The sequence below is a fragment of the Labeo rohita genome, unplaced genomic scaffold (genome assembly GCF_022985175.1).
Source record: "Labeo rohita strain BAU-BD-2019 unplaced genomic scaffold, IGBB_LRoh.1.0 scaffold_79, whole genome shotgun sequence".
NCBI lineage: Eukaryota > Metazoa > Chordata > Actinopteri > Cypriniformes > Cyprinidae > Labeo > Labeo rohita.
In genome coordinates, this window is record NW_026129733.1 from 630,073 (window position 1) to 702,161 (window position 72,089).

At 41.0% G+C, this 72,089-nt stretch overlaps 1 protein-coding gene and 1 long non-coding RNA gene across 3 annotated transcripts; both read right to left on the reverse strand.

Moving 5' to 3' along the window:
• Positions 1–4,177: 4,177 nt before the first annotated feature.
• LOC127161982 (uncharacterized) lies at positions 4,178–8,171 on the reverse strand. The gene is made up of 2 exons (XR_007827227.1): positions 7,016–8,171; positions 4,178–6,073 (listed from the first exon to the last, which is right to left on the reverse strand). It is a non-coding gene; the product is annotated as an uncharacterized LOC127161982 (long non-coding RNA).
• Positions 8,172–10,196: 2,025 nt separating this feature from the next.
• On the reverse strand, positions 10,197–47,177 carry zgc:113516 (uncharacterized protein LOC541449 homolog). 2 transcript variants are annotated; one of them, XM_051104764.1, is made up of 8 exons: positions 46,898–47,177; positions 44,295–44,557; positions 43,891–44,025; positions 41,587–41,735; positions 40,000–40,083; positions 39,737–39,897; positions 34,757–34,830; positions 10,197–10,592 (listed from the first exon to the last, which is right to left on the reverse strand). In XM_051104764.1, exons 1-8 carry the CDS (start codon positions 47,042–47,044, stop codon positions 10,523–10,525), a joined length of 1,083 nt encoding a protein of 360 aa, XP_050960721.1. In that variant the 5' UTR covers positions 47,045–47,177; the 3' UTR covers positions 10,197–10,522. The 2 variants fall into 2 exon arrangements, with proteins under 2 accessions (XP_050960721.1, XP_050960722.1); XM_051104765.1 differs by lacking the exon at positions 46,898–47,177 and adding an exon at positions 46,632–46,734.
• Positions 47,178–72,089: the final 24,912 nt, after the last annotated feature.

Here is a 72,089-nt window from a genome sequence, read left to right on the forward strand (position 1 = left end):
AAGAGGAGTGTTACCTATGAGAGGCATTGATTTCTTACTTGCATGCAGAGAAGTGGGGAGACCTTTAATCAGTATGTGCCGGAGTTAAGACAAAGGAGTAAAACGTGAGTTTGGTGATTTGACAGATTTTCTGATAAAAGACAGAATTGTGTGCAGAATACCCACTAATGGCTTGGGGGAGCAACTGCTCAGGGAACAACATTCGGATTTGGAGAAAGCTCTTTTGCTTTGTAGAGCAGCAGAAACTATAAAAACACAAGCTAAAGAATGGTTAAATGCTCTGTACTGTGGATGTTGCGGAATGATGGAAGTGTGCGAAAGACAACGCTCAAGGAAAAACAATCATTATGCACCTTGTCGTAAAAGCAAGAGATCATTTAACCAAGTTAATGCAATTACTGAGTGTGAATTTGAAGAATTTTATGTTGATGCAGTAACAAAATGTGAAAGTGACCAGAAAGAATGAATTGTACATCTACAAATAAATGATTGCATAGTTGTGTGTAAGCTGGATACAGATACAAGTTAATATAATTTCTAAAATGAGTTTAACAAGCTGAAACCAAGGCCATGTAACGTGGGGTTTGGGTTTTGTTCACGTTCATGTCTTCATGTCTTTTATTTTGAAGTTTTGCCATGTTCCTTGTTTGTGTCTTGCTTCCCTTGCCCTCTTGTATTCCTGCCATGGGTTCCTCTGTTCAATGTGTCATGTTCTGATTGGTTGTTCTAGCTATGTGTCTATGTGCTCATTGGTTGGTTTGTGCCATGTGACCCCCATTGTTTGGTATAAGTAGCCCTCATGTTCCCATTGTTACTTGTCGTGTATTGAAGTGTAAACCTTCTGTTGGTGAGTCTGTGTTATAAGTCTGTTTCAAGCCAAGTCTGTTCAAATCTAGTCAAGTTTGTTCATGTCAAGTCATCAAGTCATTGGGGGGATTATGTTTGGATTTCACGTTTTGGATATTAAATAAAACTGCACTTGGGTTCATCACATGTTGCCTTCAGTTGGACCATCATTACGGCCAAAACTTAAAAGTAACAGGATATTCTAGAGCAGATATACCAGTGAAAGGAAAATGTGTTGTGAAAGTGCAAAATAAAGAGAAAGCATTTCATTTGTTATTTGTGGTGCCAAAAGATGTACCAGCAATTTTAGACTTGGCTGCATGTGAGAAGCTGATCTTGATGAGAAGAGTGCTGGTTGTTCAACACTAAATTTTCAGTTAAAGGCAGTTCATCATTGAATTCAGTGATGTCATTATACAGTTCAGTTCCATTCAAACAGTATACAATATCACTGGAAATTAACAGAAAACAATATTTTGATTTAACTTTTGTAAGACATGATTTGTGTTTGAAAGGCTGTATTTGCCACAAAGAGTGTCTCCACAGCTTCCCCCTCGGGCCATCAGAGGGCTGTTTTGATAGTTCGCTGCTTACTACATTTTCCATAAGCCCCATACCTGGTACTGATGACCTCTGAGATCTGAACCCTGTTAACCCACCTATTTATAGCACGCTCAAACCTAGGCTTTTTGCTAGTCTTGTTTTGCTCTGGTGAACATTACTGAGCAATTATTTCCTTGGATTCTTGGACTGTCTTCTGTTTTGACCCTGCCTGCCCCTGGATACCAATGTCTTGCTGCCTTCCTCTTGGACATTTGCTATCATTTTGGACTACCGTTGTTATTGCTGCCCAGCTCAATGCAAGGGCTTCTTACTTCAATGAACTATATTTGTTAATCAACAACTCACCTTGTTGGGGAGAACGCTAGACCAATTCATTGAGCTAACCATCCAAATCACGTCACCCCCCACCACGAGTCTCACCAGCAGTAACCTCTGACCACCCAGAACCTATGCAAGTCGACACCTACCACATCTTGCCAGAGGAGAGAGAGCGTTGTGTGGCTTATGGCTGTGTCTTGGCAGGAGGCTCAGATAACTCGGTGGAAAAGGATATGCTTTCCTCGTTGCATTCCTGCCATCACTCCACTTCCTCTCAGAACTGATTCCGTTAAGGAGACAAGCATCCTAGGTCTGCCTACTGTTTATCACGATCTGTGCGAGACCTTCAGCAAGACCAAGGTCTCCGAATTACCCCCACACAGACCTTCAGAATGTGCTACCAATCTCCTGCCTGGTACCACTCCTCTGAGGATCCATATATTCTGCCACTGTCACAACCCAAATCTGAGGCTATGAATGACTACATCAAGGAGAAACTGGCTAAGGGCTTTATTTAAACTTTTACCTCAGCAGCATCAGTGGGTTTCTTCAATTGTCGTGGCCGCAACAAGATAACTGTCAAGTTTCGTTACCCTCTACCCCTAGTGCCCTCTGCACTAGTGCCCTTAAAGTTCAAATTATTCACCAATCTCGACTTACACAGTGCATAAAATCTCATCCGAATTCAAGAGGGAGACGAGTGGAAGACAGCCTTCTCCACAAGCACTGGGCACTTCGAATAGCGCCCTTCAGCCTTGTCAATAGTCCGTCTGTCTTCCAGTCATTCATCAATGATGTCTTCAGAGACATGCTCAACACATACCTCACTGTATACATTGATAATATTCTAATCTATTCAGAAAACCTCGAGGAGCACATCCAGCAGGTCAGGGCAGTTTTCAAACACTTTGTAGAGTGAACATCAACTCTACGCCAAAGCAGAGAAATGCTAGTTCCACTTAACCTCTGTCTCTTTTCTTGGATATGTGATAAGCCGTGAGGGGGTCATTATGGATGAGAACAATGTCAAAACGGTCCCGAATTGGCCACTGCCTGTCACCATCAAACAGTTGCAATGCTTGCTGGGGTTCGCCAATTTCTATTGCAGGTTTATCATAGGTTTTACTTCAGTAGCTGCTCCATTAACCCTCTATGGGTCGAAAAACGCGCCGGCGTGGTTTGTGGCAGTTTTCTGATAACGCCAAAAAGAATTTAAATTACTTTGTCATTTGTGATCGTACAGATAAGATCAATACATCGATCGAATCTGTAAGGATTCTACTTTTATTTGTGTACACTCATAATAACAACAAAACTCTGTGATTTTGTGAAATAAAGCAAACAAACAGGGTATGCAGTCTGCTGCGTTGTTCTCTGTGATCGTCATTAAGAAATGCGTCACTAAAATGAACTAAAACTGAGCAAATATTCAACACAGAGACATGAGAGATATATCTATAGAAAGCCTGACACGTCTACTTTTAAATGAAGGAAGTCTTATCGAAAACAAATATCATATGTTAGAGTAATCTGTATGAAATCCACCCCATGTCCAGTCTTTTTCGTCAGACCTAATTATTTTTAATTTGATCACGCTCAGGAGCTACTTACACTTTTGATATTATAATCAGCCATGTGGAGCTGCAAGCGGCGTACCGCCAACATCAACGTAAACAAAGCAGGAAACATGACTTCATTGTTTATCTCAGCTGCTTGCATCTTGTTACTGGAAGAAGACGCGCTGTAAGGAGTAAGACTTATATTTCCCTCAGAGGAAGAGCATGATGCAACGCACAGCGAGATTCACAGAAGGAGTAAGTCTTTCTTTTATTAGCCTACTTACGTTAGTTGTTGTGCTACTGTGATATAACTTGTATACATTATAGTAGTTAGATTTTTTCCAAACTATAATTCCTGACTACATGTGCAATCAAGTGAAATGTTATGAAGTATGTTTCATTCCATTGCTTTGAAATGTTTCACAACACCAGGATGTTTTTAATGTTCTATAAAATAAAATGATTACGCAATATAAAAGTAATAGTGTTTACACTGTAACACTGAATGATAGAGTCTAAGATTGTTTAGACAAAACTACTGTCATATACTCTGTTCACGAATAGATGTTTATGACGTGCTTAAATTAGTTTCCCAGACATAAAATGGTTTTGTATTGTATAATACATACAAAGCATGCTTGTGTTTATGACTATAAAATTATATTTATTTATTTATTTATTTATCATATATCGGATAACATTCGTTTATTATTAATACTCTGTTCATGAATAGATGTTTAACGTGCTAAACAATAATAACTAGTTTCTCAGATATAAAATGCTATTTTTTTAAGCTAGTATAAAACATGTGAAAGTCTATGAATACAAAATCACACTATATATATATATATATTACAGAAGCTCCTGATATTAACATGCTTACAGATGTGTTTTTGTTTTTTTTTTTTGTTTTTTTTTTTCTAGTGATCTGATACCTGCACCACAGATGCTATATGAATGCCTCATGAATGCCACATGAAGAGTGCTGTACCAACATCAGATGTTCAACTACGCTGATATTTTATTGTAAAACAATTTCCTGGACTACTGATGATGAGTTTTGTTTCTTAAATCCATGGAAAGAAGCAGCAATCACTTAAATATCAGGTATAATTTACTTGTTTCACTTGTTGAACAGAATTCAGAAAACAGTTTTCAGGAATGACACAAAGTCTGTTCACGTCTCTATGGTTAGATCAGTGTAGTCAATAATGTGCTTTTGACCTTAATTATGTATGTTTTGATGATACTGTGTTGTAAATAAAATACAAATAGTCTAAAACTCCATTCTTTAAATCTCTCATTGTTTCTACCTGACAGTCACAGACTCATTGATGGGCCATTAGAGGAGGGCCTTTTGTCTCTCAGGTGTGAATCACTAAATATTCATGGCCGTTGTCACTCCCTCACATATTCCCTTTCAATCACAAAACATGTCTTAGAAAATTTAAATCAATATATTGTTTTCTGTAAACAAGTGAATGAGATGATTTTCACATCATTTTGTAAAAAAAAACTCTAGACTACCACATCCAGTTCTCAAAAGTCTTGTGAACTAATATTGAATGTGTTGTTTGGCCTTATTTCAGTGACTTAAAGATTTTAGTTTTTCACTAACCACGCATAAACATTGTTTTCTCAAAAACACAAACGTACATTAATGTTGCTCGCATATTATTGTAGCCCAGTTTGTGCTGATTACAGTGTAATCAGACTTTAGCCATTAATATGTTTTTAAGATGTTGGAAAAAGCGCAAATGTCAGGGCATGTCAAAACTTTTCCAGCGTGCCAAAACACCCTCAGACCCCAGAGGGTTAACCAATATGATTAAGTGGGGTGCACGTCATCTCCTTTGGTTACACCCTGCTTGTGAGGCTTTCAGGGAACTTAAGCAACGATTCACCACTGCTCCCATCTTGCACTATCCTGATTCCAGTTTGCCATTCATAGTCGAGACTGATGCCTCCAACGTTGGTATAGGGGCTGTACTGTCTCAACGCCAGGGTTCCCCAGCTAAGATGTTCCCGTGCACTTTCTATTCACATAAGCTTAACTCTGCAGAAAGAAATTATGACGTTGAAAACCGGGAGCTCTTGGCCATGATGATGGCATTCAAGGAGTGGCATCACTGGTTGGAGGGGGCCAAGCATCCATTTACCATCTTAACTGATAACCGGAATCTCGAATGCTTGAAGACAGCCAAACGGCTCAATCCCAGGCAAGCAAGATGGTCTATGTTTTTCTCCAGGTTCAACTTCACTGTCTCAAATCGACTGGGGCCCAAGAACGGCAAGGCTGACAGACTGTCACAACAACGGGGGAGGGGCTTTGTCACAAAGAGTGTCTCTGCGGAAGGGCCATCAGAAGGCTCCATCACTGGAGTTTTGATAATTCGCTGCTCACTATATTTCCCATAAGCCCTGCACCTGGTACTGCCCAGACAGCATTTCCATGTGGGCCCCATGTGGGTTTTAACACACCTTAACTCAAAAGCTGAGCGCTCGCTCACAAATTCTTATAGAAATTAATGTAGCTCTATATCTTGCAAACATCATCAGAATAAAACATAAAGAGATTAAAAAAAAAAAAAAAGTTGAAAATTAAAGTTAACTTACCACACTCCTGTGGGCTTTCATCTTCACAACAAATTCATCATGGAGTCATGGCATGAGGAGATGTTTGGTTGTTTTTCATGGTCAATTAGTACTACTGTATTTAGATTTAGATTTAGCCTTAAAGTAGGCTAATATTGTCCCAGAATGCACTGAAAATCTGCAGTCAAATACTGTACGGAAAACAAACAAGACAAAAAGCAGAAAGATTACTTTTAAATGTCTGGTTTAAATTATATCAGTTCAGTTCAATTCAAGTTTATATGTACAGTATTTTTCACCATACAAATCATTGTAAAGCTGCTTAACAGAAAATATAAGTTTCTACATTATACAGTATTTAGGAGTAGCTTATCAGTGGTGACTATTAGTCAAGGCGATGTCCATTTGGCAGAAATATAGTGAAAATCATGCAGTTAGTTAATGACGTATTCAAACTGATGGTAAACACTAGTTCAGTTTATCAGTTTTGATGTATCTGGATGCTAAAAAATTTGTTTTGTTTTTTTTGTTTGTTTTTTTTACTTACACCTGATACATGGTCGTAACCAGGGGTTTGAAAATGAGTGAGGTCTGGGGTGGGGTGTTAAGAATTGCACTATAATAACACCTAAAATGGAACTCATTACACTCGCTGTGCTGTTTGTTTTGAAGGGATGGACATTGATAAATTAGCTTAGACCTTAGACCTTATTTTCTTATCACAATTTCTTGATACTTTACTACATGCTATTTATTCTTCATGCAACAATGCTTATTACTGTAATAGCTTTCATTAATAAGCATCGCTACATGAATGATAATAAGAACTCTGTCTGTTGCTCTTATGAATGTTTTTAGCATGTCTTTGTAAAAAGTAAACTACCAAACTATATGAAATAGCATAGCATTCTTCATGACCAGTGTTTGCATATTGGACTCTGTAACCTATTAGTTTTATGCTCCCCAAAAAGACGCTTATAATAGCTGGATCTGGCAACACTGCGGAGACTGCACCCGTATCATTAAGAGAACTTATTTCATTAGTGTCGACTCTGCCATTACTAAATTTTCAAATATTATATAATTATATAAAAGCAGCAGTAATTCGGCTAATATAAAATGAAATATCTTACCTTGATAGTTTATCCATTGACATGCAGGTTAGGGTTAGTTGGAGTGGAGAGTGACAACTGCTGGTTGTTTTTTTGTTTTTTGTTTTTTTAAAATGAGAAGGGGTGGAAAGACACGCATGCCAATCATCGCATTATGCAATCACTACTGTGGTGGGAGGAGCAAACGACAGACACAGTGGGAGTGACGTCAGGCCTCGGAGAGGCTTTTATTGAAAATAAAGTAAACAAAAGTGTCCAAAAAGGGGGGAAAATAAAGTGTCCAAAATAAACAGGGGAGCTGGTGTCCTCGTCATGCTGGGGGTTCAGTGAAGGAGGGGCAGTGTTCGAGAAGGAAGGGTCCAGGTAAGGGACAGAGTCCGGCAGCCACATGCACTCCCCTCTCAGGTCTGCGGCTCTAGGGGTGGTGGCCTCCTTCAGCTCCTTGGCTCACGGCACTTCTGGGGGATTCAATGGCCTGGCATCCTCACCCGTCAGCCGTCTAATAGGTGCGGTACTTGTCCGGACCATGGGTCCGGCAGCTTGTTGCTTCAGCGGCACTCGATCCCCCTCAATGCTCCCTTAGTGGACCTATGAGGACACCAGCGTGCATGCACGGAGAAGAGACTGGTCTCCTGAGGAAAGGTGTGCTCGGCATTTCAACAGCGGCAGTCATGAGGCTTGATTTTTGTCAGGTGCGCTTAATCACATGCCGCCAGACCTGGCTGTTTCGGCACCCTCCTCTCTTGCACGCCCACTCCCGTCGGGAGCCTGGTGAAGGGCGGTAATTACTGGACGGGGTGACGATGATAAGCAGGGGGAGGCAGCTGACTCGTCAAATGACATTTAACAAATGTGTTTTTAGATTATAAGAAAAAAAATACCCATTGAAATTCTTATGAATAGAGTAAAATGAAATTATTTATAAAGCAAATGGTCTTGTATTGTTGTATATATACAGTACTGTCACAGAGTGACATGATGTGACAGTGACAGGATGAGGGAGGTCGGTGGTTCCAGTGGAGCTGCTGGGTTGACGGGCCGAGGTGGAGTCCGAGACTCTGAGGCTGGAGGCGGAGACGAGGGATCCTCCAGCCGTAACGCCGATGGAGACTGGCAGACCTGCGCAAATGGAGGACTGGGTTGAGTGAAGGACAGATGACAGCAGAGGAGAAGGCAGAAGCGGGTGGGAGGGTGGGCATTTGAGAGTCTCCAGGCTCTTGGGGCTGCCCTTGGGGACACAGTCTTTCTCTGGGAAGGATGGTAAAACAGGATTGACTAAGGTCTCCAAAAGAGGGGGGAGGAGAGGAGGTAATTTAGCCCACAAGTTTATTAGATCCTCCTCCACTTTCCATTCACCCAGTTCTTCAACCAGCTCACCCTCAGCCATGTTGCAGTGGGCAGAGCTCACTTTTTACTTTTTACATGTTACCCTTGGGAGATATCATCAGGAAACATGGTGTTAGCTTTCACTGTTATGCTGATGATACTCAGCTCTATATTTTGTCACGGCCCGGCAAAACATACCAATTCGAAAAACTAACAAACTGTGTAGTTGAGATAAAAAAAAATCTAAATTCTGAAAAAACAGAGGTGTTAATTGTTGGACCTAAAACCTCTGCATACAACAACCTAAAACACTTGATGGCTGCTCTGTCAATTCTTCGTCATCAGTTAGGAACCTAGGTGTGCTATTTGATAGCAATCTTTCCTTCGCAAGCCACATCTCTAACATTTGTAAAACCACATTTTTTTTTTTCATCTCAAAAATATATCTAAACTACGACCTATGCTCTCAATGTCAAATGCTTAAACGTTAATTCATGCATTTATAACCTCAAGGTTAGATTACAGAACAAGACGGTTCTGTATGCGTTTGCTCATTCTGAACCCATTTGTTCAACCCATATGGACCCCATTTTTGTTGTCCATTTTAAACCCATGCACTCATTTCCCGTTAGTGACCCAGGACTCACATAGGGAGTCCACCTGTTTTTGCCCATGCAGGACCTGCTTAGCTGACCCCTGATAAGATGTCCATTTTGGGACCATGCCCACTTGGTAACCATGTAGCCCCAGCATAAACCATGTGGGGCCATGTTGGTCCATACCAGTCCGCTTAGCATCTGCTTACTTGGGCTCTCCTTTTCCACTGAAAAGCCTGTGAAAGATGCCCATGGAGACATGCCTGCTCTGTCTGAAGATGTAAATCTGCTTCAGGCACCTGGTCATCACACACAAGATGCAAAACAAAGACGAAAGGAAACTGCTGTTGGCCATTGAGGAGGTCTGACTCCTTGGGTGCTGTCCGAATGGGTCAGGTGGCTCAAAAGCTTTTCGCCTCTCCCGGGCCAGATGACAAGTGCGGTGACCCCCGGGTGAGGACCTGGAGGCTCCTGTGCAGCCCTCCTCGCTTACAGAGCCCTCTTCGAGTCAGGAGCCCTCTGACGAAGATGTGTTTAAGCGAGAAGCCCTTGACCAGTGCCGAGAAGCCCTCCACCAGTCAACAGCCACAGAAAAAAGTCCCCCCCCGCCCCAGTATCCTGATAACGTGTCACATTTGTGACAAATTTCTCTTGCCATTATTATTATTTTTGTTTTACAAAATATTGTGCTGACTATCTCTTTGCCCTACTTCTTTTCCCTTTTGTGTGCAGACGACATTCTGGAGGAATACAGGTGCCACCAGGAAGACCCAGATCCTGGCTACAAACTAAAGGAGAATTTTGTCAGTCAGATCTACCACTTAAAAAATGTATTGTCTCTGTTGGCAAGACCAAGCTATCCAATTTTTGTTTTCTAACCAACACAGCCAGGATATATGCGTGAGTATTGTTCCCTGCTTTGTCTCAGTGCCTTCACAGTGTAGTCCCGAAGTCACTATGATGTTGTCTTAGCTGTGTCCTTAGAGTCATTGTCGTGGTCTTCTGAATAAAGAACGCAGTTGTAAATTGGTAATCATCACATTACTGCAGCTGCTGTTAGAAACTTATAAGAAACAGTCAGTGATCTGAGATGCACATTTAGGATATTAGTATAGAGCTTTTTTTAATGCTATTAGAGAGAGGCATTTTAGTGAAATGACTTGCCTTAAATGGACTATAATTTCTTATGTTTCCCTAATTCATACTTGATTCAGGTCATCAGCTCATTAATAGAGAATCCTAAATTAGTAGAGAATCAGACAAGAAAGACATTCAAAATGTGTAGTGTTGGGGGTACTCCAGGAACAGGGTTGAGAACCACAGATCTCCTGGGTTATTTTAATTTTATTTCATATTTATATATGTTTAATTAATCATACACATTTCAGTCGACTGGCCTTGATCACTATCAGTAACGTTTCGATATTGTAAATGTCCCTTTTGTTAAATAAGGGATTGTAACAGGAAAAGAAATATCTTTGTCAACCTTTAGGCCTACAAATCTTTATAATCATTGTCCATACTTAAACTAAATGTAGGAAGAATATGTGTGATAGTAGGATGGATAGGCTCTTTCAGAACCTATTGCACTGGGCTGGTAGAAGAATTATGGAAGCTTCATTCCAAAGAACTCTTGCTTCTTCTCAAAGTAGTAGTTGAATCGAGCCATGGCATACCTTAGAAAGATTGAGACAGAGAGAAAAACATATATATATATATATATATATATATCAGTGCAAAATATTTTTAAAAGGGCAACAGTCCTTTATCAACAACAACAGTCAGTACAAATTAGTATTAAAGCTACCATCAACTTCACTAGAGAGAAAGTTACATTTTGAAATATGCCTGTATTACCTTGAAATATGTCATTACTTTTAGCACATTGTAGCAAGAGAATAAAAAGAAAATTGACTTTAACAGAGAGATTTATGATGGCAAAATATGAAATGTCAGGGATGGATATTTACTGAGTAATCCACTATTTTGTAGAGGGAAGTCAAAATGGCAACTTTCATCTGAGAATCAGGATCAAGTTACAGGGGGGTAAAAATGACTTCAGAAAGATGGCGGCATCATGATGTTATTTTTACACAGAGGTTGGTAGTTCTATTAGTAAAATCTGTTGACTTTAGCAATCTTTGTCGCATTATTTGCCAATGGTGACCATTCAAAAATTGAGAAACAGCACTTTTCAAGTCTTTCTCCAAAGTTTGCATGCCTTTTAGATATTGGGTCTTAACAAATGTCCCTTTTGGCATGTTTATTTTTAATGCTTTATGAGATTGGGTTTGGAATTTCAATATGGCTCCAGGAGTAAATCGTTAAAATTTACACATTTTCAGTGGTCCAAAACCAAATGTGGGTCAGTTTAAAAAAAAAAAATATATATATATATATATATATATATATATATAAAAATATATATATATAATACTTATTTTCTTTTAAAGAGGAACGTCTAAAGAACAAATAATATCAAAACTAAAGATGATAAAACTATCTTGTGTCTTTCTGTCAATAAAACTGCATTGAACATACCAGTCTGGGTGCCATAAAAATTATTTTTCCAAAGTTTGTGTGCCTATAACTCAATAAGTATTAAAGATATCACAATATGATTTTAGTTTCTAGCTCTTCATAAACTTTTCTTTTGGGATCTTTATTTTCAAAGCCTTACATCACTCAGTCCCAGAGATATGGGGATCTCTGTCACAGTAGCTGCTACGGCGTGGAGCGAGAAATGAGGAGATGTGGGGTACACTTCAAATAAAGTCTTCTTCTTAAACCTTCTTCTTAAACACTTCTTAAACATGAAATGATTTTTGTAAATCCTGTGGTCAAATGCTGTGTCACCACCTGACTAATGACTAGTCTATGAATGTCCACAAAACTGGACTTTCCGAATGTATATGTCACGAATCTGGCCTGTGGACTTCGGTCCGCTCACCACCAGATGTCGCCCTCTTATTCTATTGACATTCACATTACACCGACTGTTGCACCATACCCGGACTACATTTCCCATGCTCCACCTTACTCACCACGCTCATAGCTGCAGCCAATCAGGAACAGTATAAATACAAGGCCCTTCCAACTATTCTGGGCAGAGTATTGTTGAGCGTTTAGCACTCTCCTATTGTTAGCCACAATTATGGAGCCCTTTCCAAGTATCCTGTTTCTAGTTCAGTCTTGTTTCCTTGTCTTGTCTGTCAGCAGTTATCTTGGATTCTTGGCGTCGTGGATTTACCCTTTGTCTTGTCGCCACGGACTCTGTTTGCCCCTCGACTGAACTCTAGTCTGCCTGTTTGGATTACCCGTTTGCCCTTGCCCCTTGGATTATGTTCGCCACTGATCGACTCTCGCCTGGTTAACGGATTACTCTTGTGTCTTTTCCTCATATATCTGTTTGCCTTTGTTCTGACCCACACCTGTGTATGACCATGTCTTTGTTTATAAAATAAAAGCTTGCGTAGGCTATTTTAGAAAGGAAAATGTAAAAGATGAAAAAGATAAATTAGAGAGAATCAATGACTTAAGAATAATTTATTGCTATTGTGTGAATAATATGTAATCCATATAAAAATAACTGTAGTCTAATTACGAGTATTTTAAAGTGTAACTTATTCTAATTACAAGTACTTAATTTTTGGAATCTGATTACTCAGATTAGAACTAAAACTCTAAAAAACTCTAAAAATAGATCTCGTGAGCCAGATTTGAGGATCCATGGTCTGTGTGAAACAACAGGTTCTGAAAAGGTCTTTTTGGTTTGAGCCATTTCAGTTCATTTGAGTGGCTAAAGAATGACGAGTCAATGTTGTTTGTATTCTCCTAGTTACATTACAGGGCTGCCTACACAAAACCTGCATGGGCCCCAAGAATACAAAAGTTACTCTGGGCCTGAACGGGCAATGAAACCAGCATTTTTGAGTCATGATTCAAAACATGATTAAAAAAACAGCATTTTTTTTTTTTTATTTATTTCTCCAACATGAATGGACTGGCCATCATCTATGGATTAACATCAATAAAGATGATAAATCACTTGTGGACATTTCATAACAGCACATTCCTCTCCCCAGCATGGGGAAATAACCATAGATGGAAAAAGAATAAGCATCTTTCCTGACATGAGCCCAGATCTAGCTAAGAGGTGCAAACTAATGATCCCTGCTCTGAAAGCATTTAAGGAACGGAGGATTGTTGTGTTCCTAAGGACCACTGTTATTCCTTCATAAAAGAATAGAACTTATATTACAGAAGGTACGCGGCTATTTGTCCTCTGTTTATATTATGTTAATCCGAAGGAACCTGAAGAAAATTGTCGGCATATGGAAAATAACCTTTATAGTTCAGGGTTGTTGTTAAGAGTTAAGGAGCTCGGTCGGCAGCAGGTTTTGATTGTTCTGGATGGGGAAGGAGCGAACGTGTTTTTCCATAGAATTTGTTTACTTGTTTGCCAGCGTTGTTCTGAGCAGAGTGAATATAAGTGTTATTACATGTTTCGTGCTTTTTTTTTTTTTTTTTTTTTTTTTTTTTTTTTTTTTTTCTTTCTTCTATTCCTTGGGGAGATACAGGGCTCTGTATTCTTTTTCAAAATATCCGGGAAAAAGACGCTTATGCAGCCATATGAATAGCCCATTAAAGTTTGTAACGTTTATTGTAAATGGTTTGAACAGCCCAATCAAAAGAAAGGTAAGAAGAGGGTATATACATATCTTAAAAAACAAATTGCAGATATTGTGTTTTTACAAGAAACACACTTAACAGCAAATGAACATCAGAAACTCAAGAGAGAGTGGGTAGGACAAGTTTTTGCATCTGCATTTAATTCCAAATCAAGGGAAACTGCAATACTGATTAATAAAAATGTTCCGTTTAGATTGTTAAACATGGTTAAAGACCCATTGGGAAGATATATATTAGTACAAGGTTCTATATATTCAGAACAGTGGACTTTTTTAAATGTATATGCACCCAATTACGATGACCATTTGTTTATGCGAGCTATCTTTCTTTTGATTGCTCAACCGCCTAGTTGGATTTTGGTAGGCGGGAATTTTAATTTCTGCATGGATTCGGTGCTGGATAGATCTTCACTTAGGCCATAACCCCGTACTAAAGCAGCTAAATTCTCTAAGAATGTTATGAAATATTTAAAGCTAGTCTGTAACGTGGAGTGAAGGACGAGAGGCGAGCGGATCCACATGCAAGCTTTTATTAATGGTCGGACAGGCAGGGTCAAATCAACAGTAACCAGGTGTGTCAGAGGCGAGACGAGAGAATAGTCCTTAATGACGAGCGATAATCCAAAGGCAGGCGGCTAGACGGTCCAAACGAAATAACCAGGCGGGAAAAACAAAACACAGGGAACTAGGAACAAGAAACTAGGAAGCGGTAACAATAATAAACAACAATACAACAATCCGTGCCTTGCAAGGGGGAAAGTCCGGGGTTTTTATAGTGAGCCTGATTGGCTACCGGAGGCAACGCAATGGGCACGGTGAAGGATGGGAGAGGCAGTCCAAAGTGCAAAGTACCAATCAGAGTGTAAAGCAGAGGTGAGAGTGGCATCTGGTGGTGAGCGGTCCGCAGAGCACCGACCAGATTCGTGACATAGTTGATATATGGAGGCAGGTCCATCCTAGTGATAGGGATTACTCCTTTTACTCTCACCCCCATAATACACGTACAAGAATAGATTATTTTTTGCTACCTGTCCAACTTGCACATCGGGTGCTAGCAGTTGACTACCTTCTCCGCTTATTGAGTGATCACTCCCCACTGGTTATGTCAATATCTATGCCTGATAAAATAAGAAGTACTTATAGGTGGAGGTTAAAATCTACACTACTTAAACAAGATGATTTTGTTACATTTATTAAAGAACAGATTAATATTTTTACCCTTACAAATAAACTCTCTTGTACAAATAAATTTATTTTGTGAGAAACATTAAAGGCTTACATTAGAGGGTAATGTATTTCATATACCAAATGGTTAGCAAAGCAGCGGAATACTAAACTGGAAAATCGTGAACCTGAAATAACTGATCTTGAAAAAATGTACCAAAAAAATCCTTCTAAATGCTTATATAGAAATTTACTTAAGAAAAGGGAATATAATACCCTGAATACATATCAGGCAGAGAGGACCATAACAAGATTACGGCAACATTACTATGAATTTGGGGAGAAACCACACAAGGTGCTAGCATGGCAACTCAAGACAGTGGAAAACAAACAAATAATAAATTCTGTAGACACTGGCAATAATATTACTTATAACCCTATAGAGCTAAATAGTGCATTTAGAGAGTTTTATAAAGAACTGTACTCTTCTCAAGTGAGTGACGATATGTCCCAAATGAAAAAAATGTATCTCTACTGTTGACCTGCCATCCTTAACTCAAGAAAATTGTTATAACTTAGATAGACCATTTTCTATTACAGGACTGAATGAAGCAATACAATCATTACCATCCGATAAATCTCCAGGGGAAGATGGTTTCCCCCCCTGATTTTTTTTTAAAACATTTAAAGAAATGCTTACACCATATTTAATGGATGTATTAGACAAAGCTAGAAATGATGGGTGCTTCCCGGACTCATTTTCTAACGCTATCATTTTAGTTATTTATAAAAAGGGGAAAGACCCATTACAGTGTGGTTCATATAAACCAATATCACTTCTTAATACAGACTACAAAATAGTAATTAAAATGATATCCAGGAGACTAGAAAAACATTTACCTTCACTTGTGAACCCAGATCAAACAGGCTTTTTACGTAATAGGTTATCCTCGGATAACTTAAGACGATTTTTCAATATAATACACTTTGCTAACATTAATCGGATACCTGGAGTTGCCATCTCCCTGGATGCCGAAAAGGCATTTGACCGTGTTGAATGGTCATACTTATTTCTTGTGCTTTCAAAAATTGAATTTGGTGTAAAATTTATTGATTGGATTCGATCTCTCAATAAATCTCCCCGAGCTAAAATTATTACAACTGGAGTAATCTCTGCCCCATTTACCCTGCTTAGAGGATGCAGGCAGGGCTGTCCACTTAGCCCAGCCCTCTTCGTATTGGCCACTGAACCACTAGCTGAAGCCATAAGAATTAGTTCAAATATTAAAGGATTCTATATTGGTTCTGAAATACATAAAATATCACTCTTTGCTGATGATATTCTCTTATTCTTAACCAACCCGACATATTCTCTTACACATCTGCAGAAACTTTGATAAAAGTGAAGTACTGCCTTTATCTACATCTGAATATGAAACAGTCAGTGGCAAACTTCCTTTTAAATTTTCACCTGCTGACATTAAATATCTTGGCATTTATGTAGACGGGGATTTGAAAAATCTTTATAAGCTTAACTTACTTAATGCCCTGGAGAAAATGGGCTTACCACCAGATGTCGCTCTCACTCTGTTTGCACACACGGACTGTTGCACTACACTACATTATCCATCGGCCACTGCTCTTTTCACCTGCCCCAATCAGAGACAGTATAAAAGCCCCGGTCTTCCTGTCACACATTGCCGAGTATTGAATTGTGTCTCTAGCATTCGTACAAAGCGTTCCCTGTTATCCTGTATCTAGTTTTCTGGTTTGCCTAGTTTTCTCGTTTAGTCTGTCTCGCCGCCTGCCTTTTGTTCTCTCGCCTGTCTGACCATTCTCCTGCCTCGCCCTACGGATAACATTCGCCGCTGGACTGACCCTCGCCTGTTTTAAGGATTACTCTTGGTTTGCTGTCTATGTACCTGTCTGCTGTTGTCCGACCCTGCCTGCCTTTTGACCATGTCTATGTCTCGTCCTCTGAATAAAAGTATGCACATGGATCCGCTCGCCTCTCGTCTCACTCCCACTGTAACACTGTTTGTGGACAAGGTTGCAACAGACATTGGGACAGAAAGGGACTTTCTACCCTAAGACACCATTATGGAACAACAGATTGCTCCCAAAATGCTTTCAGGATAAGTATTTTAAAATATGGGCTGACAAAGGAATATCTCGTCTGGAACAGTGTTTCGAAGATGATATACTAATGTCTTTTGAACAGCTTAAATCCAAATACAGTTTAGACAACAAGGAGTTTTTTTAGGTACTTGCAATTGTGAGACTTTCTAAGAGTTAAAACCCAACGGAAACTACCTAGTTTAACACAACTGGAGCAATTTGTCTTTTTGAGTTGACCATTATATAAATTAATTTCTAGAGTATATAATTTTCTTATGATAAATAAACCATTACTTGAATTAGACAAATCCAAAGTGAGATAGGAACATGACTTACATTACATGACATTAGCATTGAAGGAGAAACATGGGGTGAACTGTGTAAGGATGGTGTTACATCATACTTGAATTCTAGATTTAGAATGATTCAATTTAACTTCCTTCATCAACTGTATATTACACCATCAAAACTCCATAAGTTTAATATAAAAAAAAAAATTCACCTCTTTGCTTTAGATGTGGTGTGGAGGAAGGAACTTTTTTACACTCCACATGGACCTGTACTTGGCAAAAAGTATGTAACTTTATTTCTGATATCAATGGAGTCAGTTTTCCAGTAGACCCAGAGGTATGTTTATTGGGCAATTACAACAACTCCAATATTACGCATGACCATGCCATAAGACTTACAGAAATATTATTAATATTTGCTGAGAAGTGTATTGCAATGAAGTGGAAATCAGATACTGTTATTCCCAACAAGTTATGTAAGATTTGTGTTTTGTAATTCTTGTGTATGTTATAGTTCAAAAGCAAAAATAAAATATTACAAAAAAAAAAAAAAAAAGATAAAGAGAGAGAAATACCTGTGGTTTAACATCAATAAAGTTAATAAATCACTCGTGGGCATTTCATAACAGTAGATTACTGTATGATATAACACCTGTTAGCTGGCTAAAAACTCAGAACCACGCTAACACATACGCACATACAGCCCACACGATATATCTTCAAATTCCTAATCCATCCACACATAAAACACACAACAGAACACTTGTCTATTACATATCAGATGAAATTAATGCAATTTATAGACTTTGTAAACTTAATTCGATCATAAAATGAAGAGGTCAGAAAAACGCTTACCTCTCCCCAACGCATGCAATGCGAGCTGGCGAGAGGCACGCAACTGTATTAAAATGGAACTAAGACAGCACCAGGAACAAATTTCAAAATAAAAGTCTCAAAATAGTGAATAGCAGAATCAACATTTATCGCCCAAAGAAAGACAAAAATAATCAGTAATACAATAATAAGGATTTTAGGGGAAAAGCAAACCATGCAATACATTCAAGTTGTACTCACTATAACTAGTTCCCCTTCAGGAACTCGAGCTGTGCCATAACGCTTTGGGAACACCTTCTGTGTGACTGCATTCTGAAGTACGTGTGAAATCAGTCCAAAAGAGAAGCGAGTGGTCACGAGTGATGTGAGCAACCAGGAATCATAAAAGTCCACCCGCCAAATGCACGTTAGCTTCTGATCTTCAGTGAGCACATCTGTGGTGTGTGTGTGTTGCACAGCACTCAGTCAATCAGTAAAACTCTCTGTACAGAAAACAAGAAACTATGAGCAAGCCAGCTGATACCCCTGCCACCCCCGGTGCCTCAGGGCTCAATGGGCTTTGACAAGCGAAATTCTCAGTTGCCGCCCGGCAACGGTATGGCACCGAAATGCTCGTCCCCTCGGGAGGGCGCTAGATCAGTCAGGTGGGCTGTTCCCTGCAGTTCATCTGCTTCAGGGGACTGAAATGACTCCCCTAGCCACACCAGAGGCCAGTCTCAAAAGGCTGGTTCCCTTAGTAGACTTTCTGGCAGTGTGAAAACTTCTACAGCCAGATTCTACTTCCGTTACTTTATCGTTCCAGAGAAGGTTAGGGGGTTGTGTCCGATCACAGATCTTTGTCTGCTGAACCACGTTATCAAATGCTCTTGGTTCAAGATGCTGACTATCAAACAGATTGTAACTCAAAGGTCTGAGGACTGGTTTGTTCTCAAAGATACATACTTGCACATACCCATCCTACCTCAACACAGGTGTAATGTTCAGCCTAACAGGCTGGGTTACAAAGTTTAACTCTCTGGGGTCGAAAAACACGCCGGCATGGTTTGTGGCAGTTATTCTGATAACGCCAAAAAGAACTTCAATTACTCCATCATTTTTGATCGCACAGATAAGAGCAATACATCAATCGAATCTGTAAGGAATCTACTTTTATTTGTGTACACTCATAATAACAAAAACATTTAACCCTCTGTGGCTTTGTGAAATAAAGAAAACAAACAGGGTATGCAGTCTGCTGCGTTGTTCTCTGTGATCGTCTGTAACGCCAAGGCAGCAGAGGGAGCCCTCACCTGAGTACTGACTGCCTACGCTCCCTCTGCTGCTTCTACTATCACTTCCTGTTTGGGACTATTTAGACACTGACCATGTGCTCGCTCTTCGCGAAGTATTGCCAGTTAATCTGCCTTACAGAGCGTTCTATATTTACTCTGTCTGACTACCTGTTGCTGTTTTGCTTTGTCTTTGGATTCACGAGTTTACGGATTACCCCTTTGGATTGTTTGCTATATTGGACTGCATTCATGGTTTGAACCTACATCTGTCTCCTCACTATCGTCTTCTGGATTTCCCCTTTTGTATTGTTTGCCCGATTGGACTGCTTACACGGTTTGAACCTAAGCCTGCCTCCCCATTATCGTCTTCTGGATTACCCCTGTTGTTTTGTTTGCTCGTTTGGACTGACATTACGGTTTGGACCCACAGCCTGCCTATTCACTATTGTTTCTTGGATTGCCCCGTTGTGTTGTTGACTGATCAGACTGCCTCTCTGGTTACTGACCTTTTGCCTGCTCTCCTGTATTTTGCTGTTTCTACTATTTCTAATAAACAACCGCATATGGATTCAAACTCAGCCTCAGCGTCCACGTTACATTGTCATTAAGAAATGTGTCACTAAAATGAACTAAAACGAACGAATACTCCACACAGAGACATGAAAGATATATCTATAGAAAGCCTGACATATCTACTTTTAAATAAAGTAAGTCTTTTCGAAAACAAATATCATGTGTTAAAGTAATCTGTATGAAACTGTAACGGGACTCTTGAGAAGCGTGATAGATCCAGATGCGAGCTTTATTGAACACAACATAGTCAAGACAGGCAGGGTCGATCTTCAAACAAACAGTAATACATAGGCAAGGCAAAAGCGTAATCCAGTAAAACAGGCAATAGGTCAAAATACCGGTGAGCAGTCCAAAGTAACAGATGAACAAGGCTATGAAACTAGACAAAAACTATAGCAATGAAGCAAGACAAAACTATGGCAAAAAAAAACAAGACAAAACTATGACAATGAAACAAAACCACACAGGAGTCCGCACAGGCAGAACAATACTTCGCAAAGGCCTGTTTGGTATAGGCCTCATTAAATGGCCACCAAACAGGTAGTAACCTGAAGTAACCCGAGAAGCAGCAGAGGGAGCGGTAACAGAGAGTCAATGGGTGGGGGTTCCCTCTGCTGGCGTGGCGTTGCAAAATCCCCCCCTCTAGGAGCGACTCCTGGCGCTCAAAACTACAACAGTCCAGGAGGGTGGGGGAACAGAGGCAAAACAGGGGTGGGATGGGGGGCCAGGTCCGTGCAGAGGAGGTGGGCCTGGATCGTGGAGCAGGGACAGACAGTGAAGCACTGGAGGACCTGGGCCATGGAGCAGTGGCAGACAGTGAAGCACTGGAGGACCTGGACCGTGGATCAGTGGCAGACAGTGGAACCTTGGAGGATCAGGGCTGTGGAGCAATGGCAGACAGTGTAACACTGGAGGGCCTGGGCCGTGGAAAAATGACTCTCTGGAGGCAGAGGCGCAAATTCTTGGTCAGACGAGGGCTCTGGAGCAGACTCGTGGTCAGACGAGGCCTCTGGAGTACAGCGTGTAGCCCACACGCTCAAAATGGCAACAGCCATTACAGGCAGCACAGTAGATAGTGGGATGCCTGACGGTCTTGAGAGTGTGCACGCTGTGGACATGGCTTGGGAGCGTGGGCTCTGCGTGGTTTGGGAGCGTGGGCTCTGCGTGGCTTGGGAGTTGAGACAAGACCTGGCAAGGCTTTGGGACATCAGCTGGTACGTGACGAGGCTCAGGGGGGTCAGCTGATACGTGACGAGGCTCTGGGGGGGGTGAGCTGATACGTGACAAGGCTCTAGAAGGTCAGCTGAGACGTAACGAGGCTCTAGGGGATTGGCTGAGACATGACAAGACTCTAGAGGATCAGCTGAGACGTGACATGGCTTAGGAAAGTCAGAGGGGACCTGGTGAGGTTCTGGCAGGACGGCCGTGGCTTGGCGAGGCCCTGTACTGGCAGCCATGTCGTGAAGAGGTGCTGTTAGGAGCGCAGCTGTTTCTTGACTTGATTCAGGAAGGTCTGTCGTGACTTGACTTGACTCAGGGAGGTCTGCCGTGACTTGATTTGACTCAGGGAGGTCTGCTGTGGCTTGACTTGACTCGACTCAGGGAGGTCTGCCGTGACTTGACTTGACTCAGGGAGGTCTGCCGTGACTTGACCTGACTCAGGGAGGTCTGCCGTAACTTGGGGATGGCGGTCATCTTGTGGACTGGCTCTGGGATGGCGGCCATCTTGTGGACTGGCTCTGGGATGGCGGCCACCTTGTGGACTGGCTTGGGGTTGGCAGCCATGACAGGTGCAGACTCTGGAAGGGCGACCATGACAGGTGCAGACTCTGGAGCGGTAGGCATGGCGTGAGCAGGCCCTGGAGCAGAAGACGTGACGTGAGTAAACTGTGGCTTGGTAGATTTGATTTGAGCAGGTTTTGGCTTGGCAGGCATGACTCTAGCAGACTTTGGCTTGACAGGCTTGGCGTGAGGGGGCTCGGGCATGATGGTGACAATACCGGACATGACATGTACGTTCTTTGGTGTGGCAGATACTGGAGGATGGCAAGGTTGATCATCAGCCATCCCCACAGTGAATGCCGAGCCACTTAGAAGCAACGCAAAGTCAATGTAACGTACCAGAGACCAGTGGCGGTGATGACTTGGCATTTTATTTGATATGTCTTTGTCCAAACCAAAAAAGAAAATGTCCTTAAGAAAGCTTTCTTTAAAATCCACCAAGTGACAAAGTTCACAAAAGTCCATAACATACCGTTCAATGGGCCGGTTACCTTGATGGAGGTTAACGAGGCGTGATGCTGGATACATGGTTGATTGTTGGTTCTGAAAGCCACTGGATCTGTGGGAGGCGAAGTATTCTGTAACGGGACTCTTGATAAGCGTGATAGATCCAGATGCGAGCTTTATTGAACACAACATAGTCAAGACAGGCAGGGTCGATCTCCAAACAAACAATAATACGTAGGCAAGGCAAAAGCGTAATCCAGTAAAACAGGCAATAGGTCAAAATACCGGTGAGCAGTCCAAAGTAACAAATGAACAAGGCTATGAAATTAGACAAAAACTATAGCAATGAAGCAAGACAAAACTGTGGCAAAAAAAAACAAGACAAAACTATGACAATGAAACAAAACCGTGGAAAAGGCAAAAACAAGGCAATGAAATAGGATAAACGCTTGGTAGAGTCCGCACAGGCAGAACAATACTTCGCAAAGGCCTGTTTGTTACTTACGTTAGTTGCTGTGTGTGACGTGGAGTCAGTGTGAATAGAATCCATATGCAACTTTATTAGAGTCCAACTCATAAACAAACAGATCAGGGTCAAACAGGAGTAATCTGAGTAATATAGACAAACCAGAATCAGAATCAGAGTCCAGGCAAGAAGATCGAGGCAGGTGGCGGTCCAACAGGGTAAATCCAATAAACAAAGCAAGGGTCACAAGGCAGGCGGCAGACAGACAGAGTACAAAGGCAGTTGGCAACGAGAGATCAAACAGGTATAAACGCTCAGAAATGTCAGCAGAAGCAAAACAAGACTTAGCAAGGTGGTGAGCGTGAGCGTGCTATTTATAGTCTGTGGGTAATGGCTGACACCTGTGCCGGTGATCAGCACCAGACACGGTGTTGTGGGTAATGGAGTCCAAATTGAAACTAATAGTCCATGGACGGTTCCCTCTGGTGGTGATCGGAGGGAGCCACAGAGGCTGAATTTGTGACACTGTGTTACTGTGACATAACTTACAGACATTATAGTAGTTAGATTTTTTCCAAATTATAATTCCTGACTACATGTGCAGTCAAGTAAAACATTATCAAGTATGTTTCATTTCATTGCATCAAAATGTTTCATGACGCCAGGATGTTTTTAGGCAAGGCAAGGCAAGTTTATTTATATAGCGCATTTCATACACAAAGGTAATTCAAAGTGCTTTACATAAAAGGAAGTAGAATAATCATAAAAACAATAAAAACAATAATTCACAAAAAAGGCAGTAGAATAATCATAAAAACAATAATCACAACAATAAAACAAACAAACAAAAAAAAACTTTTAAAATGATTTAAAAATTGATTTAAAATAAATTTAAGACAGTTAAAAATAGAGCAAGATTATACATAGTGCAATCAGTTTGGACGTAGCACAGTGCTCATTCAGTAAATGCTCAGCTAAACAGATGAGTTTTGAGTCTAGATTTAAATGTAGCTAATGTTTTAGCAGATTTGATCTCTTCTGGAAGCTGATTCCAACTGCGGGCAGCATAATGGCTAAAAGCGGATTCCCCTTGCTTTGTGTGAACCCTTGGTATTTCTAATTGACTCAATCTAATGATCTGAGTGGTCTGTTAGGTTTACATTCAGTGAGCATATCTGCAATGTATTTAGGTCCTAGGCAATTGAGTGATTTATAAATGAGTAAAAGTACTTTAAAATCAATTCTAAATATAACTGGAAGCCAGTGTAAGGACCTGAGGACTGGTGTGATATGCTCAGACTTTCTGGTTCTAGTCAGATTCCTGGCAGCAGTGTTCTGGATTTGGTTCTTTCTCATTATTTGACTTAGTGGGAGCATATACAGGCTAAACAAGAGCGGCGCTAGAATTGAGCCTTGAGGGACTCTGCATGTCATGGACATCCACTTAGACTTATGCTCTCCTATACTCACATAATAACCTCTCCCTTCTAAGTATGATCTAAACCAACTGATCCCAAAAAGCCCGACCCAGTTTTCCAGTCTCTCTACAAGAATGTTATGATTGACAGTGTCAAACGCAGCACTAAGATCTAGTAGTACTAGCACTGATATTTTGCCAGAATCAGAATTTAGGCGAATATCATTTATTATCTTAACGAGCGCTGTCTCTGTACTGTGATGTAGTCGGAAACCAGATTGAAAATTGTCCAGGTATCCATTTGAGTTTAAAGAGTTGTTCAACTGATTGAAAACTACCTTTTCAATAATCTTGCCTATAAAAGGAAGATTTGATATTGGTCTATAGTTGCTCAATATGGTGTTATCAAGATTGCTGTTTTTCAGAAGGGGCTTAACAACTGCAGTTTTCAGGGAGTTTGGAAAAGTCCCAGGAAGAAGTGAGGTTTTCATCACTTCTAAAAGATCTGCTTCTAAACAATTAAACACACTTTTGAAAAAAGATGTGGGAAGCGTGTCAAGGTTGCAGGTTGAGGATTTAAGGTTCTGTACTATTTCTTCCAAAGTTTTGTTATCAATTGCTTCAAAAACAGACTTAGTGACTTCTTTTTGAAATTGCGGTCAAATCTGTCTGACCTCTGCACAACTTGAGGATGTGCTAATCACCTTTCTGATATTATTGATCTTCTCGGAAAAGAAGGAAGCAAACTCATTGCATTTGCTGTTGGAGAGCCTTTCACTGGGAATCTGACTTGGGGGGTTTGTTAGTCTCTCAACAGTAGCAAAAAGAGTGCGAGTGTTGTTTAGGTTACTGTTTTAGAAGAACTTCTGTCTTGCTGTGGCTAGTTCCACATTGAAAGCATGAAGGCTGTCTTTATAGATGCTATAGTGAATTTCAAGTTCCGTCTTCCGCCACATCCACTCAGCCTTTCTGCATTGTCTTTTGATACTCTGTACTGCTGTTGATTTTCTCCAAGATGATTTTTGTCTGCCAGTCGTCTTACTGACTTTCACTGGTGCAATGTCATCAATGACATTCTTAAGTTTTGAGTAAAGGATTCCAGGAGAAGATCAACAGAGTCTGCAGAAAGGCTTGGCATTGAAGATATAGCCTTCATAAACAGCACACTAGTGTTTTCGTTAATGCATCTCTTTCGGACAGAGACAGATCTAGATTCAGTGGTAGCAGAGATTAATATATCAACGAAAATACAGAAGTGATCAGATAGTGCTACGTCCTTAATGACAATGGATGAAATGTTTAGACCCTTATTGATGAGTAAATCAAGAGTCTGTCCACGATTGTGTGTGGGTCCATGCACATGCTGAATCAGGTCAAAAGTGTTTAAAACGGTTATTATTTCTTTTGTGGTTTTGATTTCTGCATTTTCTATGTGAATATTAAAATCCCCTGCAATAGCAAAACAGTCAAACTCTGAGGAAATCATTGATAACAGTTCTGTGAACTCTTCAACAAAGGCTGGAGAATATATTGGAGGCCTGTAAATAATGATAAATAAAATGCATGGAGAACCTTTCAGCACAATCCCTAGATATTCAAAAGACAAGTACTGACCAAATGACACTTGCTTGCATTGATAGACATCTTTAAATAGAGCAGCTACACCGCCACCTCTCCTAACAGCTCTGCAGACACTCATGAAAGTAAAGTTAGGGGGGGCTGTTTCATTTAGGACTGTTGCACTGCAGCTGTGTTCAAGCCATGTTTCATTTAGAAACATAAAATCCAGAGTGCATGTGGTTATTAAGTCATTGATCAGAAATGATTTATGACTTACTGAACTGAAAAAGCGTAATCGCCCTAAGGGGGAAGCGCTATAGCGAGCTCTACACTGTACCAGTCACAGAGCTTGCGTTTAGGACTCTGGAAGACACTGGCTCCATTTACAGTAGTGATGCGCTGCGGATCTGGTAATAAAAAAAAGCATTCTGATTATTTGGACGCGGGTGGATGAGATAAATCAATAATGATGCAAATATTAACTATATTTTCTAAAATATGAACCTGTTTTAAATACTTTGTGTGTGTGTGTGTGTGTGTGTGTGTGTGTGTCTGTTTGCCTGTTCGAAAAGTTGTGACAGAAAAGGTGACATTCAGATAAAGTTTGAAGGGAGTTACGCCTGTGTTGCTATCGAGTAGGGTAATATGCAGTGGTGTACAGTACCTGCGTATACCCATTTCTTTATCAGTCGGCTTTGCATATACCCACTTCTAAATCCCCTCTGAATGCGCATCATTCAGTAGTGTCCTGCATTAGCCAAAATCATGACAGGCCACCATTTCTAATTAAATCGTATGTGAATAAAGGCAAATATTTGCTCAATAAACCCAGTAAAGACGGTGAGGACCGTGGCGCCAGCTTCCTTTGAAATATGTTTGATGATTGTGCCTGATGCGTCCGCGCCTACTCCGTCCGCGCCAGCACCACATTTGCTGCCTGTTTATACGTGAGAGCATGTCAAGGGAGGCACACCGAGTATTAAAATAATAATTATTGATTACTAATTTGAATCAGTACATTATAACAAAAACAATACATTAAAAATGAAAAGAATTACATTTTTATGATCAAAAATTTCTTAAACTGGGTGAACCCCTTTAAAATTTTGTCCAAGGATCCAGTAGGTGTTCAATCACCCAACCGATTTCATCAGAGATTGCGGAGAGTCACGTCCAGATGTCAGTTAACATTATTCTTTTTAGCGTGGATTTGGCTTAAAAGCACACGTGAATAAACTTATATAAGTATGCAGCAATGTGCAGATCAGCTGAATCAATCTGCTGTAAAAAATTAACCATCCATTCATCATATCATCATGCAAAACTAAGAATTAGAATAACTGTAAATGACGATCGGTGCGGTTATCTAAATCAGAGAAAAATACAGGTGCGGGTGGGTGGCGGGCGGATAATTCATTTGAAACTGCAGATTCGGGTGATGTTTGAGCTCATCCGCACATCTCTAATTCACAGATTACAGAATCTGGTGAATGTGTTAGGTGTAGCCCAACCTGCAGCTCTACAAAATGTCTGTTAGAGAGGCCCTGTTTACCAAGGCAGCTGAGGCAGGGGTGTCCCTGGTCGAGTGGCTGTGACTCCGAGTGGGCAGGGTAGACCTCTGGCCTGGTAGGCCATTTGGATTGTGTCCACAATCCAGTGGGAGATCTTATTTTGAAGAAAGCTGTCTTCATGGAGAGGGCACAGAAACCAACTGACTGAAGAGGCTCAGCGGTGCAATCTGGGAGGGTTCAAGCTCTGGGCATATCACAGTAATCTGATAACAAATCGTGCTTCCGATCTGCCTTCCACCAAGTCATGGTTGGCTGATATCACTGCCACATGGATCTTGGGTGTAGAAGCAGAAAGGTGCCTATCCAGGCCTCCATGGAGGAAGGAAAGCACAGATTTGATGCCACATCTCCATGGGTCCTTCCCTTGTGAAAAACACCAGCTCATTTCAGAACATACAGCTGCATAGTGGAGGGGCTCTGGCCTGCATAAGGGTGCTTACCACTGCGGGTTGAAAGTTTCTGGAGTCCTCTTGGTCATGTCCACAGACCATAGATGGAGGTTCCAGAGATCTGGTGCCAGATTGTGCCCTTCCCCTGAGAAATGAGGTCCTTCCTCAGAGAAATGTGCCAGGGAGGGATTGATGATAGGAGCATGAGCTCCGAGAACCAGGTTCTCTTGGACCAAAACAGGTCTACCAGAACAATCTGTTCTTCATCCTCCCTGACTTTGCACAGCGTCTGTGCAATGAGGCTTACTGGGGGAAAAGCATACTTGCGTAAGCCCTTCAGCCAGCTGTGTGCCAGTGCATCTGTACTGAGGGTACAGGTCAGGCCGTACCACAACTGGCAATGAGTGGATTTCAGTGAGGCGAACAGATCTACCTGTGCCTGGCCGAACCGACTCCAGATCAGCTGGACCGTCTGAGTGTGGAGCCTCCACTCGCCTCGAAGTGCAACTTGTAGTGAGATAGAATCGGTCACACGATTGAGTTCGCCCAAGATGTGAGTGGCACACAGAGATTTGAGTCTGTGCTGGCTCTAGAGTAGGAGATGGCTGGCCAGTTGTGACATCCAAAAGGAGCGTACACCGCCCTGGTGGTTGATGTACGCCACAGTCGCTGTGTCATCTGTGCGGACCAACACATGCTTGCCCTGAACCAAAGGCCGGAACCTCTTCAAGGCCAGAAGCACTGTCAGCAACTCCAGGCAATTGATATGCCAAAGCAGCCGAGGGCCTGTCCAGATCCCTAAGGCTGCATGCCCATTGCATATGGTGCCCCAGCCTGTTGTGGAAGCATCTGTTGTGACAACAATGCATCTGGACACTTGTTCCAAGGGAACCCCTGCCCGTAGAAACAAAATGTCTGCCCAAAGGCTGAAGGTTTTGCAACACAAAGATGTGATGTACACACGATATGTGCCTCAGCGCCATGCCCATCTCGGGACTCAGGTATGAAGCCAGTGCTGCAGAGGTCTCATATGCATCAGGCCCAGCGGCGTGACCACGGCCTCTCACGCACTTCAGCACTGACTATGCACGGCCTTAGGAAAGAAGTGCAGTCATAGTGACCGAGTCCAGTTCTACACTGAATAAAGAGATACTCTGCACTGGGGAGAGTTTGCTCTTTTCTCAGTTGACCCAAAGTCCCAATGGAACCAGGTGGTTGAGAACTGCATCCCTGTGGGCGCAAACCAGATCTTGTTAGTGTGCTAGGATCAGCCAGTCATCGAGATAATTAAGAATGCGTATGCCCACTTCACTGAGAGGGGAAAGGGCAGCCTCCGCGATCTTCTTGAAGACACGATGCGACAGGGATAGGCCACAGGGGAGAGCCTTGTACTGATAAGCCTGACCTTCGAAGGCAAACCGTAGGAACAGCCTGTGTCTTGGAAGGACCAAGACATGAAGTATGCATCCTTCAGGTCTATTGCCACAAACCAATCTTGAACCCTGACACACATGAGAATGTGTTTGAGGGTTAACATTTTAACGGGAGCTTATGAAGGGCCAGATTCAAAATCCTCAGATCTAAGATTGGTGTGAGTCCACCACCCTTCTTGGGTACAATGAAGTAGGGGCTGAAAAACCCACTCTTCATCTCGGCTGAGGGGATAGGCTCTATCACACCCTTTCCCACTTGAAGGACCACAACATTCTTGCCCTGAGCCATTAAACTTGAGCGGACACCTCACGAAGCCAAAGGGAGGGATTCCAATCATCTCAGGACTCTGCCAGCAGTCTCAGAGGAACTACACCCAATGGGGATGTTGTGGCTGAATGGAGCGAAAGGCGCCGTGCCTGGAGATGAGAAGCCCCAAAGAACACGGAGTGCCTTGCCAACATGTGGAGACACCAGGTGAGTGCTCAACACATCCTGGTCTGCAGTCTCAGCATCTGGCTGTCTCATGGAGGGCCATAGTGCTGTAAGGTAACCAAGAGGAGGAGGAAATGCTCTTACTGACCATGTAGTGGCTGTCTGCCAAAGGACAGACGGTCGGAATGGGGCCGGATCCACCACTCTGGATCTGGGTAGGTCAGTTGGCCTGCCTCCCCTGGGTTGCTTGTCTAAGGAACACTTCGAAACCTCTCAAGGGTTCTAGGTATCCTATTGACGAGCTGGCGTTGCCACATTCCTGCGATAACTTTGATCATGGGGCGGGTCGGCACCACCCTTGTGCAGATCTCATAACACCTTGGCCTGGTACACCCACAGGATAGCCATGGTGTGCAGAGTGGACGCAGCTTATCCAGAAGCCATGAAAGCCCTTGCCCGGAGAGATCTTACTCTGGGGGGATCCTGTCAAGCAGCGGCATTTTGCGGAGAGTGCACCACAATCGCCCCTTCCGCTTGGAGAACCTCCGTAAGCCCCCTCGCTGGACCCCCATCAAGGGTGGTGAAGGAGAAGGAGTTGGTGTATCGTGTTCTGGCCGAAACAGAGCCTTCCGCGATTTCGTCAATTTCTCGTGCACTTCCAGAAAAACAGGCACTGGAAACAACCGTGACGGTTGTTACCCAGATGTCTATTATCCAGCCATGAAGGTTCGGGACTCCGATCTTCTTGGCTGCCCATTTAAGCATGGCTGCCATTTTAGCATCCGCCTCCAACTAAAAATCAGCTCCTCGCAGAGGCCTTCTCAGCCACAACCAGAAGGGCACGGAAGGAAAGGCACGTTTATCAACACACAATCCCAACCATGCCAGCTCTTTTAGAGAAATTACTCTTTTAGGAGAAAGATTTGCTCTTCAAGGTCACTGTTGAAGCACCCAGGGGAACTCTCACAACACTTATCTGTGTTATCTGTGTTTGAGAAGGGAGAGACTGCTGCTTGTGTCGTAGATCCAATGACAAAGAGGTGAATGATGCTGCTTCTCACAGAGAGACACTGCATTTGGCTCCGAAGAATGGAATAAGTGAGCAGATGCCATGCTGGCCTAGTTATACCAGGATGTCTGGGGCATGGCCAGCTATGCAAATTCTGCACACCCAATTTCATTGGCCTTTTCTCAATGTTGTCAGAGGTGTTTGGGCTCCCAAGAGTGACCCCTAGTGTCATACATTAACACAATGTCGGAGTGAACGACAGAGAGGGAGGAGTGGTTACAGGTATACTGCATCTGCAACGTGATCTTATGATAATTCGTATGTATTTTACGTAAAATATGGTTCCATAAAATGACATTTACTTACGTTTTTACAGGCAGTAAAATGTACAATACTGACATATTTTCAACATCTAAACGTACAAATACTTACATATTTTTTGCATTTAAACATACAAAACTGATGTATTGAGGACACCTAAAAAACAAATCCATGTGAATATTGAAATCGCTGCATTAATTTCATTATTATTGTTTTTAGTTGTCATACCAATGGCCTTATTTTTTCACTTGCACTTTTAAATAGTTTAATAGTTTATTTAATATGAAACTATAACATTTCATTCGTTTCTAAGGATAGGTATACATAATGTTAAACAAGACTACACTTTAAACCCTTAAAATGAATAACATTTCTGCAATCGTTTAACCACCCATGTAATATTTACTTAGTTTACTGTGGTGGGACACAAAAGACGTTTTCTCCGACATGCTGTGACTAACAATAGAACCATAAAACACACCGAATACGCATCATAATTACAAAATGAAACAATTGTATTTGTGCGCTATAATCCAGATCTTCAGAATCCATACGATTGCGAGGAACAGACCCAAAATCAAGACTTTATCCGGCGATCTTCATCTCCATCCAAGCAGTGAGTCCAGTAGCAACAGCAAATAAACCCACGAAATGCATTTTACAAATTCAAAACAACAGGTTTTACGGCAGGAAAATCGAATGCTCATTGGCTCTAGCCTGCATTCATCACAGAATACGACATGCCGTGTTTCTGGTGGGAAGTGTTTGAAAGATGCGCGGGCGCCTTCTTCACAGAGTGGATCAGGATAATAATTTAGATTATATTTTCACCATTTAACTATTTAAATTTTGCTCTGCACCTCAAACAAACCTACTGTATTCCGCCAGAGAGGACTGTGGCTGCAACGCATCGTCATTTGGATTACTTTTAATACTGCTGTACATTTCTGCAATAAATAAATGAATGTGATTGCACTTTTGTGCCTGCCATGTTTTTGTATAGAGAGAGTTATGATTAACGTTAGGTTTAGAGGTAGGAGTGGGATTAGTGACTATAAAAATATTTGCTGTATTGTTACTAAAATGGTAATTTCCCTGCATATTTTGGTCAGTTTTATATCTTTTTATATTAGCTATAAAATGGGTAGGTTTGGGTTTGGGGGTAGGTTAAGGGGGCTAAAAATCTAAATCGCTTATTAATAAAATGATACAAATGCATATTTGCTATAAAATGGGTAGGTTTGGGTTTGGGGGTAGGTTAAGAGGGCTAAAAATCTAAATCGCTTAATAAAGTGACAAAAAGGCATTGATACGAATGAAATAAAAGATACGTAAGTATTTTACGTTTTTTAACTAAAATTACGTAGTGATTTGTACGTTTTAAACTTTGAAATATGTCTAAATTGTATGTTTTAGCATCAATAAAAACGTACAAAAATATACATTTTGTGCCTCCAAACGTTACGTATAAATACCTATGTATAAACAATGAGACCAGGCTGGCATATGCAATATTTTTTTTTTAAACAAAACTGTAAATAAAGTGTAGCTGTTCTGCTGTGTAACAGCTTAAGATGAAATACCTCACCGCCAGTGCACTGAGGCCTGTGCTGATGAGACTGCTGTTCAGAGAAGGAAGGTGCCACAAACACTTGTCCTAAATATGACAAACAACTCTTTGGTTAAAAGTAAGTTTTAGTAGTGTTGTGGCTTGTAGATTACAGACACATTCATTCCTAGATATTTGCGTGCTTTACAAGGGTTACATTGAGAAAGAAAGAAAGTATACACATTTCTGTGCAAGTCTATTTGAGGCCACAGTCATAAAATCAATTAAAAAGCAGAATTTCCTCTGTATTACTGTAGTAAGTGTTCCAAGTCAGCAAAGAAATAACAATTACTGTCAAACAAACAGACAAAGAGTTCATTAAGTTTAAACCACAAAGGTGTAATCATGCAATAACTATAATTGTGATGTATTAAAACACATATTGATGATAAAATTGTAAATTGAAAAAAAAAAAAAAAGAAAGAAAAGAAAACAGCCTTAAAATCAACATGCATTTGCTGCAACAACTCGGGGGAAAACAGAAAACTAACTACAAAATTTTACATTTGTGACAGTAAAAAGGCATCTAGCGTGAACAGAATCACTTGTCTTTTGTCTAAATTACATGTAGCCCATGCACAAAGTAGGCCTAAGTCAGTTAAAATTAGCAGCAGACAAAAAGATTCACACACAATTTATTTTTGTTAACTTACCCAAGTATATTTGTCCAGTGGTAAAAATGCAAGCAGTCTCATTTCTTCTTCTGTGGTTTTGTTGCACATTAGCAACACATTAATGCACCGCTGCCTTTCACTGGTGAATTCATGTCATTGGTTTCGTTGTGGCTACTTGAATATTTTAAGTAAGCCTTACTCAAAGCAGCAAGTAAACGGTTTTATTCACCTTGAAATTAGCTGTTACTTAACCTTCTAAGTGCCAAAGTCGCAAAATTGTGACAAGACGTCATACTTAATAAAATAGACTGTAGTTCCTTATATGGTGTAATATCTCATTTGTATTCCCTGCCACTAGACCAAAATTACGTCATGTTCGTATTCAACGTGTTTGAGGAAATAGCAGAGCAAGTGAGCTATCGTGTCATTCATTCAAGCAGTTCAGTTCATAGTGTGCGAGTAAATTGTGAGATTTGTGAGAGAAAATCACCAAATGGCTAATAAAAAGTTGTACTGTGAGGGTGTGTTGCAAATTTTATTTGCCGATTCTGACTCGAGAATATTTGCCTTTTGGAAATGACGATCGGTCGTCTAATAATTACACGAGAGTGTTCACGAAGCACAAACAAGCGATCATTTCGACCCTTTGCCCAACGGGGATGGGGGTGGCAGGGGTGAATCTGGGGCTGGAAGTAGCACGAGCTCTCTGGATCCAGTGCCCCAAAGAGGTGGGAGTGGCCGCGCTGTGCGTGGGACAGCCAGGAGATGTGATAAAGGCAGCAAGCCCCGTTCACACTACAAGCGACACGCAGCGACAAAGCGCCCACTAGCAACCTCATCACCAGCCACTGGCGACATGCAGCGACAGAAGTCGCTGCTAGTGTGAATGCAGCTGCAGGGGCGATCTGGATCTTGCGTTTTACTACTATATAGTATAGTAATATAATAACAATTTAGTACTTTCTCCTGTTTTATTGTTGGTTTCCGCTTTTCTGATAATTTGGAATGAGGATAAAAAGACAAACAACAACAACATGCAAATAAGTTCAAACATCAATACAATATCTACTATTTCCTGAATATTGTGAAATTCGGGATGGCTGCCCCTGATGACATCATAATATGCAAATCAGATAAGTATATTTACACCCCACATAAACTTTCGGTCATGCCCAACATTTTTCTAATTAACAGTTGATCTCTATCTTTAAGACCTTTCAAGCCACAAGCTTTTGAAATCTTGATGTCAAAATCCAGCATTTTTCAAAAAAAAAAAAAATCCCTGGCCCAGTTAAAGCAACAGTACTAAACATACTGCTGTTTGTCATCAAAGGGATAGCTCACCAAAAAAAATAAATAAATAAAATTCTGTTATATTATTTGCTCACACACATGTTATATTGACATATATTGTGATGTATCATTATAGGATTGTCTAGCATTATATTCATTATCACAGAATCGCTGTATCATGATATTATCCGTATTATGAGCCATGTATCGTGATTTGTATCGTGAGGTACCCTTTGATTCCCACCCCTAATCACCATATGAATTGCCTGCACTGTGTGTAGGTGTGACCACATTACAGATGAGCTCAGACATGAAACACTGTACCTGGCATTGGTTTTATATGGACTATGGGACATGGGGGGATATGACAGAGACTCAAACCAAGGTGTCCATGAGCAAAATGATTTTATATGCCATGCACCCGTTCACAGTCCACTGTGCTATAGCTCTAACAAAAATTTCACACAAAGACCCAAATTTGAATTATGTTCTATTTTCCCTTAGTTTGCCAAATTTTGGGAATTGATTAATCATTTTAAAAATAGGGTAACCTACCTCTGGAAGTCAAAGTCAATAGTGGAATGTTTTGCCTGCAGAAGAGCCCATAGACACCAAAATAAATGAGCCACCTGGGGAAAAAAATTAAATAGTCTTAAATTGGAAAATTTACAAACATGGCAACAACTTACTATCTAGCCTATTAAACATTTGCCTCCAGTACCGGTGGTCCCTTTTTATTACAAATGCCTGCATATATTATTACAAATGCCTGCAAAGGGCACCAAAGGCCTGGTAGAGGACGATCAAATCTATTGACCAAACATTTAATTTAACTATCCATTTAATCTTTAATTTTTGGCCACCTTTTTGCAATGAAAATGTTACAGCCTCTGTAATTTCAACACAAACAAGTGGACATCACAATCCTTGCAAAAATTAACCATGGTTTTATCATAATAAAACAGCTTAATTTTATTTTGTGTGATTTCTGAATGCTTAAAGTACCCCTATTATGGATTAAAAAAGGTTCATATTTTGGATTTGGGAGTCCCCAACAACAAGTTTACATGCATGCAAGGTCATAAAATATGTTTATTGTCTTATAATTTGCATTTATTTTTTACCTTATTTGCTCAACGACTCCAAAACGGTTCGTTAAAACGAATCATTTGTCCAAACCACTTCTTTGCTGACACTAATCTGCAGTGATTGGTCCGATAACCCAGTCTTTTGTGATTGGTTTAATGTGCAGCGAATTTCAAACACGGAACGCCCATCACCGTTACTCTAGCCCACAACAGCACCCAAACAGCCATAGTACATGCGTCAACCCAATGCAGAAATGTTTTGATAAAGCACTGCAGCTTGTACACCAACGTATTGTTCTATTCTTTGTCAGAACTTCAAGTAATCACAACGGCAAACATTCACTATTCATCGACACATTTCTGGACAATAGTGAGTGAACAGATAAAGCTGTCAGCCGGTTAGGCAGAGACCTATGAGCTGCGCGGAGCGAACACAACACACACACAACTAAATATGTATTTTACATGATACAGAGTAACATTACATAAAAGCAACAAGTTTTAAAGGATTACTCCACTTTCAGAATAAAAATGTCCTGATAATTTACTCACCCCCCTGTCATACACGACATAATATTACACCACATAACACACAACTACGTATTTTGAACAGTTGACAGAAAATACAACCATCAATTATTAATCACACTTACAGGTAGAGGTTCAGAGGAGCAAGCCGGTCCAAATAAACTGGTTACTGATCCATCTTTTAAGAGCAAGCTTTTGGTGAATCCCGCATTGTACTTAGGATACAGCATCTTCTCGACATGACGTAAACCACATGGAAATTTTACTGTTTGTGGGCGGGCAAGTTGTTCGCGACGTAGAACGTGGGCGGACATTATGCAAATGTGTTACTTTGTGACGTACAGCCGTAACAGAAAAAGATTTGAATTCCTGACGACTCGTTCAGGCTATTGTGAACCGACTCCTTTTTTTGACAGACAATAAGTTTATGTATCGTGCATTGTCGGCTTCACAACTTTGCGGATAGTTTATGTTCACATACAGCTACATGACACACTGCATGAAAGGTCATATGTCCAACAATGCAGGGAATGAGGAGAGGGTAGCATCTTTTGTTTCAAGTTTTGTATTACATCACCCAGTGGTGTGTGAATTCATTGATAAAGCACTACTCCCTCACAGCACTGTGGGACCCAGGCACTTCTTACTGTACTCCTTCTTTAGCAACACCATAACATTTTGGATGTTTGTGGATCTGAAATGATTGACTTGATTGAATGATTGAAACTAGAATATGCATTTCCAGAAGTCTGTATTTTGTAAATATGGGCCTTGGAAAATGTTAAATGAGTTTATGGTGCTTTGGCTACAGCAGGTAATTCTAGTATTGAAAACAACCACACATATCACTTCTGCAGGCAGTGTTGTACTCTGTGAGATGAAGTGTCACTCTTTTCATAGTTTTTGTCAGCTATGAGACACTTGCATGGTATTTCTCCTGCTCTTTTTCTAGCAAAAATTCACTCATCACCAATTGAAAACTTAGAGTGAAGGCCTGATTATTTCAGGAGTCTTGTCACAAGTCCATTGTTTTTGAATGTCAGTGTTACTTCTACTATATTTTTTTTTACACTTTAAACAATAGTTTGGTATTCATCTTGTACCATTGTTCTCTTTTATGCTAAGAAATAAATCTCCTGACAGTTCTCTACGAAGTGGTTCCGTTGTTGCCAGCATGAAGTCTGAGATTCAGTAGGCGATATAACACTTTTAGCTGTCAGGGAATTACTTGTCTTTAAACCTGTTCAGTATACTTACCTGTTGATTTTTTATTTGTTTGTTTGTTTGTTTGTTTTATTTAGTAACTTTCAGGAGGCTGTACTCATTTTTGCAACACAACAATTTATCAATTTGATAAGAAGATCTTATTTCCCTGAATAATTCTGACATTCTTTTTTGATAACTGACCAAGCTGGCTTGTTGGAACATTATATCTCCAATAAACCCTAACATGTCTTCTAAGTAAAGAGTAGTTGGTGAATTTGTTAAGTTGTAGTCGTGGTGTACTCATTTATGCTGTGCACTATATGTATGTATATACAAACAGTACCCCGGGTACAACGGGGCTAAAGGCGCTCCAGGGTAAAAGGCACCTTTGATATGAATCTCCTCTAAACCACTAGATGGCAGAAAAAAACATGGTGCAGCACTTTCCAAAACATCCGCTTTTCAACATACACATGCAAATTTGTCTGATCCTTGACACGATCATGGGCAGGAGCGCAAAGTCGATTCTGTGCTTGCTTGATCTAATATTTGATTTTTTTAAAAATGTAATTTAAGTAACAAATGAGAATCACTAAAAGGTCTTCTTAATCATTTTCAGCTTTGTTTAAGATAATTAAAACAGCAGTTTTTACAATAATGAAAGAATATGTAAAAGTATGGCATTTGGGGTAAAAAAAAAAAAAAAAAAAAAAAACACTCCTGCTGTTGAGGCTAAAAGACACAATAATTAACATGATAATTAATAGAAGGTTGACTTTTCCATTTGTTAACATGACATTGTTATATATTATGTCATATATTATGTGTCCATCTTAGAGACATTCTAATGTTTAGAATGAAACCATCATATTTAAAAACATGCTATTAATCATATCATGTAATAAAATATAATTTGTTGTTACTACTGTAAATCTATATTAAATGATTTCGGGATCTCCTTCAATGCTTTCAGAGTCTTTACATTTCAAAAATATTTTTTTTCTGTATTTTAAAATATATGTTTTATATTAACATATTTTAATGACATTATACTTATTGAACAAAAAAATATTATTTTGTTTATCAAAATACGCAGAAAATAGTACAAATTTTGCTAAAGTGACTGTTTTGAACGAGTATTAACTTTATACATTATTAAACAACAACAACAACAAAACATTATTTTATTAAAGTATTTGTATCAATACTGTGTGCCTTTTACCCCATGCTGGTGAGCCTTTAATTCCATGTGTGGGGTAAAAGGTCCCCCTTGCCACCTCATACATTTATGAGATTTTTAAACAAAATAAAGAGGTTGTATGATTATTTTCACACGAAATCTGTTGCTCCATAAACGTTCAGTACAAACACATGTATTTTTCTGCAATCATAAACTTTGAACACAGTGAAAAGCCCTTTTTTTCTACGGGGGTGCTTTTATATATATATATATATATGAAAAGTTCAGATGCAATTCAAAATGCATTTTCATCAGGTTCCAATGTATAGGTTTCTACCTAAGTAGCAGTAATTCTGATTGGGCTGAGGCTGGGATTTTAGCGAGTTTGGCGTAAAGGTATTTGATGGACATATAATATGTATCGAGAGCATTCACTCAGTATTATTATCTAATTTTTGACCAAGATGGCCTTTGAACTCGTCATATATATATAGATATGATAGAGATATAGATTAAGCTCTATGCTCACACGTATGAACAGGCAGCATCTGGAAAGGAAAGGACGTGACGTGTGGCCAAGTATGGTGACCCATACTTGAAATTTGTGCTCTGCATTTAACCCATCCAAGTGCACACACACACCGTGAACACACACCTGGAGCAGTGGGCAGCCATATTGCTATCGCTGCAGTGCCTGGGGAGCAGTTGGGGGATCGGTGCATTGCTCAAGGGACTCACCTCAGTCGTGGTATTGAGGGTGGAGAGAGCGCTGGTTATTCATTCCCACCACCTTCAATCCCTGCCGGACCTGGGACTCAAACCCGCAACCTTTCGGTTACAAGCCTAACTCCCTAACCATTAGGCCACGGCTGCCCCGTAAAAGATGGGATTTGAACCTAGACTTTAATGTGTGGCGGGCAAGTGCTCAACCACTGAGCCACAAACTCTGGGGTGGAGCGTGTGCGGACACATCAGGCGCAATCATCAAACATATTTAAAAGGAAGCAAGCACCATGGTCCTGGCCGCATCACTGTCTATACTGGGTGTGTTTAGGGAATATTCACGCCTACTGTACTCCTGTAACACAGCAAAGTAAACAAAGCATCTGAGCGTATCTGCTGCTCAGATACACCTAAGGCTACCCGATACTCGATTATTTCCTTCATTTTTATTTTTATTGAAAACAAATGACTTTCCGATGTAAAATGACGTGAAAAAGCAAAAGACCGATTTCGGCAACAGGCGGACGCGAACTCCGGTCGTTTGTGTCAAAAAACGATAACTATTTGCTTTACCGCTTACGCCAGTGGAAACATGTTTTAACAACCGTCTTTTGTAGTGTTGTCACATTACTAGATAGAGGCAATATACATCATAAAAGGCACCAGACTACAGAAAATGGCATATACTCCAGTGATTTATTTTTACTAATATTTATTTTGCTTCCGACGCCCATGATATATATACATACATTTTTGCCAACTTCATAACTGTTAATCTAGCCCCTCCCTTGGCCTCCCCCAAACACTCACCAAGGAGAACTTGCAGACTTGTACATAAAGTTCCTGGACCTCTTTCTTGGTGACAGTTGAATCCACACCATTAAACCACTTGAAACTCTCCAGATAAGCCGTAAGCCAATCAAACTGAAGTTCACAGCTAGGGTATAGGCTGGAGTCAACATTACTGATACCTCAAAAATGAAAAACAAATGATCTGTAAGCGTGTTAGATAGACAGTAGCAAAAATCATATATTTTAATGTTGGTTATAGATGTTTTTTTTTTTATTTGTACCTGCAAATTCATTGAAATGGTTTCCAATGTCATACGCTTGGTAATTGAAATCTGCATATTCATAGTCAATGAATTTTACTGTGCCTACAATTAAGGGGGAAAAAATTAATGAGTCAATTTAAACAGTACAAAACATTAAATAAATTACAATGTGTTAATGAGTGTTGATCATTCAGTGTATAATCAGTCCGTCCAGGATTTTACAGGTGTGTTTTTTTTTTCTTCTTCTGATTTTGGAAGCTTAAAATGTTTGCGGCAGCTTTTCTCAAAATGTGTGGCAGTATTTGTTGTGTTTCTTGTGTTGTCATGCAGTGGAAAAAATAGCAAAGCCAACATTGTTCTAAAATTTGTATTACTTTTCTGACCTCAACAACAATAGGGCTCTGTAATTTTTCCAAAAGAGAACAATGAGAGAAACCTAAGTGTTGTCCTCTTAACCCTATAAAGCCTACTGTGTCATATGTATACATGAATTTCGAAAGACTAAATGATCAACATGATCATGTTAAAAAAATCTCTAATACTTGAGCAAAATTGTTAGCATTTAGCACTTAGCAAAATCATGTTAAAATTACACAAATAACAGGCAATTGAGGAACATTTATTTGTTCACCTCGCAATCATCTATGTAGGTGTACTGGATTGTATACTTTTATATACTGTTATACTGTTGAATTGTATACTGTTTTAAAATCACATTAAGTTACATTTTTGGCCATATAAATAATATTTTGCTCAGTTTGGGTCTGTGCATGTGTTAGAGAGAGTGCACATTTTACAGTGGGAGCACATGCATCGCAGAAGTAACAGCACATATAGAAATTGTGATCACACGAATCTAGGCCCACAATTTGTGGGAATTTAGAAAAATTGTAGGCTCCTCTGAATTAAGCAAAAAAAAATTTGATTTTGCATTCAATTCTGTGATCAAGGAATAGCAAAAAAAATTCTGCAGGGATTGTGTAATTCATTATGGTTTCATATTACAGTAGAGCTAAATGCACCAAATAGTAACTGCATACAGTGCGTTATGCACAAATTAAAGTGGCTTGAAATTCAGTCAAGAAAATCATAATATTGATATGTAATCCTCCAGTCAATCACTTTGCATATTGCATAACCATATGTTTTCTCTCAGCCAGTGAGTTTGTGTGCTCTTTTATATCTGTAACATTTGCTTCAGTTTTTGCTGTAAGCCAGTAATCACTGCTGAGTATTCTATCTGAAACTGCTTTCACCCCAGCACCACCTGTCTAGGGGTAATTACAAAGGATTTATGTATATTCAGCTAGCTAAGACCTCAGTGTGTGTGTGTTTGTGTATGAGAAAGAGACAGTGCAAGAGACACAGAGTGTGCACAAAACAAGTTGTGTTAAAATGAAAATAATTATATACTTTTTTTCTTATTTAATACAAATTTGTCAATGAATACTGACTCGAACTGAAATGCAACACAACAGGTTTTTAGGCTTGAGTCCAGTAGCAGACCTCTGTATTATGGCCAAAATCTTAATTTGCACCTAAAGAAAGGCGTAATTAAAACAAACTCAAAATTGACCATTCTAATATTAATATAATATTAGTCACCCTCTTCTTGGTTATAGATGACATTTTTAGTCAGGAGATCATTATGACATAGTACTACTGGGGAGTTGATGTGGGTAAGATGACTCTTCAGTTCCTCCATCTCTTTGATGATAATTTTTAGGCAAGGTGCCTCCACATGGGTACTGGATCTAAGGAACATATGTGTAAAAATTAATAATATTTTGGCAGAGCTGAGTTGTAGATGAAAGCTGTCCTAAGAATTTGCGAACCAGCAATGACTCTATGCAGTTTAATTAGTCATGAATTTGATGTTTTAAAGGTGCATTTTAAGTTTTACTATGTAACTGCCTAAATAGGAAGTGGTTTAGGACTGTGAAGCTTTAGGGGTGTGTTGATAGAAGCGATTTACTCCATTTATGTTTTGATCATCATTCCGTTTTTTTTTTTTTTTTTTTTTTTTTTTTAATGTATGTGTGCATGTACAGTGGTGGACAGAATTATTGACACATTTAGTACATGTGAACAAAAAAGCCTGTAATAATAAATCTGCAGTATTAACCCTTTTGAGATGAGAAAAAACAAAGAATATACATCTGATGTGAACCTGACTGTCTCTGCTAGAAATCTTATAATGGGCCATGTTTGCATCTTCCACACTGTAAAAAACACAATTTGTTGAGTCAGCTTAAAATAATTTGTTATGCTGCTGCCTTAAAATTTTAAGTTCAGTCAACTAAAATAAGTTTAGTCAACTTGAAATGTTAAGTTGTACTAAGTAACAACTTAGATATTTGTGTTTGCTAAACTTGACAGATGGGTAAGTAACCCAGCTGCCTTAAAATGTTTAAGTTGACTCAACTCAAATATCTAAGTTGTCACTTAGTATAATTTAACATTTCAAGTTGAATAAACTTTTTTTGAGTTGACTGAACTTTTTAAGGCAGCCAGGTTACAAATTATTTTGAAGTTGACTCAACAAATTGTTTTTTACAGTGCAACAGGACAATGATCCAAAAACAAACATCAAAACCAACACAAAAATGTATCGCTGAGCACAAAACCAAGTTTCTGCCATGGCTATCCTAGTTCCCTGACCTGAACCCTATAGAAAATGAATGGGGTAAACTGAAAAGGAGAGAGTATCAACATGTGTCACGAATCTGGCCGGTGGCCTACCACCAGATGTCGCCCACTCATTCCATTGACATTCACATTACACAGACTGTTGCACCACACCCTGGACTACATTCCCCATCATCTGTTGCACTGATTACACACACACAGCTGCATCCAATCAAACACTCTATATAAGCCTTGGACTTCCTTTTCCTGGTGGCTGAGTATTGCATTGCGTTTAGCACTCTGTTTGTGTTAGCTGCTGTACGGAACCACCTTGTTTATCCTTAGTCTAGTTCAGTCGTGTTTCTAGTTAGTTTCTCCTAGTCTTGTTTTCTAGCCTGGTTATATCGTCTTGTCTGCCTTCCGCCTGTCCTGGACTTCTCGCCTGTCATGGATGTAACCCTTTGCCTTGTCGTTTTGGACTCTGCTCTAGCCTGTGTATTTGGATTATCTGTTTTCCTCGTCCTTTGGATTACGTTTGCCGCTGATCGACCCTCGCCTGTCTTGGATTACTCTTGTGTCTTGTTCTCATATACATGTTTGCCGATGTTCGACCCTGCCTGTGACCCTGCATGAACAGACTTGGCGTGGCATGAAAACAGGCATGAACGAGAACAGAAACTCACCAACAGTAGGTTACACTTCATTACACTACAAGAGACAATGGCAACATGAGGGCTACTTATACCAAACAAAGAGGAGCACATGACACAAACCAACCAATGGGCAAACAGACACATGATAAGAATAACCAATCAGAACATGACACATAGAACAGAGGACCAATGGCAGGAATACATGAGGGCAAGGGAAGCAAGACACAAACAGTATGAATCAAACTACAAAATAAAAGACATGAAAACAAGAACATGAAACAAACCCCAAAACAACCCCACGTTACAGCAGATTTAAATTTATAGGCTTTTTTGTTCACATTTACCAAGGGTGTCAATAATTCTGTCCACCACGTTATGTATGTCTGTATGTATGTATGTGTTTATTTATTTATTTATTCATTCATTTATTTATTTATGCAAAGGCTCTGTTCTTTCTGTTGAAATATTGCATATTCAGACATTCATACAACAAAATATTCTGGGGGCCATGAAATTTTTGTGAAAAGGATCAAAAATGCTGGTGGTGGACAGCAAAATTAGTTTATTTAGCAAAGAGTTAGATATTTTTGTTTGTAATTACCGTTTTACAACACTCAGGTTCACTTACTTTTGCTGTTCAGGAGCACCAGACCTCTGGACCAGATCGAGGAACTGGGACAATCTAGACCACAAAACGGGTGAACTGTTTCCAGTTTCTCCAGACTTTATTGAATGGATTTTCCCCATTTCTCTTGCGATCAGTCTGCATCCAGTGGAAAGGCAATTTCAATTAAGAATATTGAGAAACTGAAATACCAATAAAAACATTAGCTATCATTTTGCTAAAGTATTTAAGGTAGCCAAAACTACCCACAATCAGCCATGTTGCGACAGGAGAGCTTTTAGTAACATTTATTACCACTCAATCAATAAATATGAAAATTTAATTAAACAATATATTCCTAGTGATCCACAGTGTCAACAGGTTAATACATTTTGGTGTGTATGTGTGTTTGCGGTAAAGGCTCAGACCTGTAAACAGACGGCTGTCTGAGCAGTATGTCGTCCAGTACGACTCCTCTGACGAACTCATAGCAGATACCATTGGTGAAACTGCAGTACAGTTCCGGGCCACAGCCATGTTTGTGTAGGACCTGGAACATCTCCATTTCCTTATCTCGGTCCATAAAAAGCTCAGTCATCTGCCCATAAACCCTCACCAGTAAAACAGGGCCTTGTATCAGAGACCCCACATAGCAGCCCATTAATTGGTTAGTGATGCCCTCAGTGAAAGCCTAGGATAATAATAATAATAATAATAATAATAATAATAAATATAGTTGCAAGCAGCAATTAAGGAGCCAAGAACAATCAAAGTAAAATGAAGGAGCTGTCTTTAATTACTCAGTAAAGACCAGGGTTCTCCAGCTCTGCTGTTGGAAGTTCCAACTCAAAATGGCTGACGCCAAAAAGGCCAACATAGAAAAATGAAAATGTTCATATTTGGTATGTAACCATGAGACCAAACTTATTATTTTTTTACCAAACTTTGACCAAAAAGTTTATGTATTTATTTATTTATTTATTATCTTTTTTTTTTTTTTTCTGTGACTAGTAATTGCCAAAACTTCTCATGTGCCCTCAGGTCATGCTTGGTATAATACGTACAAATCAGTCAGAATCTGCTAAGGTGTTGCAAAGATATAGCCTCAAGTCCATTTTTGCACAAACTTCATCAAATTTGTTAACACACTGAATGGTCTGGTCTATCGAAAAATTTTGCCTGCATTATCTGAAGATGATCTGAGCCAATTTTGGTGAAAATTGGCCAAACTGTCTAGGATGAGACGAAAAATAAAACAAAAAACAAAACAAAAAAAATAAATAAAAAAAAAAAATAAATAAATAATAATAATAATAAATCAAAATTGCTCAAAATCTTGACCTGTAGAAATGTACATGTTGGTATGCATTCAGGGATACCAAAGGAATCAGAGAGAGAGAGAGAGTAAAAAATCTGTTTCTAGATCTAATGATTTAAAAGTTATTAGCAGAAATACGAGTGCAAATTTGGCGCTAAATAATTTTATTTAAAGAACTTATTTAAATGCACGAGACCAATAGTCTTTTAAGGGAAGATCTTTTAGAATACCTTTTCTATTGGCAGATTTCAAAGCTATTTCAATCTGTAAAACTAATTCTTTTTGCAGTGGTTGAGACATTGCTTTCCACTTTTCTTGCTTTTTGGCAGAAACCATATATCTAAACGTGACAATTGTTTCTATCATTATTGTCGGTTATTGCCTTCATTACTGTTACAATGATTATTAATTTATTTGACGAGTGATCTTTTTTAAAATAGCCTTGTACTAATTTGTATATGCAGTCCTACTGTACAATGTGTATAGGGTAATAAACATAGACGTTTGCATCATCAGTGATGGACACTCTCTTTCAACATCAGGTGATGCTTCTGATTTGTTCCAGTGGCCATATGCATTCAGTTACAAAAGTTCTCCTCTCTGACTTAATTTCTGAGAGACCCTTTCTTCCCATTCCAGACGCTTGTTAATCTTTTCTCCCTGTGTATTGTGTAATGGGTAAAGTGATGTTAGTTGACTACGGCTAAACTAGGGGGGGAAATTGCTTGTATCCAGGGCCGGAGGTGATGTGGTGATGCACAGATCGATTTAAAGGCACCCAAGGGTTGGGGAGCAGTATTTAAGATGGGCCATCCTCTGGGAAAGTGCCTTGGGCACATGCCCCCGTAAGCCCATGCATTAATTTGACCTTGTTTGTATCAATCACTATTGCTTTTTTTTTATATTTCAGAACATAAATCAAATACTATCCATTATTCACACACATTTTGTCAGCTGTTGCAATAGCTTTCATTTCCTATGCAGGGTAATGTTATATCTGTACCTTTAATTTTTTTTTTAGTCTGCATGTGTTAAGTTCCAACCACTAAAATGACTTAATTGCCCTAGGAGAATGAACATTTTACCAGTGGAAAACATCTGTTTGGATCCTGTGGCCTGGAATGCATGGCTATATTTTAACTTTTTCAAGAATGCCAGAATGCAAGAATTACTCTTTACATTTATTATTTACATTACGCAATGAACCTGTTTCTGTTTCTTTGTGCACGTCAATAAAGAACTACAAAAGAGCTTAATGCTAACTTTACAAACAATGTTTCTGAGACATATTAAAGCCATTCATTAAATGTAATGTAGCACTTTATGCAACACAACTGTGATGAACAAATTTAATTTTAACTAATTAAATTTCTGTAGATCAAATGGACCATCACAGTAGCAGCACCATAATTCATATGAAATGTAACTGATCATATGTAGCCTTTACCTTGAATGCAATGTCAAGTCAAGTCAGTTTGGATAAAAGTATTTTATCCTTGTATTGTATCAATCATTGTATTTTCGTCTTCAACAGAAATAAGTGAAAAGAAAACAAGAGATTAAACAAAACAAAACAAAACAAAAACTGTCTTTCAGTCAATATAGGTCTCAACACTTCATACATAAAACACACAACTAAATCCAAATATTTTAAAATAAAGTTTTAAATTATTTTAAAACATGAACTGTATTTAATTTTAATAATGGACTTGCCTTGATCTGAATATCTTCTGGTTTCCACTCTGGCCTGAGTTCCTTAAGAAGTTTTAATATCCCATCCCGAGGGGTGCGCTCATCAACACAAACATCTAAATGTAATCTCTCACAACACCCATTATTTGGATACCTTTTAATTTCCATTCTTTTTAATTAGCTTCTGATAATTCTTATCAGTTAAATGACAGCTTAAGGAAACTTTGTTTTAGGGTTGTCAGCGTGACGATCTTATCTCAGTTGTCTATCGACACAGTGTCAGGTGGACTCTTGGTTCAGGTTTGCAGGACCCCTGTATTTATTCAGTGACTCAGCACATCTGAGGGTTTATCAAAGTGCAATGTTCAACAGGCAACTTTGTTGGTTAGTTAGTGAAGAGTTTACTTATTAACCCTAGTCTAAAAAAGTTTTTGGTTTTTACAGTTTTTTTTTTTTTTTTTTCTGAACTGCTTATACACATAATCTTTAATTCCAGTCAAGTCACCTTTATTTATATAGTGCATTTAACAATACAGATTGTGACAATGTGGCTGTACAGTATTAGATAGGAAATAGTGCAACAATTATGCAAAAGGGCAACAGTAAACACTCAATTTTCGAGAAGGGTCTGGCTGCAGACATGCAACCTCATCTCCAGACCCGCACACCCAGACAACCGCACCCTCGCAAGCGACGCCACCTGCATTGTATTCTATTACACCTGGAGTGGCCAGACAGATTTCAGGGGGGGGCCAGTGCCACCCCTGGCCACCACGTAGAAACGCCCCTGTCTGTTAGGCCATTCTCTGCCTCCCTGTTAGGTTGCCCTCTGGCTGGTTAAGCTTTGCAGTGCTACCTATTTTGAGACTTGAGCCTCCGCTCTCTAGAGCTCCGATTAGCAGTCACGCCAGGTTGTTGGGCCACTTTTTGCCTCCCTGGTAGGCTGGTTCTTGGTTGAGCTAGCACTGCTCCCCTCACCATGGAGGGTCACTTATGAGCATGTCGCTCCCTTTTGAGCACAGGAGTTTCTCTCTTATCCTGAGAGTTGGATTCTCTGCTCTGTGGGATCCACCGTGCAGCCATGCCAAGGGGTCAGGCCCTTTCTCCACCCTCCCCTTGAGGCTGCTCTCATGGTGAGTTCGGCAGTGCTCCCCTCACTCCGAGGGTCACTTACAAACATGCTGCTTCCCCCTGAGCGTTTGAGTTTCCCTCTCATCCTGAGAGTTGAGCTCTCTGCTCCCCAGAGCTCTGTGAGTTGGCAACTTCAGGTAGTTAGGCCTCTCTTTGCAAGATGAGCTTAGCAGTGCTCTCCTCACCCTAGGGGATCACCTTTTAGGCATGCTGCCCCCCCTTCTGAGCACCTGGGTTTCTCTCCAATCCTGAAGAGTTGAATTCTCTGCTCTGTGGGCTCCACAGCAATGTTAGGGGGTCTGGCCTTCTTCCAACCTTCCCCATAGACTGTTTCATGATTAACTCGGCTATGCTTCCCCACTTCAGAGGGTTGTTCAGAATTTCCCCTCTTCTTGAGGGTTAAATTCTCCGCTCCCCAGAACTCCATGATAAGCACTCTGTACATGCAGAACCATGCTAAATCTCTGTTCACTTTCTAAAATCCATGTTGTAGTAAGTGCGCACGCTAGTCTCTGTGCACTTTCTAAAAATCCATGTTGTGGTAAGGACACACACGCTCGACCTCATTCCCATTCTTTGAGTTGGCTCAGACCCCGGTTCCCTATGTATTCACACTCGTATTCACACTCTTCCATACCTCTCAGATTGACAGATGCACCCATGCCTTCTGTGCACTTTGGACTGGCTTATACAGTCATGTGACAAAGTTAGGACACCCTTACTGTTAACATTGGAATTAAGAGGGTAAATAACAGTCAAGAACTGCTAATCAAATACCTTCATCAGCCAGAATCATCAGCCAGTCTGAGCGCCTCTATAAAAGCATAAGCTTCGGCAGTTTGCTGGTCTGGAGCCTTCAGGTGTGTGTTAACGCAATGCCAAGGAGGTAAGACATCAGCAATCATCTTAGAGAAGCAATTGTTGCTGCCATCAATCTGAGAAGAGTAATACAGCCATTTCCAAACAATTTGAAGTTTATTCACAAGTGGAAGACATTTAAAACAGACACCTCTCCTTCCAGGAGTGGACGTCCCAGAAAGTTCACCCCAAGATCAGACCGTGTAAAGTTCAGAGAAATGGAAGGCACCCCAGGAACTACACCTCAAACTCCACAGGCCTCAGTTAACATGTTAAATCATAAAGTATGACAATACCATTAGAAAATGGGACAAATATGGGACAAAAATGACATGTTTGGAAGGCTTGGCAGAAGAAAGCCTCTTCCATCTAAAAAAAAAAAACAAAAACATTGCAGCACAGTTTAGGTCTGCAAAGTTGTATCTGAGTAAAACACAAGTCTTCTAGAATAATGTCCTTTGAACAGACGAGACAGAAGTGGAGATGTTTGGCCATAATGCACAACGCCAAGTTTGGTGAAAACCTAAAGAGCATATCAGCACAAACACCTCATACCAAAAGACAAGCATGCTGGAGGAGGGCTGATAATTTTGAGCTTGTTTTGTTGCCACAGCACTTGGGCACCTCACAGTTATTGAGTTGGCCATGAACTCCTCTGTATATCAAAGTATTCTAGAGTCAAATGCGAGGGCATCTGTCCAATGTCTAAAGTTGGGTCATGCAACAGGACAATGATCCCAAGCACACCAGCAAATCTACAACAGAATGGCTGAAAAGAAAAGAATCAAGGTGTTGCAATAGCCCAGTCCAAGTCCAGAGCTCATCCTGACTCAAATGCTGTGGTGAGAGCTGTGCATAAGCAAATGCCCACAAACCTCAATAAACTGGAGCAACGTTGAAAAGAAGAGTGGTGCAAATTCCTCCAGAACGATGCGAGAGACTGATAAAGTCACACAGAAAATGAATGCTTCAAGTTATTACTGCTAAAAGTAGATCTACAGGTAACTGACTCACAGGGTGTCCTAACTTTGTCACACATGGCCTTTTCCTCTTGGCTGTATTTTTCTTACAGTTTTTTTCTGATGGCTTAAATACTTATAGCAAAACCACTCACTGAGTTTGCAAAACTAAAAGCACAAACACTGCTTTGCACTCAGTTTGCAATTTTGTAAAACACACATTGCAAAACTGTAGGTACAATCCACTGCACAGCACTCTTTTTGCGGAACTGTAAACACAACTCACTGCTTTACTCTCAATTTCCAGACGATCAACACACTCCTACCAAAACTATACACATTTATGGCTATTATTTACACTAGTTTGCCAACTGTCTGGCACACTGTCACATGTGAAAACTGTTTTAGATAATTAGTTCACTTTGCAATCAGCCTAAGCACTATAAATAAGCTACAGGTAAGCTGTCCGTGTGGAGTACAATGGAGGGAGCAGGAAGAGTGAGAAGAGTGAGAATTAGAGGAGGCCGAGGAAGAGGACGTGGAGGTGAAGAAGTAGGAGGAAGAGGACGACAAGGACAAGGAGGTGAAGTTAGATGAAGAGGACAAGGAGGAGCAAAAGGAGGACGAGGAGGGGGAAGAGGAAGGGTAAGAAGAGTAAGAAATAGAATTGCTGATGACATCAGAGCTACAATAGTGGACCATGTAATCAACCATGGAATGACCCTGAGGGAAGCTGGCCAACAGGTTCAGCCTAATTTTAGGCTGAACTACACTGCTACACTGTAGCAAGCATCATAAGGACATTTCGAAATGAGAATCGGTTAGTACAGTCACTTTGCACTAAGATTTGTAGCACTGCATATTCTAATGAGAAACACAACAATACCATAGATGTAAAAATACTGAAATTGTTACTTTACAGAATTGCTAGACGACCAGATGCTGGGGGCAGAGGAAGAATGTTCACTGCAGAACAAGAAACCCATATAGTCAATATGGTGATTGCAAATAATTCCATAAGGCTACGTGAAATTCAGCAGCGCATAATTGAGGATGACACCACCTTCCAAAACATACACAATGTGAGCATTTCTGTATTAGGTTGTGTACTTGCCCGCAACAGAATCCAAATGAAACAAATCTACAGGGTACCTTTTGAAAGAAACAGTGAATGTGTAAAACAGCTGCGATATGACTATGTGTAGGTAAGCTATAGTATCATTGGTACTGAATCTGGAAGTGCATACTGTAGTGCTGTGCATGGGCCCGCTGTGCTGAATTTGTTTTGTCTTGTCTAGAGAGTGATGGAGCTAGAGGCAGATGTCATGGGTCATGAGCAAGTTTTTGTGGATGAGGCTGGTTTTAACCTCACTAAGACAAGGAGACGTGGCAGGAACATTATTGGACACCGTGCCAGAATCAATGTCCCAGGACAACGTGGTGGTAACATAACTATGTGTGCAGCTATAAGTCAAAATGGTGTTGTTCACCATCATGCAACCCTGGGCCCATATAACACTGCACACATTACACTCCTGGACACCATACATGACATGCTCACTAATGTTCAGAGACCAGAGCAGACCAGATACGTCATCATATGGGACAATTTTAGTTTCCATAGGGCTGCTTTGGTCTGCAACTGGTTTACAGATCACCCACTCTTCACTGTACTCAACCTCCCCCATACTCTCCATTCTTCTCTGCCTGGCGCTGGAAGGTCTATGACCAACATCCCCATCAACACATAGCCCTTTTACAGGCAATGGAGGAGGCATGTGGGGATATTGACCAGGCATCATGTCAGGCCTGGATACGCCATTCCAGAAGATATTTTCCCCGGTGCCTTGGACTAGAGGACATTGCATGTGATGTAGACAAAATTTTGTGGCCGGACCCAGAGAGACGACACGATGTAGACTGATTTCTTTTTTTTCCTCAGTGAAATTACTATTTTGTTTTGACTTGGAAAAAAACACTTGTGTTTGTTTTGATGTGTGTAAATAAACACCAGTACATGAAGTTTGGATCCCTCTATGTTTACAGAACTATGACAAAAGTATGACCTCAAACTGACATAGCCTACCTTGTGCACAGAGAAAGCAAAAGCCAGATGTGTTTTTTATTCATACTATCAGTGTGTAGTTGGTGCATTGTGTGCTTATTAATGTGATGGCTTGTGTTAACTGTTTTATACGAAAATACCATTTTTACAAAGGTTTGAAGAGTTAAGCAAGGTTTATTAGCTTTTGCAAGAAAACTACAATGTTTTGCTGATTAGGTGAAGGGTCTTATTTGTGTGTAGAGTTTTGCAAAAATAGCTAATAGTTACAAAAAATGTGCTTAAGCCATCAGAAAAAACTATAAATAAATAATGAAACTGTGTGATATGTCATGTGATGATATTTACCCGAGCATTTATTTTCCAAATTTTAAGACCTGCCAAGGACCAGATAATTTTTTATTATGTCCTGAGACAGAAAACCATGAAATTCAAAAGGGTGGTCCTAACTTTTTCACATGACTGTATTTGTATATTTAAATATTTAGAAACAAGTGTGAAGAATTTTGAATTATTGTGTGTAAACAATGACAGCCGTGTTGCAGATGTGCTTAACTTTTGCTTTCTTGTGTTTAGGGTTTTGCATCACAAGTTCATGTAACGGGACTCATGGGAAGTGTGCGGTTGAGTCACCTGGTGAGTCAAATGCGCGCATTTCTTACATTCTTAGTCACTCTTAAAAAGAGCTTAATGTCATCTACAGTGTAAGATTGAGTAGTTGACTCATCTTGGGAATGATCAAAGGAAACACTACATTCAGAAAGATCGGTTTCGCTCTCAGTATCAGTTTGACTTAGATCAACATTTTCTGCTCTTTTTGGTTTACTGTAGTGACGCTGCTTCATTCTCCTTTTTTGTGGTCTCTTAAAAACACACTCATCCTGTTCTTTTAGATCCTGATCTCCTTCCAACTCCATATCTTGACTCTTATCAGAATTCTGCACGTCTCCTAAACCATCAGTTGACTGCGTCTTATTCACTACAGGAGCTTCATCTATAGCCATTACTGTCAGTCCTTTACCACTCATTTGTTTTGAAGCTGCTGCAACAGCTGATGAATCTGTTGGGTTTACATCTTTGGATGTTTCTGCACTGTTCTGCCCAACAGCATCAGATGTCGCAGGCAACTCCTCTCTAACAGTTTCCCCTTCAATCACACCTGTTTTCTCAGTCAATGCAGATGAAGCATTTTGCTTGTGCGGTTGACTTGCATTGATCCTCCGCCACTTCTTTTAAGAAAAGTTCAATCCATTCTGGTTAATTTTTTTTGGGATAATTTACACTGGGTCCCACAAAGTGTGTTATTTTTGTCTAAAGATGAAGGGGGACAAGGCCTGATTCATTTGCAGAGTAGAGCGGCAGATTTTAGACTGAACTTTGTACAAAGGTTTATTAATACTCCTGTTAATGAAAACTGGAGTTTGGCTGCCTCCATTATTTTAAAGCGTTGTGGAGGTTTGGGCCTAGACAAGTCCTTGTTTTGGATGGATCCCAAGAAATTGGTTTTATCTAAGTTACCCATTTATTATAGTAACTTGTTTAAGGTGTGGTCACATTTTAAAGTGTCGAGAGGTGAAAAGACTGACTCTTTGTACTCGACTCTACAGGAACCGCTGATTTTTGGTTCACGTTTGGATGTGTCAAGCGAAAATTTCTTTCCTGTTTTGACGGACTTGCTTATCAAGTACCATGTCATCACTCTTGAGAGACTTATTCACATTACTGGACCTGAACTTTCAAATGACAAAGCAATGGCGGAAAAGCTGAATCTGAAATCAATAAGAGTAACAACTCAGCTGTTGACAAAGTGGAAGGAAAACATCACTGAAGCAGAACTCAGAATCATCAAAGACTTTATAGAAGGGCGGATTCAGCTGGTGAAAGAGGACTGTGTTTGGTTCCTGATCTGGAGATGTGTAATGGGTTTCTTTTAAGGTGTAATAATTTAATTTTGTCGGGAGAAAGAAGAGCATCTAGTAAAACAATGTACAGGTGTTGTGTAAAAGTTTTTAATAAGAAGAGTCTTGATGGAAAAATAGATACACCTTGGTGCTATGTTTTACATTTAAGTGAGAATGTCAGACCTGAGTGGGGAGCACTTTATAAGTGACCATTATGTAAAAAAACAGGCGATTTACAGTGGAGAGTCTTACACGGTATTATTGCTGTCAACGCGTTTGTCTCAATAATAAATCAAGTCAATCACAAATGTCTTTTTTGTTTACAAAGAGAAACAGTGTTTCATGCTTTTATGCACTGTAGCAGATTAAGGTCTTTATTTTCTTTGTTACATGATCTGTTTATGTGTTTTGATTAATTGTTTTCTATGGAAACTTTTATTTGTGGAAACGTTCCTTTGAATGTCAATTGCTCAACTTCTTGCTAGGCCAAGCGAAAATGGCAATTTATTTAAGTAGAAAAAGAAGAATGGAAGGAAATGTGGACACAGATGTTACAATGCTCTTTTCAATCTTGGTTAAGTCAAGAGTTTTAGTTGACTTTCATTACTATAAAGCAACAAAAAACTTTATGCTTTTTGAACAAAGATGGTGTGTAAAAAATGTTCTTTGTAACATCATTGATGGTGTATTGACTTTCAACAGTCTGTTGTAAATCCCCCCCCCCTTTCTCTACTGTGTAGAGATAATCTATTCTGTTGTGTAATCATGTTTTTAATTGTTTTGTAATAAAATTGAGTTTTAAAATTCAAATTCTCTCTCTCTCTCTAACGCTCCCTTACTCTAGCTCTCTCCCCACCAACACTAGGATTTAAATGTATGGTAAAAGAATTAAAGAAAATAATATTCTTAAAAGACTTTTCACCCATCACCCGTCCGTTCAGCTGGGACGCCTAAGTTTACTTCACCATATTACAAACAGATCCTAATCTAATCATGACAAAACTGTATATTTGTAATGAGGACTCATAGGAAGCGTATAAGATCCATGTGCGAGCTTTAATAAACAGATCGTAGTCAAACAGGCAGGGTCAATATCCAACAAACAGAGTGACGAAGACAAAACAATATCGTAGTCCATAAAACAGGCACAGTCCAAAAACCAGAGAGAGCAGTCCGAAAAGTAACAAATTAACAGAGCTGTGAAACTTGGCAAAACTATGGCAAAGAACAGACAAGACAATGGCAAAAACAAAGTAAAACAATGGCAAGAAACAAAACCAAAACAATCAAAACAGGGAAAACGCTTGGTAGAGTCCGCAATAGCAAAACAATACTTCGCAACTTCCTGTTTAAAATGGCCTCCTTTTATTGCCACCAAACAGGAAGCTACCAATGAAGCAGCAGAGGGAGCAACAAAAGTCAGTCAGCGGGTGAGGGCTCCCTCTGCTGGCGTGGCGTTACAGAATCCTGTGGAGCTGTGGCAGGCAGTGGAACCTTGGAGGACCAGGGCCGTGGTGCTGTGGCAGACAGTGGAACCCTGGAGGACCTGAGCCATGGAGCTGTGGCAGACAGTGGAACACTGGAGGTCCTGGGCCATGGAGCAATAGCAGACAGTGGAACCTTGGAGGACCAGGGCCGTGGAGCTGTGGCAGACAGTGGAACACTGGAGGTCCTTGGCCGTGGAGCAATAGCAGACAGTGGAACCTTGGAGGACCAGGGCCGTGGAGCAGTGGCAGACCGTGAAACACTGGAGGGCCTGGGCCGTGGAGCAATGGCAGAGTAGGAAGCCATGGCGGGGCAGGCAGAGCAGGTAGAGCAGGGAGCCATGGCGAGGCAGGCAGAGCAGGCAGAACAGGAAGCCATGGCGAGGCAGGCAGAGCAGGTAGAGCAGACAGGAGCAGAGATATCCACAGTGGAACCAGTGACATCCATAGCAGAGGGGTGTGTTCACGGATGATTTCCTTGGCTGTGGCATGACAGGCAGAGAGTTCATAGTAGGACACTGCCCCCATGGGAGGATCTACAGCATATGCTGACACCTCTGGGGGCATGGGCGCAGATTCTTGGGCAGACATGGCAGTGAGTTCATAAATAGACGCCACCTCCTTTGGAGGATCTATAGTGTGCGCTGACACCTCTGGAGGTATAGGCGCAAACTCATGGACAGTCGAGGCCTCTGGAGCTGACTCGTGGACAGACGAGACCTCTGGAGCAGACTCGTGGACTGACGAGGCCTCCGGAGCAGACTCGTGGACTGACAAGGCCTCCGGAGCAGACCTGTGGACTGACGAGGCCTCCGGAGCACAGTGTGCAGCCCACACACTGAAAATGGCAACGGCCATTACCGGCAACACAGTAGATAGTGGGATGTCTGTTGGTCTTGAGAGTGTGGATGCTGTGAACTTGTGGCTTGGGAGCGTGGGCTCTGCATGGCTTGGGTCAGTAGATACATGAGGAGGCTCTAGGGGATGAGCTGAGACATGAGGTTCTTGGTGGTCAGCTGAGATGTAAAGTGATTTGGGGAGGTCAGAGGGGACCTGGTTAGGTTCTGGCAGGGCAGCAGTTTCTTGACTTGACTCAGGGAGGCCTGCCGTGGCTTGACTTGACTCAGGGAGGCCTGCCGTGGCTTGACTTGACTCAGGGAGGCCTGCCGTGGCTTGACTTGACTCAGGGAGGCCTGCCGTGGCTTGACTTGACTCAGGGAGGCCTGCCGTGGCTTGACTTGACTCAGGGAGGCCTGCCGTGGCTTGACTTGACTCAGGGAGGCCTGCCGTGGCTTGACTTGACTCGGGAATAACAGCAGCAACTTGACTTGGCTCATGAAGATCTGCTGTAACTTGGCTTGGCTGATGAAGATCAACTGTGGCTTGGCTTGGCTCATGGACGACAGCAGCAACTTGACTTATGAAGATCTGCTGTAACTTGGCTTGGCTCAGGGAGATCAACTGTGGTTTGGCTTGGCTTGTGAAGATCGGTAGTGACTTTGCTTGACTTGAGGGCTAAAGCTATAGCTTTACTTGACACAGGAGCAATAGCTGTAACTTGACTGGACTTCGGAAGAGCAGCTCTGACCTGACTTGACATAGGGAACACAGCTTTAACTTTACTTGATGCTGGAACAACAGCTGCAGCCTGACTTGACACTGGAACAGCAGCTGTAGCTTGACTTGACTCTGGAACAACAGCCGTGACCTGACTGGACTTGGAAACTTGACTTGACTCAGGGGACGCAGCTGCAACTTGGCTTGACTCAGGAACAACATGGCTTGACTCAGGAAAAACAGCTGTAACGTGAGTTGACTCATGGGGAACAGCTGTGACTTGGCTTGACTCGTGGGGCACAGCTGTGACTTGGCTTGACTCGTGGGCAACAGCTGTGACTTGGCTTGACTCGTGGGGAACAGCTGTGACTTGGCTTGACTCGTGGGGAACAGCTGTGACTTGGCTTGACTCGTGGGGCACAGCTGTGACTTGGCTTGACTCGTGGGCAACAGCTGTGACTTGGCTTGACTCGTGGGCAACAGCTGTGACTTGGCTTGACTCGTGGGCAACAGCTGTGACTTGGCTTGACTCGTGGAGAACAACAGCTGTATCTTGACTTTGCACAGAAAGTGTAGCCCTGACTTGACACTGGAGGATCAGGCATCACTTGATTTGTGTTGGGTGCAGCAGACATGGCGAGATGAGATTTGGGTGAGATGATTTTGATTTGATGAAGCTCAGGCGTGGCAGCCATCTTGGCCGGGGACTCAGACGGGGAACAGTGGAACCTTGGAGCAGCCCACACACTGAAAATGGCAACGGCCATTACCGGCAACACAGTAGATAGTGGGATGTCTGTTGGTCTTGAGAGTGTGGATGCTGTGAACTTGTGGCTTGGGAGCGTGGGCTCTGCATGGCTTGGGTCAGTAGATACATGAGGAGGCTCTAGGGGATGAGCTGAGACATGATGAGGTTCTTGGTGGTCAGCTGAGATGTAAAGTGATTTGGGGAGGTCAGAGGGGACCTGGTTAGGTTCTGGCAGGGCAGCAGTTTCTTGACTTGACTCAGGGAGGCCTGCCGTGGCTTGACTTGACTCAGGGAGGCCTGCCGTGGCTTGACTTGACTCGGGAATAACAGCAGCAACTTGACTTGGCTCATGAAGATCTGCTGTAACTTGGCTTGGCTGATGAAGATCAACTGTGGCTTGGCTTGGCTCATGGACGACAGCAGCAACTTGACTTATGAAGATCTGCTGTAACTTGGCTTGGCTCAGGGAGATCAACTGTGGTTTGGCTTGGCTTGTGAAGATCGGTAGTGACTTTGCTTGACTTGAGGGCTAAAGCTATAGCTTTACTTGACACAGGAGCAATAGCTGTAACTTGACTGGACTTCGGAAGAGCAGCTCTGACCTGACTTGACATAGGGAACACAGCTTTAACTTTACTTGATGCTGGAACAACAGCTGCAGCCTGACTTGACACTGGAACAGCAGCTGTAGCTTGACTTGACTCTGGAACAACAGCCGTGACCTGACTGGACTTGGAAACTTGACTTGACTCAGGGGACGCAGCTGCAACTTGGCTTGACTCAGGAACAACATGGCTTGACTCAGGAAAAACAGCTGTAACGCGACTTGACTCGTGGGGCACAGCTGTGACTTGGCTTGACTCGTGGGGAACAGCTGTGACTTGGCTTGACTCATGGAGAACAGCAGCTGTATCTTGGCCTGACTCGTGGGCAACAGCTGTGACTTGGCTTGACTCGTGGGCAACAGCTGTGACTTGGCTTGACTCGTGGGGAACAGCTGTGACTTGGCTTGACTCGTGGGGCACAGCTGTGACTTGGCTTGACTCGTGGGCAACAGCTGTGACTTGGCTTGACTCGTGGGCAACAGCTGTGACTTGGCTTGACTCGTGGGGAACAGCTGTGACTTGGCTTGACTCGTGGGGAACAGCTGTGACTTGGCTTGACTCGTGGGGAACAGCTGTGACTTGGCTTGACTCGTGGGGAACAGCTGTGACTTGGCTTGACTCGTGGAGAACAACAGCTGTATCTTGACTTTGCACAGAAAGTGTAGCCCTGACTTGACACTGGAGGATCAGGCATCACTTGATTTGTGTTGGGTGCAGCAGACATGGCGAGATGAGATTTGGGTGAGATGATTTTGATTTGATGAAGCTCAGGCGTGGCAGCCATCTTGGCCGGGGACTCAGACGGGGCAGCCATCTTGTGTACAGGCTTGGGTATGGCGGCCATCTTGTGGACTGGCTCTGGGATGGCGGCCATCTTGTGGATTGGCTCTGGGATGGCGGCCATCTTGTGGACTGGCTCTGGGATGGCGGCCATCATGTGGACTGGCTCTGGGATGGCGGCCATCTTGTGAGCTGGTTGTGGGAGGGCGGCCATGATGGGTGCAGACTCTGGACGGGTGGCCGGCATGGCGTGAGTAGGCCCTGGAGCGGCAGGCATGGCGTGAGCAGGCCCTGGAGCGGCAGGCATGGCGTGAGCAGGCCCTGGAGCGGCAGGCATGGCGTGAGCAGGCCCTGGAGCGGCAGGCATGGCGTGAGCAGGCCCTGGAGCGGCAGGCATGGCGTGAGCAGGCCCTGGAGCGGCAGGCATGGCGTGAGCAGGCCCTGGAGCGGCAGGCATGGCGTGAGCAGGCCCTGGAGCGGCAGGCATGGCGTGAGCAGGCCCTGGAGCGGCAGGCATGGCGTGAGCAGGCCCTGGAGCGGCAGGCATGGCGTGAGCAGGCCCTGGAGCGGCAGGCATGGCGTGGGAGCGGCAGGCATGGCGTGAGCAGGCCCTGGAGCGGCAGGCATGGCGTGAGCAGGCCCTGGAGCGGCAGGCATGGCGTGAGCAGGCCCTGGAGCGGCAGGCATGGCGTGAGCAGGCCCTGGAGCGGCAGGCATGGCGTGAGCAGGCCCTGGAGCGGCAGGCATGGCGAGAGCAGGCCCTGGAGCGGCAGGCATGGCGAGAGCAGGCCCTGGAGCGGCAGGCATGGCGAGAGCAGGCCCTGGAGCGGCAGGCATGGCGAGAGCAGGCCCTGGAGCGGCAGGCATGGCGTGAGCAGGCCCTGGAGCGGCTGGCATGGCGTGAGCAGGCCCTGGAGCGGCAGGCATGGCGTGAGCAGGCCCTGGAGCGGCAGGCATGGCGTGAGCAGGCCCTGGAGCGGCAGGCATGGCGTGAGCAGGCCCTGGAGCGGCAGGCATGGCGTGAGCAGGCCCTGGAGCGGCAGGCATGGCGTGAGCAGGCTGTGGCTTGGCGGACGTGACATGAGCAGGCTGTGGCTTGGCGGACGTGACGTGAGCAGGCTGTGGCTTGGCGGACTTGGTAGGGGAAGTCTCTGGCATGATCGTGACAATACCGGACATGACATGTGTGAATATGGGTGTGGCTGGAACAGGAGGATGGTAGGGTTTATCATCGGCGACCCCTACAGTAAATGCCGATCCGGCCATCAACAGAGCATAGTCAATATAACGGATTAATGACCAGTGGCGGTGATGTCTAGGCAGTTTAACTGAAATGTCAAACCAAAAAAGAAAATGTCCTTCAGAAAGCTATCTTGAAAATCCACCAAGTGACAGAGCTCACAAAAGTCCAAAACATATTGTTCAATTGGCTGGTTACCTTGGCGGAGTCGAACGAGGCGTGATGCTGGGTCCATGGTTTGATCTGTGTAGAAAGCCGCTGGATCTTTGGGAGGCGAAGTATTCTGTAATGAGGACTCATAGGAAGCGTATAAGATCCATGTGCAAGCTTTAATAAACAGATCGTAGTCAAACAGGCAGGGTCAATATCCAACAAACAGAGTGACGAAGACAAAACAATATCGTAGTCCATAAAACAGGCACAGTCCAAAAACCAGAAAGAGCAGTCCGAAAAGTAACAAATGAACAGGGCTGTGAAACTTGGCAAAACTATGGCAAAGAACAGACAAGACAATGGCAAAAACAAAGTAAAACAATGGCAAGAAACAAAACCAAAACAATCAAAACAGGGAAACCGCTTGGTAGAGTCCACAATAGCAAAACAATACTTCACAGGTTCCTGTTTAAAATGGCCTCCTTTTATTGCCACCAAACAGGAAGCTACCAATGAAGCAGCAGAAGGAGCAACAACAGTCAGTCAGCGGGTGAGGGCTCCCTCTGCTGGCGTGGCGTTACAATATTGTTGGTCTAAGACTCCCTAAATACCTAAATAGATATTTGGCCACTGTTTGTGCTACAAATTATGTAGGAAAAGTAATAGATTCATTTACGACAAGAGTGCACCTCAAAAATCTACATCATAACAGGAGTTCTGACCTTTGTCACAAAAAAGACTTTCTTCGCAGGCTTTTTCCCTATAATGTTTTAGAAATTGTAAGAAATTATATATCAATTGAAAACGTAGGATCTGAAAATTTATCCTTTGAAAACCATTTTAAAATCAGACATTGCATTACCATGGAAAATGTACATCAAAATCATATTACAAAATGTTTTTGTTCATGAATTATAAAAATTTAAGTTTGGATTTTTAACATATTTGAACATTTTCATGTCTATGTTCAAAATGGGAGTGACAGTTAAAGGGTTAATAAATCTATGACATTTCTTAATTGATGAAAGCATTCTTCCCGTTTTAACAATAATACAAGTAGTTTTTCATTTTAAAGATCATACCAGTTTCCTTTCAAACAAACTCCTCCTAAGCCACAGGAAAATGTTTCTTTATTTTAATTTATTTTATTTAGTTATTCGCACTTCATCAATTTAATTTATTTATTCACTCTTTAATTTTTGTCAGTTTTAGACCTCACTGTCTGTTAAATCAGCTGAAACGCACATATGTACATGTAGGTAGTTAAATATCAAGATGAATGCAAATGTTTTGTTCGACACTGCACAATAAAAACAAGAGTGGAGTCCTCACTGATTTTCTTCCCCGCAAGACTGGTAGTTAAAACACACGTTCACGTGCATGTAGTTAATCGTCTAAACTTAACATCACACGAAATGTAAATAGCTTGTACCCCACAGCCCAATAAACCAAAGAGGTTGTTTTAATAAACTGGTGTATGCTGTTGGAAAATTCTTGTTTCATTTTAGTGAATATTGTTAGTTTAGTTACATTTGTTATTTCTTTATATTCACTCCTAGATTTTTCAATCCTCAACACAAGCGCAGACACGTACACAAACACTCCCACAAACACAAGCACAAACATACATGCAAACTCAAATGCAAACAAATGCAAACGCAAACATACGTGCAACTAAAACACAAACACACAAACACACACACACACACATGCAAACTAAAACACAAACATGTATGAAAACATTCATGCAAAAACAAACACAAACAAACATGCAAACACAAACATACATGCAAACTCAAACGCAAACACACACACACACACACATGCAAACTAAAACACAAAACACGTATGAAAACACAAACATACATGCAAAAAACAAACACAAAAACGCAGACACATGCAAACACAAACATACATGCAAACTCAAATGCAAACACAAACAAACATGCAAACATACATACAAACTCAAACACAAAATGGTAAACATAAATGCAAATGCAAACATGCAACTAAAACAAACACACACACACACACACATGCAAAAACAAACACAAAAAGACAAAGACACATGCAAACACAAATGCAAACAAATGCAAAGCAAACACAAAACACAAATGCAAACACATGCAAACACAAACAGACAAAGACACATGCAAACACAACAAACAAAAAACAAACACAACAAACACAAACATGCGCGCAAAATCCACGATGATGATGGAAAATTGTATGATTAAATAACAATGTAACTTTTGTTTTAACAAATAAGTTAAGTTTTGTAGATTTTTAGATCTTTCACAAGTAAAGCCATGATGAGGATTAGAAGTTGTCAAATGATCCTCTGATGAGTGCAAGAGACACTTACAAACCTAAATAGACTAAAAATTTGCTCTCGTAAGCTTGTCTGCAACAAAAGAAGTTTTAAACAAGGTGCAACAAGTGACCCCATTTTTACATCAGATTAGATTTTCTTTCTCATTTTAAAACTGTATTATTAACCATGCTTTTTAAATGCAACATATTTATTGTCACACTGTAATGCTTTATTTTATTAAAATACAAACAACTGTATCTTTTATAGTTTTATTTTACTTTTATTTTGGCAGAATAAATAATCAAGTATTCGATAAGACCCATCTTATCACCCAAGCTGATGTGTCTGACGGTTTGTGATGACATTAATATCTTACTGATACAGATGTGTTAAGATGTTAAGTATGTGTAAAATATTTGTAAAGTTCAATATTACTGTTAAAACAGTTTTAAAAGCACGTTTTTGTGTAACAAGTCCTGAGACAAATAAAAATAGAATGTATGAAAGCCTCTTCTTTTAAGATATTTGTAATGCAGACTAAAAAACTTTACATTGACAACTGAGGTTATTCTCTTGAATATGTATACAGTAACCAGTGAGTTCATGAAACATTATTGTATAAATACATAACCTTGTAAATTCATCATGATTCTACCATATTAATCAATAAAAAAGACCTACTTTATATATACCATATCTGACTTTCTAATTAAAAACACAAAAAAGCCTTTTTTTTTTCTAAGTTATGTTTCTAAGTTAGAGTGCTTGTAGTTTGTAGTAAAATCACATCTTTAACCCAAAACATTTTTTGCTTTCAAACTCTCTCTCTCTCTCTCTCTCTCACACACACACACACACACACACACAGCTTTTTTCAGACACCCACGAACTGCCAACAACATCCTTAAGTTTGTTTTATCATTCAGCTGTGGCTGAGACCCTAATGAAATTATTTTATGCATTATTACAAGTATAGATGCTGAAAGAGTTCATTAACCTGTTTAATATGAATAATATCACTTATGACTAGTTTGACAAACAGTGTTCTAACAAGTACAACCGTTGCAGAAAATGTATTATAACACCACAGTAGGATAAAGCTATGGATGAGCGATTGACCAACTTATCAAATGCTAAACATTTCCTGCTTACATAGTTTAAGATGAAACTTAAAAAATATAGGCATGAGCTAACAATCGGTAAAAATACTGGCCGCACTCAACATACAGAGGGAGAGACTGAATATTCAGACAGCTAGAGCAGGACCATATTTACTTTTTCTTAAGATAAAGACAATTATTTGGTTTATTTGGTATCTCGCTTCACAACAGTTGCTCCATTACAGCACACACGTCAAGTCTTTTTTAGCATACGTATCTCGTATTATTCTTCAATATAATTGTTTAGTCTAAATATGTTTTAACAGTTCTTTGTGTTTTTGTTTTTACAAAGTTGTTAAACACGTGTAACTAATACCTCACTCAACCGCTGTAGACTTTCAGGTCAGGGAACTACATTACTCAGCATACACCTCGGTCTTCAAACATGGCTGCTGGGGATACATACCCCAAAACACTCATACATGGCAGTCCCCAAAATCATTGGACTTCTGATTATATGCACACTAAGATACCCTATATAAAAAGACTCACATTTCCACAGTTTTGTGAAGTATACGCTCCTTCCGTGTTGTGATGTGACAAACCCCATTTTTTTTTTGTGATCTGTGTTAGTGATGCAGAGTCCGATTCATTTCTACGAAATGATTCATTTGGACAGTTTGGCTCAATAAACCGATTCATCAGCTTTCTTTTCATTTTATTTTTTTTTCTAACAACTCAGGGTCATTTTATATCAGTGAAACATTTAAATAAAGTTAACTGTGTGAACACGTATTGGTGATTATTGTCTGTTGTTCATTTAAGTTGTTTAACAATGTTCGTGATCCTTCATTTTCATCCTTCAGTTTAGCTTATTTGTTTTTAGTCGGTCACAAAAGTGTCAGGCATGAAGTTTATAACAACAGGTTTCAGGTGGTTGGGATGCGTGTAAGCGCATGTGACAGTAAATGTGACGGAGCCGAGAGTGTTACTCAAACACTCCTTTTTGCGTTATCTTTTAATAAAATATTGCATTGAATGTCACTTGGACAAATTCTGTAACCGTGTTTCATAAATACACTGAAATGAATGTAAGCGTACAAACCTTTATAATGTGGCCTAACGACACAACAGACTGATCCCTGGTAAGTACGCTTAAAATCGCTAGATATCTTGACTTCATCCGCGCCAGTGCGCTAGGCCTCGTCACACCGTTGTTAGATATAAACCGCAAAGTTTTTCACAGCGTTACACTTTGAAACCACAACCATTTCAGATGTTTCCATGACTTTGTTCGCTCTTTCTGCCTGAAGTTGTTTACCGCAGTCTCACCATCCTTATCTTATTTTCACACCTAATTGTAATTGTCAAGCCTTACGCTTTATTTTCTAGTTTTTGCTGTCATGTTAGCGGGACTCTTTGTTCATATACGTCGATATTTCTGTGAATTTGGTTGATTTTAAGAAAATATTGCTTTTAAACTCCATCTTCATTCGAGACATTTACGTTATATTATTAATAGGAACCTAGTTTATATCATAAGATCATTTCTTAATAATACTTTTCCTTCTACATCCTATTCCGACTACTCGTTTTCCTTTTTTTTTTTCAACTGATTCAAAATTTCAATTTGTAAAATTGCTCATTTGTAAGTCGCTTCGGAAAAAGGCAAAAATCCAAAAATTGAACTCGGAGAAAAGATTAATGAGTTAAGTGATTTAGCCTTTTATTTCGACAATATAGTGATGAATAGATTGAAGTAGTAAATAAAAAAATAGCCATTACAAACAACAACAGTACTGACATTACAGGTGGTCTAGCCAGAAAATAAAATCTCTGAAGGCCAGTATGTTTTGGCCCAGTATGAAGTCCACGAGCGCTCCAACAATTTCACATAACATGGATTCTGAATTTTTTGAAACCAGCGACACACATAAGTCTGTTACATACGTACAAAGACAGAGAACTTCATTAATTTCCATCTGATCACTACGTGCAGTCATCGCATCCAGAATTTCTCTGGTGGTTACACTGATTGGCTCTTTGCCGTAAATAAACGCGTTTGTTAAATCAGGCCATGGATTATTTTTCAGACTTCTTACAACGTCCATTTCATTCTTGAGGTTTGTTACGCGTTTGGTATCCCCCGTACAATCATGATTCGGATCGTACGTATGCTCAATGACCGTATGCATCAGTTTGATCATTTTTTCTCGGTAATGCGCTTTAAACGTAGAGCCTATGAAGTCTAGACCAGAACTCCAGTTGTGCTCCATCAGCTTTTGCGCAGCGTCAGACGTCCTTTTCAGAATTCGATCCTCTCCAAGAGATAAACTTTGTCCTCTAATCGATATAGAATGTTGTCACCGTTTCCTAGAATCAGGATTGATGGTTTTAATCCACTCCGGTCGAGGTCTTGTGCATTAACGCTTTGAATTTCAGGTTTATGGGTCAGAACCCCTCAAAGCGTTATTAATTGAAAAATTGCAGAGTGGATCAGGCTCAAACAAATTGCTGAAGCTGATTCTGTCAGTCCATGTAGATAATGTTTTGATCAACAAGATGTTGCGCTCGTTCCGTCGCTAGTGCAGTCAAACCCGGTATTGTTCACAGATTTAGGAAAGTACACTGTAGGAAAGTAAATGCAGAGTTTATCCAGAACAGCCGCATCTCTGGAGAGACCTAAAAATGGCTGTCCACCAATGTTTACCATCCAACCTGACAGAACTGGAGAGGATCCCCAAATCCAGGTGTGAAAAACTTGTTGCATCTTTCCCAAAAAGACTCATGGCTGTATTAGATCAAAAGGGTGCTTCTACTAAATACTGAGCAAAGGGTCTGAATACTTAGGACCATGTGATATTTCAGTTTTTCTTTTTTAATAAATCTCCAAAAAATGTCAACAATTCTGTGTTTTTCTGTCAATATGGGGTGCTGTGTGTACATTAATGAGGAAAAAAAATGAACTTAAATGATTTTAGAAAATGGCTGCAATATAACAAAGAGTGAAAAATTTAAGGGGGTCTGAATACTTTCCGTACCCACTGTATGTTATGCAATTGCTTAGACCTGAACAACCATCAATCATCTATTTAACCCTTCTAATGATAGTCAAATGCGTGGGTTACATACATGATAGGGAGTTATGCAGTGGACTGATATTCATTTATAAGTCCTTTTAAGCATCATTTTGGTGCATATAAATGTAAAAGAGTCTGTGTCATTTCTGTGAACGTGATGGTATGTTCTCTATGAGGGAACAAAAATGTCAAAACAGAAGGAGTCTCGGTCTGGTCCTTGTTTTCACCCAACAAGTCTCTACTAATGATTTTCCTCACATGATGATCATGATGTGTATCTTGCCCCAAAATTGACAATCTCCTTCCTGAGTTGGGATTATCAATAATTGTGTTCTCTTGTGTTAATGATGCAAGTTGTTCAAAGCTGAAGAGTTGCTTGGTTAGGCTTACTTCAGGCTGGCTGGCACTAGGGCCTGATTTTCGATCATCCATGTAGTCTTGGGCCTCTTTGTAGAATTTGGACTCAGGTTTCAACAATGTTCTGACTGAATCTTCAATTGTCTGATTCACTCTGATACTCTACAACTATTTACAAAATAACAACATAAACAACATTAATTTTAAGCCCAGCCCTCCAAACCCACGGCAAACTGCCTCCATGTGTTCTGGGGTCTTCAGGAGCTGGAATGGCCAGCACTTCCTTAGCTACTCGGAGGACAGTGCGGTAGACAGTGGAACGAGGCATGTCAAACACTCTGTATGATGTGCTACTGGCCAGCCAGAAAAAAAACACCAGGGTCTCAATTGTGGCACCCCATCAATGCTGCAATTCACTTCTCAGAAGATCCAGCAGCACTGGCAGGCCCTTCATGCTCAGCCAAAAACCATTTAAAAACCTGTCCAGCACTGTCACATTCAGCTTTGTCCTGCAGTACAGGGGTCTGGTCTGATTTAAGAAAAGAAGGAAAAGAGAAATTGCTTAGAGCTATGACAAAGTAATTGGTAGACAAAATATTGAGATACTTTAGTAAACTAAAATTCCTTCCATGTCATTTCCTTTGTCATGCCTCTATCTTTGTATAAGGCGAGGACTTTTTCTGGGCAGTATTTGTATTTTCCTGCCACTCCTGGAAACCTTGTGTGAATATGTTTGCTGTTTGGGCCCTGCTTTAGCTCTGTGTGACAGAATGGCACACTAAGGTTGAGGGTCCGGGAGTTTCCTCTTCTTTTCAACTTTGTCCTCCACTCTGCGCTTTGTTAATTGCAGTTCACACTGAAAGAAGTCAGTCTGTGCAAACTCTTCAAAGGCCATTCTAGGATTTGTCAGTCACTTTGCAGAATAGGCTTTAAACACTTTTGTGGAGCAGTAGTGATATCTAACAGGCCCTTGTTGATAAAAGTGATGAATTGATGATCCATCACTTTGATAGCGAAATTTTGGCTGCCCACATGCAAGACATTTTATTTTTATTTTTTTTGACTGTCTGGGTCTTTGTTGCTGCTGCTGCTGTTGCTGCTCCTGCTGATATAGCAATATGTCCTGTACTATTTTTTGTACATTCTCCTGCGCTAGTGGCTTTTCAGATGCTGGCTGTGAGACTGGATCTGCTGAATTCACAATGGCTGGTGGCAGTTCTACAACTGGGACATGGACAGTCTCACTTTCCTCAGTTAATCTTTGCCAAAGTTTTTGTGTCTTCAAAAGATTTTCTGGACTGGTGTTCAGTGATGAACTTGTGTTCACCTGTTTAGCCAGGTGTTATATGGTATTTGATTTATCCAGTCTTGATTGGTCCAGTGTGGGCACTCCTTGGTGAGGACTGCAAAGGTGAGAGGTGAAATATTTGAGGTTTCTGGGACAACGAAAAAAGTTAATTGTTATTTTACTTATTTACTGAGATGATGTTGGCAAGTTCCATAAGGTGGAAATGCCGAAGAATTTTCTCCACTGCTCTTTCCGACCAGTTCTGTTGGCTGTGGAATTCTGGTCCTATAGTGCTCTCTGATGTGCTGTTTTGTAGGATTTGGTGGCTGAATTCCATAGTACTGATAAGCATCATTGAGCTTCTGCAGGTCTTCCTGGTCCACGATAGAAAATGCAGTGGAGAGGAGCTGACAAAGGGTGCTGTAGAGGGGATGATCCTCTGAAGTGCACTTCCGTGTGAAATGCCTCATGCAGTGAAACAAATCCAACTCGACCACAATGTTGGGGTTGTACTGTGTACGGGATGCACTGGTGTTTCCCAGAGGCCTAGCAGTGGCCTCAGTGATGATAAATTGTGTGGTACTCCAGGCATCCCAGTCAAGGTGCTCTCTGTGATGAAGATCAGGGTTTCTGTGTGGCGTGCAGCAAAACCTGAACAAGTAGGAGGAACTGCTTTGAATTTCAAAAATTACTGGTAACACTATATAATAATTGCATGCTATGAACCAGCTAGTTAAGTATTAGTAAATAGTCAGTTCATTCTTTATAAAGCATTGTCCCAACATTAATAGGCATTTAGTAAGCAGTTTAAAAATACAGCTATAAATGCCTTGTTCTTGATTTATAAGCATATCTATTACCAAGGAGATTTAAAGGCTCAGTTAGCTTAAACACAACACAAAATTCACACATTAACTACCTGAATTAATCATGAATTACAGCAAGAATATGTGTTAATAAAGCATTTAATAGCACACTGCGCAAGTATTATTATATGTGTAGCGGACCCCGTCTTATTGATGGCTGAAACTTTACTGATGTTTCTTGAAACTTTATTAGAGGTCTTTTAATTCAGAAATCAAGGTAAGAGCTTAATAAAGTGGTACAAAAATGTACATTATTATTATTAGACATATCCAGGAATTTTCACAAAATACTTGTTTTTAACTAAAAGTATACAAACACACAAACTTATGCTTTTTCAAAGGGTGCTGAATAAACATATAAACAGTCCTTTCATGCATGAATTCTGTTAAGCCGCCATGAACCATTCGCTCTTCATACCGTTTTCTCATTACCCCTTGTTATCCGTGAAAAGCAGATTCCGTTTCAAAATAAAAGTAAAAATAAGAAGCAACATTTGATAATATGGCACGAAATGTTGTAGGTTGACCCTTTAATAAGACATGGAATTTGAAGCTATCAATCTTTATGTTCCAGTGAATTCCTAAAGCTCCCTCAAGTGGCATATCATTGAAGGTTCCAAAGTTTACAGCACGTTCTGATGCTGGTATGCTTTGCAAAACAGTGTTGTCATTTGATATGAACTTGTGAAGTCAAAGACCACCTTTTGCACACAACTCCCGTGCTTCTTTTGTCAACTGGATTGCCTTTTCTACTGTCTCTGCACTTGTAACTCCATCATCAAAATAAAAATCTCTTGTGATGAACTGAATGCCTAATGCATGTGATTGACTGTACTCAATGGCTAAATATCTTAGTCCACATTTCGCGCAACCAGCCAAAGAGACTTTGCTAGTGTTTATAGTCCTGTGTTCTCCCCTGTTGCTTTGTCTGCTATTAGTTGTTTCATTGTTTTGTGCTACCCCTTGCTACTGGATTCCTAGTGTTTACATTGTGTATTATACTAAAAGACTGTTTTTGGTGATTGCCACAGACCCGTAGCAGATTTTATTAATCATGTTTGTTTTTTGTTGATGTAACGCCACGCCAGCAGAGGGAGCCCTCACCCACTGACTGACTGTTGCTGCTCCCTCTGCTGCTTCGTTTGTTACTTCCTGTTTGGTGGCCATAAAAGGAGGCCATTTTCAAACAGGAAGCTGCGAAGTATTGTTTTGCTCTTGCGGACTCTACCAAGCGTTTTTCCCTGTTTTCATTGCCCTGTTTTGTCATTGCCACGGTTTTGTTTTATTGTCATAGTTTTGCTTTTGGTTTCATTGCCATAGTTTTGTCTAGTTTTTATTTCCTTGTTTATCTGTTACTTTTTGGACTGCTCTCGCTGGTTTTTGGACTTGTTTTGTGGATTACGATATTGTTTTGCTTTCGTCACTCTGTTTGTCTGGATACTGACCCTGCCTGTCTGACTACGATCTGTAAATAAAGCTCGCACTTGGATCTTACATGCTTCCTACGAGTCCTGCTTGTTACAGTTGATGTGAAGGATCCTAATCCTCCTCCCATCTGAAAGCATGTGGTCACTCCATCTCACCACAAGCCAGTACCCTCCACATATGCCCAAACTGTCTGCTCTGCCGTGGCTTCCCAAGCTGTCTCCTACACCATGGCCTCCTGAGTTCCCTGCTCCGCCAAGGCTTCCCAAACTGTCTGCTTCATCGTGGTCCCCTGAGCTCCCTGATCCGCCATGGCCTTATGAACTGTCTGCTCCGCCATGATCCCCCGAGCTCCCTGACCCGCCATGGCTCCCCCGAGCTCCCCTAATCTCCGTTGGGTTCCAGCCTCCAGGGTGCCCAACCCCCCCTCCCTGGTGGATATATTACTGCATGAGATGCGCCTTCCAGGAGGGGGGGAGTACCGTCAGGGTTTGGACTTTATGTTCCATGTTTTCCCTTCAGCCTTAGTTCCTGTTTTCCATATTAGGTTTTGTTTCCTGGTTTTGTTTAGTTGATTCGTTAATTAGCCCCACACCCACACCATCACCATGATGTCACTTTCTGGTTTCTAAATAAAAATGGACGGAGCTGAAAGAAATTGCGAAATGGCAGGGCTAACACACTGTCAATAAGTTCTGGCTATGGCGGGAGATGCCATAATGAAAGGGCGTTTCCTGGCTTAAGCATATGGTGGAACCCAGGCCACAATCCCAGAGATTGGAGCTCTGTCTTCATCCACACTTTCCGATGATTAGAAGGATAAAAATCTAAAACATAAAAACATAATTAGTGATATGTAGTGATATGTAGTCATTGTAGTGTATTGTCTTAACAGATTGCATGATATAAGAAAACTAGGGATGCACCGAATTTTCGGACCAGAAAAAAAAAAGGTGAGGGTCGATCGGCGGCGAACATAGTCCAGGGTGTGAGGCAAATGTGAAATCCAAACAGACAATCTATAGTACAATTGAGGGGTGAACAGAGTCCAAAACAGCAAGACAAAGGGTTAATCCACGACGGGTGAGAAATCCACGGCACGCTGAAGGCAGACAAGACGAGATAATCAGGCTAGGATCAAGACACGGAAGAAACAGACTAAGAAACAAGACTTAACTAGACTATGAAACTGGAAATGGCTCCATAGTGTTGCTATCACGAGGAGCCCAATAAACACAAGACAGTACTTGGCAAATAGGAAAAGGAAGTCCAAGGCTTATATAGTGTGCTTGACTGGTGTTGGAT

Bases quoted from the DNA above. Each gene is read 5' to 3' on its own strand.
- zgc:113516 (XM_051104764.1), bottom strand. From the start codon at position 47,044: ATGGAAATTAAAAGGTATCCAAATAATGGGTGTTGTGAGAGATTACAT. The intron at 44,558-46,897 runs GCAAGTCCATTA...TTATTATCCTAG, and splicing joins CAGAAGATATTCAGATCAAG to GCTTTCACTGAGGGCATCAC. The intron at 44,026-44,294 runs GTCTGAGCCTTT...CACTGGATGCAG, and splicing joins AGACAGCCGTCTGTTTACAG to ACTGATCGCAAGAGAAATGG.